The sequence below is a fragment of the Medicago sativa genome, chromosome 7, assembly GCF_051527215.1.
Source record: "Medicago sativa cultivar Bolivia chromosome 7, Bolivia_mono, whole genome shotgun sequence".
NCBI lineage: Eukaryota > Viridiplantae > Streptophyta > Magnoliopsida > Fabales > Fabaceae > Medicago > Medicago sativa.
In genome coordinates this window covers 59,048,291-59,120,379 of record NC_140755.1, presented here as the reverse complement: position 1 = coordinate 59,120,379, position 72,089 = coordinate 59,048,291, and the positions used below count along the sequence as shown (strand labels likewise).

Here is a 72,089-nt window from a genome sequence, read left to right as displayed (position 1 = left end):
TGTCAAAAACCAAGTCCCATGTTATTATAGTCCTATAACAAGCCTACATACTTCCTTTAAGTCCATCGTTACAGTAAACAAGTCAAAACATCATCATTGTTCTTAACAAAAATCTTTGTTCGATTTTCGCAAAATAAGTTCGTCTCATAAATCAAGTTTCCTCTCATTCATGAAATCTAAAGCAAATATAAGCATATGGTGTTCCAGCAAGTATATTAGTGAAAACAGCTAAAGAATACCCTCCAAAGATCGCCTAGGGACCATAGGTGTTGCCCCCCCAAGCACCCGACACGAGACAACATTGGTTGTTGTGTCTGACAGAGCGCCTGGCGCCAGGACTGCAGCGCCCAACTCTAGCTCTCTATGACTGGGCGCCTAGCGCCCCAGTGCAGGTGTCAGCGCTGCGAATGACGCCGTTTGGTGTGTTCTCGCCTCGGATTTTCGTCCAAAACACCCCAAAAGTGCTTATTTTGATTCCCCCATTTCCCAAAACCATTTAAGTCATCATCCAAGGCTTAAGCACATCAAACATGCTCATTTCGCAACCTCCAAAATAGCTTAAAAATGAATTCAATTAATTTTCAAAGTAAACAATCAAGTTTGAACAACACAACACTTTGATTCTCTAAAATTCACACAACAACAACAACAACAACAATCACTTGAATTATCATTACCCAATCTTTGAATTATCATTATCAACAACATTCATAGCATGTAAGTATGAATTCACCAACAATCAACAACAACAACCTCATTTTCATCACTTTAAGCAAAAGTTATCAAATTAACTTATCAACAACAACAACTATGAGTATTAAGAACATAACACATCAATTTCATGAAGTTTATCATACCCATAAATTCACATGAATTAGGAGCACGAATTTCATCATTCAAAATCACAAAAAGTAACAATTATCACAAAAGCACTTAAACCCATAATTGAAAATAAGTGATTATGACTTAATTATGAAAGAGCATTATCCCCCTTACCTCCAGCTCTTCAATAATCCAAACCATATCTTCACTTTAGCTGATAGCTTTCAATCCCAATATCTCTCCCTCTAGCTCCTCTTGATTCACTTTCTCTCTACCTCTCTCTCAAAATGTTTGTAAAATGAGTGAATGAATGTAACCCAATTTCCTCACAAGGGCTGTGTTTTTATAGTCTCCACATAAATAGGCTTAAGTCTCTAGTTGTCTTAATGAGCTCAATATTCTTACCAACTAATTCACCAAAGTTACTACACACTTAAACCGTCAAAATAACAAATAATTATTATCTCTTAAATAATTACCCCAACTCACTAGTAACTTAGTAAAAATAATCATTCCCACTTAAAACACCAAAAACAACCCTCTTAGTAAAATGACTAATTTACCCTTGCTCGTCAAATGACCAAAATACCCCTGAGTCTAAAGTGACTAAAATACTCTTTTTAAGCCGAAATTCACTAACCCAAATAAAATACACACAGAGACAATTAATCACACATAAACACATATAATAAACAATTAAGATAATTTTAGCGAAAAATGGGTTGTTACACTTGCAACTAGCTTATTGTGACAGAGAGATAATCAGAATTTAACATGTACATAAGCAACAAATCACAAGTATTTATAGCCTAAAAATAATAGTTAATGTTGCTCACTGATCCCTTCCTTAATATATTTGTTTTAAAAAAAATTGGAAAATATTTAAGAATTTAAAATTCAACGAATCCAACTAGTTTGTTACGATCCACTTATCTGTTGGTGTTATGGTATGATTTTCGTTAATATTGAATAATATATTTTGAATCATATTAATTAAAATTTTCTTAATAAACACGTTGCATCCTCCTAGGGCCCCTCAAATCATAGAGGTTTTATGGCACCCTCCTATTCTAAACTGGATAAAGTGCAATTCTGATGGGTCCTCAACCTCTCTCTCCTCTGGCTGCAGTGGTATATTTCGAAACCATAATTCATATTTTCTTCTTTGTTTTGCTGAGAATACTGGACAAGAAGATGCTTATTATGCTGAATTATCAGGTGTTTTGAGAGCGATTGAATTAGCAAAACAATTCAATTGGTACAATCTTTGGCTAAAACTTGATTCAATGCTAGTGGTTAATGCTTTCAAGAACAAAGCCTTAGTCCCTTGGAGGTTAAGGAATAGATGGGATAACTGCTTGAACATTGTTAGCAACATGAACTTCATTGTATCATATATTTTTAGGGAGGGTAACCAATGTGCTGATCACTTGGCAAACATGGGTTTAACTTGTAATGTTCCTTATATATGGATGCAGCTCCCTAGTAGCATTAGCGCTTTTGTGTCTCAAAACAAGTTAGGGATGCCTAACTTTAGGTTTGTTACTCATTAAGGAGGTTTGGTTTGGCCCCCCTCCCTTTCTTTGTATTTTTCTCTTCCTCTTATATCTATATTTTCGGTAGTCTAGTGTTTTGCTAGCTACTTTTTTGGTTTAAAAAAAACGGTATGCCGATAAAGTAATGATTTTGTTAATTAATTTAAAAATGGAATAATATATTTTGAATCAAATTAATTAAAATTTTCTTAATTAGCAGGTTAGTTATTATTTTTGCACATATATTATATTTTCCAAATGAAACTAATATTTTTTATTTAATTATATAATTAATGAAATAAAAAATGTCTTTAATAAACAATATGTCTATTATCGTTTGTCAAAAAAAATATGCCTATTATAGTTACGATTTAAAAAAAATCAATTAAATTATTTATTTTTTATGTTTTCTACGTAATTTTTTTACCATTTAAATAATTCTATTTTAATCAATCAATGATATAAATATATTTGCTAATAATTTTATTTTAAAATTGTTCCTAATTATTTTTTAGTCTACTCCACCACATTATATTCTAGTTTATTTTGTTTTTTTTCATTTATTATTATTTATTTATATTATTTTTCTTATGGGGTTGTAGATGATTGTGAAGGGGATAGAATGGCAACTTGGTTAAGATACATTTCACTCTTGTAATTTCTTTGCAATTATTATAATTTTTTTTATCTGAGTGTGTTTTATAAAAATAAAAATAAAAGATTATTTATAGCTTGATGTCAATTATTAGAATTTTCTTTGAATATGTTTTAGGAAGTAATGATACGGACACAATACAATCTTCACGTCTTATTTGAGTGATGACTTGTGGTGAGACACGAAATTTTCCTAACAATATTTTCCAAATTCCTATATATATATATATATATATATATATATATATATTCTTTTCTTTCTCCAATGTATGTGTGTAACACTCCCAAAATTACATGTAATGATTTAACAAAGTTAATTAGAAGTATTCTTGATTTTATTATTATAATGATGTAATGATGCTAGAATATTATATTAGCTATGAAGAAATATATTGATGATGATTAATGACGTGCTAGGAGGATTAGTATGAGGTTAGCCCAAATATAACTAGTGAATTAACAGTCAGATTTGTCACTTTTGCTGAAACGTAGAAACAAGAGAAGAGAGAAGAGGAGGAGAAAACCATAGTTCCGGAGAAGAGAGACGAGAAGCTGTGGGAGAGATTCCTTTCACTTTAGGGTAACTTAATCTATGATGGGAGGGTTGTCTTAATTTTTAAGATATTTTTGTTGTTACAATGTGAATTTTGATAAGAGAATGAAGATGAATGAATTAAAAGATAAAGTTGAAAGATGAGAATTAAGGGGAACAATTTTAGGTTTTTGAATTATATTTGTCTAATGTTAAAATATTGGATAATCCGGTAGGTTAAATAAGAATTGTTGTTTCAATGGTAGGATAATCATAGGGTGAGGATTAGGGTCGAGTTCGGCGAATTTGGTGTCGAAAAAAGGGTTTTGAAGAGGTTCCCTAAGGCGAAAAATCTGCGATTTATGTAACCTGACACATGCGCAGGGTCGTTCCACTTAGGAGCACGGTTCGTGCGCACCTCACGACATTATATGAGGTTTTGTGTGCTTTGGAAGGGGCACGGTCGTGCCTCCAGTCAGCACGGTCAAGCACCCTATCTAGGCTTAGAAAAACCACTTTTGACCTCTTTCTGCTCCGAATCAAGCTTAGATGTCTTCATAAAAGTTATAGGTATGGATGTTAGCTTTCCAATGGCTTTAGTTTGACCTCATTCAGATAGACACATCTTGAGTTATGATCAAATAATTACACATGGGTCAACCCAATCGTGCACCAGGTCCAGACTTTGGAAAACTACTCTTTTTGACCACTTTCTGCTCCGAATAAAGCTTAGGTATGATGATAGTATAAATGTCTTATGACAATGATGAACAACGTAATAAAATATGTTTATGAAAGACTTAAGGGGAAAGTAGAGAGAGTTATAAGAGGTTTATTTGTGAACAAATAAAGATGAAAATGATAGTAAATTGTAGCAAGGGATAAATGTAGCGACAAGACTAATTGAAGAGTGTGAAATTAGGAAAGTTCTTAGGTTGAAGCGGAAAGGAGTCGAGGTATAATGGTAAAGTTAAAGACACGATGAGGCGTAGGTGAACGAGGATTTGAGAGGAATATGCTAAATAAAGGGATGTGGTGAAAGATTTCTGTCGCGGTAAGGATGAATACTGCGTTAATTATGAATAATGAGACAAGATCATAATGGTACAAATAACGAGGGCGAATTTAGAGAACTGATTACGATGTTGGGATCATTAGGATGAAATGTAAACGAAGATAGTGAGTTGTGTATGAATTAAATGAACGATGTGAAGGGTAGTAAGAGCGGTGAGTCAGGATATGAAATTGATAGAATAGAGTAATAATAATGAGAAGAAAGATAAGGGATAAGTGAAGAAAAGGGGATTGTTTTTGTAATAGTTCATAAACAAGGGACAAAGATAATAGAAGAAATTTAGAATAAAGGTTGAGTCTAATGATTTAAACTAAATTTAGAAGAAATGTTAGGTGACAATAATGATGAAATGAATAACTAACGATAGGATCTTATGACTTAATAAGCCTAGTCATATAGAAGGAAGTTATTATGAGGAAAGACGAAGGAGTGGTAAAAATCGTAAAGACCAAGGGTGAAGGATAAGGTAAAGTTACTAGGAGTAAAGGGTGCAGAGAATGTAGAGGAAACCAATGATGAGTGTAAGTTCTAAAGACAACGTGATATTTTAACAAGAAAATGAGTTACATATGATTTGACGAACATATGGTGTTAATAATGACGAGGTGTTAATAATGATGTAAAATGACTTAATGATGGTCATAAGACAAATGACGAAAAATGACGAATGACAAAAAATGGCGAAAGATGAAAAATGATGAATTAATATGATATAAAGATGAATATACATAGTCGTTGTCTACTACTTGTCTTCGTGAACTTAGCTTAGTTAGTAAGGACGATGCATAATATATGCAAGGTCCGGAGTTCAAATCCCAGCCACCACCAAAAAATAGTTGTTGTCTACTAAATATTATAATTAATAATTATAATTAATATTTTATAAATATCTATCTCATATCTTCAAATGAAACTTTATACATGGGTAGCAAATATTTATTCCAACAGTGATTTTATGCATGGCAATAAATATCCTTCATGTTTTTTTTTTTTTTTAAGAAATCAAAATGATATATTAAAATGAACAACAGACTATCTTCCCGGCACAAGGTGCACCACAGAAGACATCCGAAAATTACAGCAAATGTTCAGCAAAAATAAAACAAATTAACCAATCCCCGCACAAAGGAATGGGGTTTGGCACCAAGTATGAAAGTTATAATGAGAGATAGCAAATTTAGCTTTAAACCACCGGAAGGAGAGAAGTTGAACATTCAGAATTGGAGCTTTTTCTTTATTGCAAAATAACCTGTCATTTCTTTCCTTCCATATCACCTACGAACTAGCAAACTAAATCAAATGCATTATGGAGCATCGAGATTTTTCAAAACCGGCAGATGATCCGAACTGATTAAAATGATCCAGAATATTAGATGGATCTGTTGAATAAACACAAAGCCATTTTCTAACCAACTGCCATAACTGACCAAAAATAGGACATGTCAGAAATAAAGGTGTCTCTGATTCCTGTTGCCCACAGCCCGACACACACAGCTGCGCTTCATTTAAGATAATGCTTCTACGGAACAAGTTTGATTTATAGGGCAACCTACTCCGAAAAAGACGCCAAGCAAAGACTGAGACCTTCAAGAAAACATACTTCCTCCATAACTGAGCCGCAAGGACATGAATAGCGGGGCAGCCATGAGATGAGCACACAATAAATATCCTTCATGTTAAAGGTCTCTCGTCCTCGTATATTAAATTAAAGCTTGAGAAAAGGATGAAAGATAGACCCAAAAAATCTTGTCATTATAAAAATGTTTAAAATTTACAATAAATATATATAGAAGCTTGATAGTATATGATGGAGGTATAAATGGAACCAAAACTACCTTTTTCCCTCAAATTCTTCTTTATTTTTACCTACTTATCACTTCAATCCTTAATGTTCACTTCTCATTATATTTTTAATAAATTAAAATTTTAAAAACTTAAATTAAAATACATGTAGTATTTGAAGGAGATGAGAATCAAGCCCGACACCACCTTTATCACCATTTCTTTAACTATCTTCCCTTAGTTACCAAACCACCTTTTTGAGAATTTATGATATCTTCATGACTAACATAATGAATATGTTTTGTAAACAAAAACAAACATAATGAATATGTTTGTAATAAAATATCAATCCATTAAAGTAAACTATAACAAATACTATACCATACGTTCATTAGAGACCTTTTTTTAATTTGGGAGTTCGTAATTGATAATGTGAAAGGCACAATCTTTTCTTTGTTACTGAATGAGTAAGATGTTGATAAATGCTAGAAAGATACATTTGCCACAACAACAAAAAAAAAAAGGTCAAAAAGAGCACATTACACAATAAGGATGCATTTGCCACAAAAAAATAAGAGAAATGATATTTGTACAACCACTTTGTGACAACCTTTTGACAACTTTAAGAAAAAGAGGAGTGTTATTTGAACAACCATTTGGTTGACAACTTTTGGTACAACCACAATTTACAAAGAAAAAGTTGATATTTGCACGAAAACCAAGGCAATAAAGTGATAAAGTAAAAAGTAATGTGAGTATGAGAGAGAAAGTTGTCACAAAAATTGTCACAAAGTGGTTGTTCAAATATCATTTCTCTAAGAAAAATGCAAAACAACATATAAGTCTTCTCAAAAGAGTACAAACTCTTTCCTCACTATGCTGATGCAAATGCTGCCTGTCAGACATATGTATCTGCTAAACCATCATGAAGTGAAAGACATGTATCCGCAAATTTAATAGACGACTTTTGCTGAAAATGATTGGCATGCATCTTCTTTGCATTGCAGCTTGTATTAGAAATCACTCAGCACCTACCACATCATCAAATACATTCAAACTGCAAGGAGTTAAAACATTGGAACATATTAAATCCTCATAAAAAGCATATATTTTGCACTCACAACTAAGTAAAAATCCTTTTATATTCTTACCTTAAATGAGGGATGGATTAAGACCAAGTCTACGACTAATGCATAATCAAGTATATAAGAGATTTTGTACATATAAGTTTTCTGCAAATACAACAAAGTATAAAAGTTTCCTGCAAATACAACAAAGTATAAAATAGATTCATCCATAGACTTGGCAATTGAGAGAAAAAAAATACATAGTAAGACTCGTCATAACATAGTTCATCAACCAACATATTTAAATATCATTGAATGGTGAAATAGCTATGTATGTTGAGATGGTACTTCACCCTCATAAAAGGCCACCAAAAATTAAAAAAAAAAAAAACCACACAAACTCACAAGGGGGGCTACGTTAATTTTTATTAAGGACCAGGGATAACGTTTATATATACGTGTTCATATTTTTGTTTTTATGGATTCATAATTTTTTTTAAGGGTGGATTCATAATTTTTATTGTTAGGTTTATAATTTAAAATTAATGCATAGAAAAAATAATAATGGATAGAAGCATATTTTGTATTAAGAATGTAGTGAAAGAGAGAAAATGATTCATTCATTTGTAATATGAAGTACATCAAGTATATATACTATGTTTATTGTACTGCAGGAAATATAAATGTACTACAAAGCTAAACTATTGTACTACATCAGCTTGTAACTTGTACTGCAAGTAAGTGTTGTCTTCATGCTTAGTATCGTTATTATCTCCATTGTGTAATAGCCCCCCACAATATGGAGGTTGGTAGATATCTAACAATCCCAGCTTGGAAAGTAGAATTTTGAAAGGTTGTGGAAATAAGGATTTTGTAAAAAAAAATCTGCCAACTGATCATGAGTAGTGACTGGTAGGAGCTTGAACAGGCCAGCATGAAGTTTTTCCCTCACAATGTGGCAATCAATCTCAAGATGTTTTGTGCGTTCATGGAAAACAGGGTTGGCTGCAATGTGTATGGCGCTTTGATTGTCACAATACAATACAGGAAGCTTCACACAATCAATATGAAGATCTTTGAGCAAGTATGTCAACCACTGAAGTTCACAAGTTGCAGATGTCATTGCTCTATACTCAGCCTCTGAAGAAGATATGCATACAGTAGGCTGCTTCTTTGTCTTCCAAGATATGAGAGATTGACCCAAAAAGAAACATTGTCCTGAGATGGAACGCCTGGTATCTTTACACCCTGCCTAGTCAGCATCAGTATAGCCCTGAATGTGTAAACCTGAGGACCTGGGGAAGAAAAGTCCACGACCTGGAGAACCCTTGAGGTATTTAAGGACCCTCAAAGCAGCATTGTAATGAGTTTGTGTAGGTTTGCTGAGAAATTGACTAAGTTGTTGAGTGATGAAAGTGATATCTGGTCTGGTTGTGTTCAAATATATTAATCTTCCCACTAGCCTTCTATAAGCAGAGATATCAGGGAAAAGAGGAGAAGTATCATTGTGAAGTTTGATTGAAGGATCAGAAGGTGTGCGGACTGGTTTTGCACCAAGTAAACCTGAGTCAGTCAATAAATCCAGACAATATTTTCTTTGGCACAAAGAAATACCACCTTGAGAATGAGCAACCTCTAGGCCCAAGAAATATTTCAATTTACCAAGATCTTTGATTTTGAAAGCTTGATGGAGAACATTCTTGATAAAACTAATCTCAGCAAGAGAGTCACCAGCAAGAATGATGTCATCTACATAGACAAGAAGCACTGTAAAACTGTCAGAAACCTTCTTAGTAAACAAAGAAGCATCTGAAGTTGCCTGTTTGTAGCCATTGGTGATGAGAATACCAGTTAATTTTTCATACCATTTTCTACTGGCCTGTTTGAGACCATAGAGGGATTTAGAAAGCTTGCAAACTTGATTGGGTTTTGAAGTAGTAACACCTGGTGGTATAGTCATGTATACATCTTCATGAAGATCTCCATGAAGAAAAGCGTTGTTTACATCTAGCTGATGTAAAAACCAGTGATTGATGGATGCCAAAGCTATAACCAATCTCACAGTTGTTACTTTTGCAACAGGTGAAAAAAGTATCAAAGTAATCTAAGTCTTCAATCTGATTCTATCCCTTAGCTACCAAACGTGCTTTGTATCTCTCAATAGAGCCATCAACATTATGCTTCACCTTATAAACCCATCTGCACCCTATAGGTTTAACTGATGAAGGAAGATCCACAATTTTCCAGGTGCCAGTCTGATCAAGAGCATTAAGTTCAGTCTGCATTGCTTGTCTCCAACAGTCATGTTTGATTGCCTCAGCATAGGATTTTGGTTCAGTGTAGGAAACAAGAGACATAGCAAAAATGGAATGAGTGTTAGACATATGTGTATGAGAAATGAAATTGGAAATAGGATACTGACAATTACTTGTATTAGCAGAAGAAGTATTAGGTGCAGCACAAATATAGTCATGTAAATATGCAGGAGTAGTTTTATTTCTAGTTGAAACTCTAAGAGGGACAGGAACAGGTGGAGGTGATGGAGAGGGTGAGTCAATGGGAGATGATACAGGAGGAGATGAAGATGATGGAGATGTAGGATGAATGACAGGAGTTAAAGGTGATGTGGATGGAGAAGTAGGGTTTAAAGTGATGTTTGGCTCATCAAAAATGGATGCAGAAGCTGGTGCATCAGAAAAATATTGCCAGTTGGTGGTAGAAGAAGATGAAGATGAAATGTATGGTAAGATGGATTCATGAAAAACAACATTTCTGGAGACAAAAATTTCTCTGGAATCTAGATCAAAAAGAACAGATCCTTTAAAACCTGACTTGTATCCCAAGAAAACACACTTTCTAGCTCTAGGTTGCAATTTGGTTCTATGAGCTTGAAGTGTAGAAGCATAACAAAGACATCCAAAAACTTAAAAGAATGAATATCAGGTAGGGAGTCATAAAGGACCTGATAAGGGGATTTATGATTAAGAAGGGGAGTAGAGACTCTATTAATGAGGAAAACTGAATGCAAAACAGCATAACTTCAGAAAATATTAGGAAGTTTGGATTGAAAGAGTAAAGCTCTAGCAACATTGAGAATGTGCTGGTGCTTTCTCTCAACCCTAGAGTTTTGTTCAGGAGTTTCAACACAAGCTCTTTGATGTATAATGCCCTTGGAAGCATAAAACTCAGATAAAAGAAACTCAGGGCCATTATCTGACCTAATGAATTTAGGAGTGATATGATGATGAGTATCAATCAACTGAATAAAATTTTTGACAGCTATAGAGGCTTCTGCTTTGGTTTTGAGCAAGATAACCCATAAAAATCTACTGAAATCATCAACTATAGTGAGAAAATATTTATGTCCATGAATGGAAGTTTGAGCTAAAGGCCCCCAAATATCAAAATGAAGTAACTCAAATTTGGATTTAGCAATGGAATGACTAGAATTGTATGGTAATTTTCTTTGTTTGGCAAAGTGACAAATGTCACAAGTAGCTTTATTATCAACAGAAATAGAGGGATACATGTGATGCATCTTGGCCAATCTTTGATTAGACAAATGTCCTAATCTAAAGTGCCAGATTGCATTAGAAGGAATAGGGGAAATAGCAACATTGGAACAAAACGAATTACAGGAATTGAGAGAAATTTTGTTACAAAAATTTATAGAACAAGGAACAGATGGCTCTTTATTACAGGAAGCAGGATTCAACCTATAGAGACCATTACAAACACTACCCAAACCAATCATCTTCTGGGATTTCATATCCTGTATAACACATTTATCAGGTATAAAATTGACTTGATAGGACAAAACATCACAAAGCTTAGAAACAGAGATCAAATTTACTCTAAAATGTGGTGAATAAAGGACATCTGTGATATGAAAATGAGGAGAAAAACAGCAGTACCAGCATAATGAACAATAATGGCGGTACCATTAGGTAAAGTAACATGCATTGGTTTGATTCTATGCAAAGAATGAAGCAAATATAAAGAAGAACAAATGTGTTCATTTGCTCCTGAATCAATAAGCCAATAATTGGATTGAACATGTAAAGAACAAGAAATCACAGTGTTTATACCTGAGGTGAAGGATGGAATTGAAGAAGTGATGTGATTTGTACTAGCAGGGTTGGGACTGGTTGCTTGAGGAACCAAAGATGACTGTTGAAGCAAAGTAACCAGATGACCATACAGCTCCTGAGTCAAACCAGTCTGAGAAACCATGGAAGATCCTTCACCAACTGGTTGAGAATCAGTTATGCCTTCAGAAGCAACAGCATTTGAAGAAGCATGAGGTTTATTGGTATTGGGGAAACCATGCTTCATGTAGCAAAAATCCACAGTGTGATTGTTTCTGTGGCAAAAGGTGCAATATCTTGAATTATTCTTTGATTGAGGAAAACTAGAAGATGATTTTCCACGAGCATTGGTCTTTCTTGCATCTGAAGCATTGACAAGAATGTTGGAATCTTCAGTAGAAGCTGAAGCAGAAGTGAGTGCAGTATTGTTTCTCTCTTCTTAAACAACCATATAATAAACCTTGTTTATGGAAGGGAGTGGATCCATGAGAAGAACTTGAGTCTTCACAACCGAAAAAGTATCATTTAAGCCAGTAAGGAACTGAATAACTTGGTCCTCCATGCGAAATTATCTAGCAGCACGCATAGATTCACAGCGACAAGGAAAGGGACAAGTGCAAACAGGCATGGGACGATGTGAATTGAGCTCCTCCCAAAGAGATTTCATCTCTGTGAAATAATCAAGGACAAATTTGGGACCTTGCTTGAGGTTGTTAATGGCCAAACGAAGTGAAGCAATAAGAACTCTATCAACCTTGGAGAATCGTTCCTGAAGCTCAATCCAAACATCAATGGCGTATTCATGAAATACAATGGTTTGTGCAATTTGCGGAGAAACCGAATTCAAGATCCAAGAATGTATGAGATGGTTGCAACGCTCCCATGCACTACGATTCAAATCATCAAAAGGAGGAATAGGAATGGATCCATCCACAAAGGCAAGTTTGTTCTTCGCACCAAGAGCACGTTGCATGGAACGACTCCATGCGAGGTAGTTAGAACCGTTGAGAAGAGGAGCAACGGTAACTGAATTTGGTCCTTCGCTGGGATGAACGTAGAAAGCAGAATCAGTATCAGCTTGTTGAACAATAATCGGAGCTCGACGAGGAGGCATGGTGCAAAAAGAATGCAGAAAAACAGGAAAAGATGAAGAATTTGAAGAACAGAGCAACGAAGAAGATGAATATCAAAATCACAAACAACGTGATTGAAGGGAAAAGAAGTATCTCAATGCAAAATTGAGATCAAAACAAGGAGAAAAGAAGAGAATTCGCGAAGAATCATGCGAATTTCAAAGAAAAAAAAGAAGGAATAAGAAGCTTGAAGTTCAAGCTTCAATGGCGGAAGCTAGGGTTTGGATCGTAACAAACTTTCTCAAGAAGAGAAAGAAAGAAACTGATACCATATTAAGAATGTAGTGAAAGAGAGAAAATGATTCATTCATTTGTAATATGAAGTACATCAAGTATATATACTATGTTTATTGTACTGCGGGAAATATAAATGTACTACAAAGCTAAACTATTGTACTGCATCAGCTTGTAACTTGTACTGCAAGTAAGTGTTGTCTTCATGCTTAGTATCCTTATTATCTCCATTGTGTAATATTTTGTGTTGTATTTTTTCCGTAAAGTATAGTACTTTTAATGAAAATAAATTTAAAATAAATATATAAAAGATAGATTAAAGTAATAAATTTAAATTATTAAATTTTAAGTATTTTAAATATTTTGTAAAAAAAGGTATTGTAAATATTAATTGATACAATTTTTATTATGAATTAAGAATGTCCTTTTATGTCATTTTATATTTATCAGCTGGTTGAACCGCTAATTTTACCAAACACTTCAATTAGCTTATCAGCTATAAATCATCAGTCATCAACTATAAGCTATCAGCTATAAGCTAGTTTGTCAGCTATCCACTATTTTTACCAAACAAAGCCTTAGGGGACAAAATCCCTACTTTTGAAAAGGGAATCAAAACTTCCATTTTTGTAAAATAGGGACCAAAACTATGTAGATTAATTAAGGAGGTGAATACGTCGAACTGGGATGGGTTTTGTAGGCCATGATATTTTGGCTAGTATGATTAGTTTTTTTAAAAAGAGGCTAGTATGATTATCTTTTTCTTAGCCATTTCTAGTCTTTTTCTTTATCTTTTCTTTGTTTTCCCGAGGGTTTTGGCCTAGTCCCCCCTCTTGTACATATTTTTATCTTTTTTAATAATATTATGTATTGGGAAGGCGGTAGAGGATGGGAGTTTCTGTAGGGTGCCAACCTAGTTGGGATGCTTCAGATTGGCCTGATGTCCAACCTTTCTCTTGGCCTTATCAAAAAAAGGCTAGTATGATTAGTGTGTGTTTGGTTTGGCGCTGATGGGAATTGATTATGATAGAATTGAGTTCGAGAGAATTTTTTTTGGTTAAAAGTGAGTTGAATATGAATTAATTATGTTTGGATACACTTTAATAGAAGTGATTATTATGAGTTGATGTTATTTGGATAGTTTGAATAAAAATTGATTTTGAATGTGTAATGACTAGATTATCCTTTTAATTAATAATAAATATCTCATTCTTACTTAAAATAATTATTTGAACTTATCTAAGACCATAAATGGATTTTTATTGGTACACAAATTTATTTAAAAATAATTTTAGATTATAAGAGTTTTTTTTAAAGAAAATTTATGAATTTTTTTAAAAAAAAATGATCAATTGAGTTATTTTTGAGGTACTCCCTCACGTTTCCCTTCTATTTCTCCTGAAGCATCTTACCCATTTCCATCTTCCATCTTCCTCACGTCTCACTACTAAATTTTCCTTTTCCATTTTCCATTTCCATCTTCTTCTAACCTTCTTCTTTCCCATTTCACTATTTTTTTTCTCTCATACCATTTCTCCATCACTCACCAATTAAGAGCAAATCTGCAAATCTGACATTTCACTGTGTTCTTCTAACCTCTTCTCTCTGTTACATCTGCAAATCCGACAAAATTAGGATAGATTTGCAAAAATAAAGAAGGAGAAAGATGTTCTTTTTAAGGAAGAAGAAGAAATATGTTTATTTGTAGGAAATTGGAGAAGAAAACATGGGTATATTGGTAATTAGACATGTCATTGAAATCAAAATTGAGTTTCGAAAACGCAGAAGCTAGGAATTCCTGCTTTAGCTGTACCAGCGGTTTGGTCTCAAAACTGATTTTTTTGGAAGTGATTTTTATTCACCCAAACAACCTGAAATATCTGGAAACGTGGTTTGAAAAGGTAAACGCCAGTTTGGCCCTTGAAAACGTGTTCCCAAACACACACTTAGTGTTGTCTATAAATACTACACTCGTAGATTTTATTTGGGACACATAATCAATCAACTTTTATTGGGTTAAATATGTTTTTAGTTCTTATAAATATACCAACTTTTCATTTAAGTTCCTTTAAAAAAAAATCTTCGACTTTTAGTACCCCAAAAGTTTTCCACCTTCACTTTTGGTCTTTCCTTTTAAGTAAACTCATATGTAGAATTCATATTTTCTTAACAAAATTTTGCAGAAAAATTTACAGTATTATAAATTTAATAATTTAAATTTAAATGTTTCTCCCAATAAAATTAGAATTTTTTACCAAAACATGAATTAAATATAAATTTTATGTATTTTGCGGTTAAAAATTAATATTTAATTCATGTTTTGTTTAAAAATTCTAATTTTTCTTGGAGAGATTTTTACAATATTTTACATATTTGTGCATAATTTGATTCAACAATACAAAGGCTACACATGTTTTGACTTTAAAATAAAGACCAATTGTGGTGATTGAAAATTTTACATATTTATCCATTATCTTTCATTTTGCTTTTTACTTATGCAATCCTTAGTTTAGTAGCTCACCAAAAATCTAACATTGTACTTAACACTATTTTTCTTTTTGTATTTGAATAGTTTTAAAATAATAAGTAATAAATAAATAAAATGGTTAATGACATGGATATTTCATTGACTACATGTGCAACGCCACATAATTAATTAGTATGAGACATGTAACACCAATATTTGAAAATATCTAGAATATTCAAAAGAGTGTTAATAGTGATATTGGATACATTAATTATACAATAATGGAAACGACGTTAAGTCTTGAGTCTAAATACACCAACATTCCAAAGCTCTTATGTTACATTATACACCAAATTTTTGCCACAACGAAGTACAAATACAATATATATAACAACACGACTCATAATGTAACATATGCATCCTTAATCCACACCATGATAGCTCCAAGAGACCACGATCACTCCAAGACCTTTTCTTTACCTTTACCTCGTGAAACCTGTGAACCTGAACAAATAAGGAGTTGGATGAGACATAATGCCTCAGTGAGTTCTTCCTAGCCCTAGGCTAGTGATAACCTTGAGGGGAAAGCCTACGGTTACCACGTGTCTAGAATACAACCTGCCGGTTGATTATACGTGCGTGGACATCTTTATCTAGACGGATGTGCACACTAGAATCCGTCTTAGATTCTTGTAACATGTTATATGCTTTACTAACATCATATGTGTCATGGCGGATAAGGAATCCTAGAACCGCTTTGCTAAGATACGTTAAACGTACCGAAGCCTACGCTTAATTCATGACACAACCCTATACCGGACGAATAGGGAAACCTAAGTTCGTCTTTGGCATAACATTCATTTCATGTTCTATTCCAATACTTGCTCTTGTCTAACATAATCATAATCATGCATGGTCATATTCGTTAAGTCATTATGTTAGCATGAGTCAAACAAACATTATCTTGGTTCGTTTTATGGAGAGCCCCGGGTGGAGTGACCCCGAGAACTATCCCATACATGACCGATGTACGTACATCGGACTCCCTCGATGTCGTGCGGGTCCCTTACGGCTTGAATCGTTCCCCTTAGATCGAGAACCTCTTGTATGCCCCTAACGTGGATATCAAGAGACACGAACACATACATCTTGTATTAATCATGTTCATATGCATACATGCTCATACTTGTTCATAGGCGTAGAAAGTATTCTTCGCATTACGTCATACGTAAGTATTTATTCATAATATTACTCGCTATGCTCTTGCAAAACTACTATCTATTCTCTCGACCTCTAGGTCAAGTCTCTATGTTTCCCATGTTTACATAACTTATACCCATTCTATCTATTAATGCCTTTCCTAGAGTTCTGGGTACTTTACATGAAGTTAAACATACCATTTACCTTCCCATTATCATTCAAACAAGGAAGTCTAGGGTTTCTTGATACTTAGCCAAGCTAAGGAGAGTTCTCATGGGTTGTTTGATAAGTTTAAGGATAAAAACAAGTAAACTGATTGTGCTCCATTATGAACAAATCAAAGTAGCAAAGTAATGGATTTTGTGTTGTTTCAATAGTGCAGAAAAGTTCCAACTTCCAGCAAGGTTCGCTATTAGCGAAACTGGAAATTTTGCCACGCCAAAATTACGCTATTAGCGTATGTCTCTGTGATCTTGCTGGAGAATTTCGCTATTAGCGAAATTCAAGATAATAGCGAATTTCTTGAGACTTTTCTGTAGAATTTTAGAAGCTTCATGCTAAGCTCTGATGCTTGGACCTGTCACCAACCCTAGACAACCAGTGAACATAACAGACAAGGAAAAATGCAAGGCATAACATATAAACACCTTAAACAATCTTATCCTCTTGATTGAATCATAAAGGTAAAACTTACATATAACATCTAAACTTAAATCAAGTATGAACTATCATGAACATATACCCATAGGATAGAAATCTATCTAAGAACTCACTTTGAAAAAGCTTGATGTTGATTTCAAGTTTCTAACCACAAAACCCTAGAATCACCACTTCAAGAGAAAGGAAAACTAGTTGAATAGCTTGCTCCAATATGCTTAGCACTTTGCCTAAACTCTTGCCTAAAGATTCAAAGAACTTGAGTGTTGAAGAAGAAGAAAGGAACCGAGTTCCTAGAGAGAGGGAAGAGCTCAAAGTTGTTGATAACCTAGAGAGAGAAAGTCATAAGCATAATGATTTATGTTGGTCCTAAACCTCATAAATATCTTCCCCGCATGAAATTCCATGAATGCCCTTTTCCTTAAACGTGCACATTTTTATCGTTTTCAGATATTACGTTAGTTCCTAATACGCGGGATGTTACAAGACATCTCCGAAAATAATCTTAAATTGAGATCGAGGTTGAATTTCCTAAAAAAGTTAATTAGGGGACAAAAATACACGTTTTGATGAAGGGGTCAAAACTTCAATTATCGTAAAACACGATGATCAAAATGGCATTTAGAATATTAATAAGTTTAATTTATATACACATGTCCACAAGTTCTTGCTCAACTGGTAAAATGCTGAAATTATTAGGCCGGATTTCATGACTAAGGTTCGAACCCCGGTGCCTCCACTTGTGTGTGGAGATTATAATATATATATATATATATATATGGGATTTGCTAGAACACACCCACTAGTTTTTATGTGGGAGTGTTTTAGCAAGCAACACCTTAAGGTGTATTTAACTACTTTTTAGTTATAACTTGCTAAAACACACCTTCTAAAAAAATAAGTGGGTGTATCCTAGCAAATGCATGTAGGAGTTGCTAACATACACCCACTTATTTTTTAGAAGGTGTGTTTTAGCAACATTCACCTTAAGGTGTATTTACCAACTTTTAGTTATATCTTTGCTAAAACACACCTTAATAAAAACTAGTGTGTGTATCCTAGCAAATCTATTTTATGTGGGAGTGTTTTAGCAAGCAACACCTTAAGGTGTATTTAACTACTTTTTAGTTATAACTTGCTAAAACACACCTTCTAAAAAATAAGTGGGTGTATCCTAGCAAATGCATGTAGGAGTTGCTAACATACACCCACTTATTTTTTAGAAGGTGTGTTTTAGCAACATTCACCTTAAGGTGTATTTACCAACTTTTAGTTATATCTTTGCTAAAACACACCTTAATAAAAAATAGTGGGTGTATCCTAGCAAATCTATATATATATCACACACAGATTGATGCCCATATTTTTGACACATGCATTTGATGATATGTTATCACATCAATTAATGAGCTATGATAAGTCATGTGTTTTTAGGTGAACACAATTGTACCTCCCATGTTTGGTTGGATATGTATCCTCCATCATCCAATTACTCAATACCATGTCATATTCTTTTATTAATTTATTTCGAAATAAAATCAAAATTTGAATGAGCTTTGAATATGGGGTTCCTATACTCAATAGAACTTCAGAGTATATAAGAATTTACCACGTTTTTAACTCGATAAATAATATGACAAGAAATCATCGGATGTGTAAAACTTTTTTACACCCACAAGTTATATAAATTAAACTCGTTTACTAATTTATTCAATAATAATAATAAGAAAATTGTTGTTCCCACTTGTAAAATTGCTAAAAAAAAATGCTCAAGAATTACGCATTTACCCTCTGCAGTCAACTACAGCTGACCTTCCAACAACCGTTAACTACCACTGCAATAGAATTTTGCCCAAAACCAACAGACATACTCCTACCTCTTATTCATTCATCATCTTTTCTTACCTTATTCACAAAAAACCGTAAAAGTGTAATTTTTTTCCCTAATCTATCTCAAATCATTGGAGAAGGATTGCTAGAAGGTTTCTACACACATTCGACGTCAAAAAACAGGTAATGCATCCTTTAACCCATTCATATTTGCTCAATTTTATGCCATAATTTTGTAATTTCTGAAATGCATCCGCAACGGTAGTTAACTACCGTTGGCATTAGAACTTCAGTTATAGTTAACTACCTTTAGTAGAATTGTAGTTAACTACAATTGTGGCCTTGAATTTTCAAAATTTCCAACAGCTACTGCCTTTTTTTTTCTTTTTTTTTCCTTTTAAGTTAAATATTATTTAAATGTTTTTGCAATGATGTATTTTTTATTTATAGTTATGGTTGAGATTGCGGATGATGATCCGGTTGAGACAAAACCTAGTATTGTCAATTATTTCGGTGAGATCAAACTACCTAATGTTGAAGCTTCGATTGATGTCAAAAACAATATTAATGAAGCATTCGTTTAGGTTGAATCTTTCGTCAATGTTGAAGCTTTGCATGTTAGTTCCGGTGTGTCCCAACATGGTGTCAACAAAGTTGACACGACACATTTCTTTTCGAGCCCATATACATGGAAAGATAGAGATAAACTGCTTAGTTTGATACATCGACAAGAAAATAGGGCTGGATTTACAGTTGTTACAGAAAGATACAGTATAAAGAATCCAATGTTGGAGTTGATTTGTGAAAGAAGTGGTGATCACAAAGTATTGCTAGAAGGTTTCTACACACATTTCATGTCAAAAAACAGGAAATGCATCTTTTAACACATTCATATTTGGTCAAATTTCTGTAATAATTTTATAATCTCTGAAATGCACTTGCAACGGTAGTTAATTACCGTTGGCATTAGAACTTCAATTGTAGTTAACTACCATTAGTAGAATTGTAGTTAACTACAATTGTGTTGTGGCCTTTAGTTTTAAAAATTTCCAACGACTACTGCCTATTTTTACTTTTTTTTCAATTTTTTTCTTTTAAGTTTAATATTAATTAAATGTTTTTACAAAGATGTGTTGTTTATTTATATTTATGGTTGAGATTGTGGATGATGATCCGGTAGCGACAAAACCTAGTTATGTTAATTATTTCGGTGTGATCAAAGCGCATAAGGTTGAAGCTTCGGTCGATGTAAAAAACAATACTAATGAAGCTTTCGTTTATGTTGAATCTTTTGTCAATGCTGAAGCTTTGCATGTTAATTTTGGTGCGTCCCAACTTGGTATCAACAAAGTTGACATGACTCATTTCTTTTCGAGCTAAGATACATGGAAAGATAGAGATAAATTGCTTAGTTTGATACATTGACAAGAAAATAGGGCCGGATTTATAGTTGTTGGAGAAAGATCCAGTATAAAGAATCCAATGTTGGAGTTGATTTGTGAAAGGAGTGGCGATCACAAAGTACCCAAGAAAAGATTGGAGCATGAAGCAACATGATCAAGGAAATGTGAATGTATCTTCAAGTTGGGTGGATATATTAGTATGGAAGCAAAGGCTTGGAAGTTGACTATTCTTAATGGAGTTCACAACCATGAGACGACGCCAAAGTTAGAAGGGCACATTCTTGCAGGAAGATTAAGGGAGGATGACAAGAAGATTGTGCGTGACTTTACCAAGAGTTTGGTGCAACCAAAAAATATTTTGACGCATTTGAAGTGAAAAAGACAAGAGTATCTGACAAATATAAAGCAATTATACAATGGTCGTCAAAATATAAAAAAGTCAAGCAGAAATGACAAGACGAGGATGAAGTATATAGTCTCAAAGTTGTAGGAGTACAAATTTGTTTATGTCACCATAGCACAAAGTAAGAGTACTACTGTTGATGACATATTTTGTTTAACAATTTTCCGCCATATTTGATCTTGGACCCACCTATAAAACCAATATGCGCTACAAGAAATTTAGCATTTTGCGACATTTCCTCCGCGACCCTTGGTTCAAAAATGTCGCAAAGTGCACATTTGCGACGGTTGTTGCGACCTTTGTGGTCAACAGCCGCATATTTTAATCTAAAATTTTCAACGCGTGTTATCTATTTCCCAAAAGAAATTTTGGCTCCTCCTCAAAAACAAAATCATTTTTGCTCAAATATTTCACTACCGCATCTCACTCCCACAACTCAAAACCCTAGATCTCAATTTTATTCCAATCTCTCCCTCATTCTCACTTTCTCCTCAATCTCACTCTCACTCTCACCATCGCTCATCACCGAGCTATTCACCATCTTTTCTGTCGATCTCGCCACCCACACTCAATCGTTCGTTCATCTCAGTTCCAATCTCACTCAATCGCAGAATCTCAGTTCCCACAATCTCATTTCAGCAATATCACTCAATCGCAGAACTTCAATCGTTCGTTCGTTTCACCACCAGCCATTCGCAGAACTTCAAGCGTTCGTCTCAGTTCCCACAATCTCACTCTCAATCACTGTCACAATCCTCGTATATCACTACCTATCCGTTCGTTTTACCCTCGAATATCACTCCTAGTCGCCGAACTTCTGGTTAGTTTCTTAATTTCTTTTGATTTGAGTGATTTTCTTGTTAATTTCTTGGCTTTTTTAACTTTGTAATTTCTTGTTTCAGCTTTGCGATCTCTGTTCTGTGCAAATGGGTTTCATTCGCGGGTTTTGCCGTCTTTTGTAGTTATTCAGCTGTCCTACTTTACATTTTCAAGGTAAAATTTATTTATTTCAACCTTTGTTTTTGGTATGGAAAGAATCAGGACATTACTTAAATAGAAAGGGGATTTTTGTTGACCCTTTTGTATGCTTTACTCTATGATGCACATATAATTATCTAATTAGGTGAGTCTCGGTGTCAGATATGTATCGTGTCCGACATGACACGATACATATGATTACATTGATTTATGTCATTTTTCGCAAATTATTAATAGTGTGTCCGGTGTCCTTCTATGAGTTTGTGTACATAGGCTTTATATTATAATGATCTACTTAAGATTTTACTCATTGATTCTCTGATTAATAATGCTCTAGTTTGGGTTTTTCTTACTTGTTTTTGCTTATTTGTGCAATAGCCATTATTCTAAGACATTGTTGGTTGTCCTGGCAAGGTTTGAAGATATTAAATACCATCTAGTTCATACGTACATTACTTTTATTTATATTTTTGGGTCTTGCCATTTATTGTTAAATTCTGCTGTGTTCTTTGCCTCATGAAGGATTAAGGTTTTTTAATTTTGTTTGGGGCTGTTCACTTGAGAGTGTTTAATTCTAGTGACACGGGAAATTGCTGGTACATGATTGTATTTTGGACAAATTACTACCCTTTGGTTTTTAAGTGCTTAATGATTCATTGCTATCGAGATAATTACATGCTACACATGACCTTTTACTTATTCAAATTGGTTTTATGTTTACAGTGTGTTTGGTTAGGATTTTATTAAAACAAGATTGAAAAAAAAAAACATTAGTTACCATGGGACTGGTTTCTTAAGTTTCCTTTTGGTCTTGATAGCATGACTGCAGTTATAAGGACATCTGCATTAATATTAAAGGAAGGATCCATATTCTATGGGATTTCAATTTCACCTAGAAATGGACATTGCACGCCTACCTTAGCTGCGCTTCCTGCTGAAATTGCAGTATGAACTTGGTTTTTGTATTTATTTTCATGTTCATTGATAAAATTGTTATTTTCGGTTGTTTATATACATTGGATTGCTGCATTTCCACTTATTATTACTTAATTTTGTACAGCCATTTCCACCAGTCCCTGCTGCTCCTAGTGCTAATGTTGTAGCAGCATGGATGGGGAATGGAAATCCTTCGTCATCTTCTCAATCACTTGTTGCGCTCGCAGCTTCCTCATTGCCCGGTCCTTCACAATCTGTTGAAGTGGTACTTGAATATTAGTTTTGCATATTTTCTTTTCTTTTTATTTGTAATAGCATTGCTATATTGACAACTCTTTACAGGCTGTGAAAGTTGCATATACCTTTACATCTCAACCAGCGCCTCGGTTGTTTGATGAACTTCCTACAACTATTGTTTGCAAGTTACATCAAGGATCAACTGTAACAAATATGGAGTTTCATCCATCAATTCATTCTATCCTTGTTGGTAAATTAAAATAAATAACATGTCTTGTTTGTGTTACACCAGAAACTTGATTAGTTATTTTACTAACCTATTAAGTTTAATTGAAACAGTTGGTAGTGAAAATGGAGAAATTTCACTTTGGGAAGCAAGGTTATGAGAGAGGCTGATATCAAAGCCTTTCAAAATATGGAATATTTCCAATTGTTCGGTCAAATTTCAGGTTTATATTCAATTATTCAACTCTTTAAGAACCTTTAATTTAGTACTATAATAAAATAGATGCTTTCAAGTGTATATGAGTGATGAATGCACTGCTATGGCATTAAAATGATCCTTTATGTTATGGTGCAGTTTAGTAAAATGATCTTTTGAACAGTCTTTGAATTTGAAAGAATCGTGGATATCCATCATCAATCGTGTATCATGGAGCCCGGATGCGTGTTTTATTGGTAAATATTGTAATTTTTTTCCGATGTTGCTTGATTAATGCTTTATGATATTTTATTTTCTTTTCAGGTGTTGCTTTTGCAAAACATTTGATTCATTTATTTACCCATCAAGTCCATAATGGCCTACAAGAGCATTTGGAGGTATTTTGAAATTAATTTTTTTAGATGAATCTAATACAATTTTAATTTTTTTAACTCTTGATTAATAATGTCTTTGTTTCATTATTACAGATTGATGCTCATGATGGTGGTGTTAATGACTTGGCCTTTTCATTTAAAAAAAACCAGCTATGCGTTGTAACTTGTGGAGATGATAAGTTAATTAAGGTGACAAAAGTTTCTAGTATTAATAGTTTTCATTCTGTGTTTGAATGGCTCTTTTTAATGCAAGTTGCGATCGAAAACACTTGTTTCATAGCTTGTTTAACTCCTAGTGTTTTATCTGTTTTGGTCCACTATTTTGAAACTTCAGTCTTATTTCTTTCAATTTCAATTTAGTTGCAGCTAGTGAACTGTCACCATGAAATAACTATGTAATACCCTCAAAAGTTTTACTAAATTTAGAGAATAAAAAAATAGTTAGCATATGTAGTAGTGAAAGCTTACAAGAATTTTACATAGACTTAGTATAAAAAAATAAAAACAATATAAAATAAATAAAATACTAGTAACTAATTTATTATATAATATAAGAGTTTATATAGGCATTATCACTTTTATATAGAGGAAGAAAATGGTCTTGGTGACAGGGAAGCTTTCAAAAGAAGCTCAAAACCCAATTAGTTGCTGAAAAGCCATTAAGAAAAAAATAAAAAAATAAAATAAGAGAATAGAAGGGGGAAAAAGAGAAGGGTACGAGGGAGTTAGAAAGGGAAACGAAGGGAGCTGGTGAGTGAGTCATCAATTCAAAATCAATGTCTAAATTGAATGTATTAGCTAGAGATTTCATGAAATTAGAGGTGTAGATCAAGTTTATTGCTGGGTAGTGTAACATGCAATAAGGAATAGATGGCTGAATTGGGTTACTTTGGGATACTAAGGATAGAAGAGGGAGAACAAGGATTTGTGTTGATACGGTGAATCTGATTGACTAGCATCAGTTCTCAATCCACTTCTCAGCAACTTAGAAAACTTGTGAGTTAATTATGGGGACTATAACTAGTCCTATGTTCTCACTTTAAGCTTCTTTCTATCTATCAATTTACACTGTCTCATTCATTGATTCTTTAGAAGGGTATGGTAATTACTTTGAATTTGGGGTTTAGTAAAGTCAAATGCATGAATTTCGTTGGATACTTTTGGGAGTTTAAATTGTTGGAACAATGTTGGGTTTGGACTGTTTTTGAAGAATGTCATCAGAACATGGTAGTTGTAGTATCTGTGGATAATAACATTGGTACACTATTAACCTACTTGAAGCTGAAATCTTATTATTAGTATTAATTATTATTAATAGTAATTTTACCGGCGGGGAGCCACTTTGACGGGGAGCCTATCGTCACTATTTACAGGCGGGGAGTCTAACTAAGGCGGGGAGCCTATAATTAACACATAGAGGCGGGGGGGGGGGGGGGGGGGGGGGGAGCCTACTGTTATTATTAATTAAAGGCAGGGAGCCTAAGGCGGGGAGCCGACTATTGAAACTTAGAGACATATAGCTTATATCGTTGTTATTATTATTAATTACCGATGGAGAGTTTATATGTATGTATATAAATAGTCTATATAGTTTATTCAACAATCTTTTATGTTATTGTTGTTTCATTGATACTACTATGTCCTGCTTGTTATATTACTCGTTATCTACTCACTGGTGACTCACATCGTCTCTCTCTACTATGTTTCAGATCCACTAGCACGTGCAGAACCGAGCACATCTACTAGAGCATAGTTGTTCATATTTGGTGAGGTTCTGGTGTGTTTTGGAAAGCATGCTTTGTCGTCACGTTTACATGTGATTATGTCTTTTGGGGTTGTAATATATGCTAATATTTAATGGCTCTGTTGCAAAACTAGATATATTGTTCCAAAACAACTTTGCTCTTGATGCTTAATCCGGACCTGGTTGGCCTGAACTGTTTGAGTAGATTATGTACAGGTTCATGATATTTTGAAACTTCTGTAGTTTAGGGGAAACTCTGTCAAATTATTTGTAGAAACCTCTGATTATTAATTCTAGTATTGTCGTTATTATTGTTTGATGTCAGTTCATGTAGATTATTAATTTTAGTTATATATTTCTGTATTTTAAGTATTTAATAATATATTTATTTAAATTGGCAACAAAAACTGCCCCATTCAATTTTTTTTTTTTTTAAAATACTTAACATTTGCGACTGTTCGTGAAGGGTCGCAAGCCCCCTTTTTTTTTTAAAAAAAATTAACATTTGCGACTGTTGGTGAAGGGTCGCAAGCCCCCTTTTTTTTTAAAAAAACTTAACATTTGCGACTGTTGGTGAAGGGTCGCAGCACCTGTTGCGGCAGTTGGAGTGGCTGTTCTAGGAAGGGTCGCAAATGACTGTTGCGACCCCAACAAATGTGACTGTTGGGGAACAGTCGCAAATGTACATTTGCGACCCTTCTAACAGTCGCAATCAGCGTTTTTAAATGTCGCAAAATGCAGTTTTTCTTGTAGTATGTCATTGTTTGAGATAGTTAGGGTCACCTTAACCGATATGACATATTCGGTTGCTTTTGCATTTCTTACGGCTAAGAAAAAGGGAAAGTTTACTTGGGTTTTACAGATGTTGCTTTAACTTCTTAACTCAAAGAAAGATATGCCAAAGGTGGTTGTAACTGACAAGGATACAACTTTGATTAATGTCATAGCAACTGTTCGCCCCGAAACTAGTGCAATACTGTTATTTTTATATTGGTAGAAATGTTAGAGCAAAATGTATCACAAATTGCAGAGTGAAACTGAAGGACGTAAAAGTGGATGGGAAAGAGAAGGTAGTTAAAGAGGTGAAGGCAAATGATATAGTTAAGACCGTAATGAGAGCATGGGATGATGTGGTTGAATCTCCTACAAAATATTCATATGCAAGTGCGGTAATGCGATTCAAAGATGTTGTAAAAAATTTCCGAAGTTTGTTAACTATGTTGGAAGTGCCATTTTGGAAACTTTCGACGAAAAAATAGTGAGGGCGTGGACATACCATGTCTTGAATCTTAGCTGCAGAACCACCAACAGAGTTGAAGGGCTCACGGTAACTTATTACAATAGGGTTGTGGTGGAGTTGACAAATCCCAATATTGGAATTTCGGAGACATTTTTCCCAATTAGAGGTAGGCCGCCGCTTAACCCAGAAACTCACATCATGTGTCTTGGCTTAATCCCTAATCATTTTGTTCTTGTTTTTTTTTTTTTAAGATGATTCTCCATTACATCTATCATCTACGAAGTGGAAGCTACACAAGAGCAAAGAGGCATCGACATGGAAATTTTATTTTTTGGATCAACAAACTTGGTTCCGAGACCCCATGAAAATTGAAAAAGGAGACAAACTGTCACAGCCAAAAAAAGAGTCAAACCGAGCCAATTCGGTTTTGTGCGACACTCCTGAAAAAGCAAATGAAGAATTTGAAGTTATTGTGGAAGATGAATATGATTCAATTTCATTAGATGAAATGTGACATTTTTTTGTCAGTGTTCATCCTTTTTTTTGTCGATATCACATCGACTTATTTTTGTGGTAGATAATGTAATGTCATTTTTGTGGCAAATATATAACTAACCTTTTATAAATTATATAAATATTTTTCTTTTATAAATATACGTCTATGTTTCGGCGATCTACTTTACCTTTCATTTTGTTTTATTCCGATATTTGCTATTTTATAAACTTATGTGAAGTTAAACATGTCTACAGATGCACAAATTGAAGCTCATGTCCGATACTCCACTTTCAAGAAGATGCTTACATTTTTTTTAACTCCAACCGACACAATGGATGAGTTAAAGACACAACTTAACAAATACTTTGTCTATCTTGATGAAAATCATACTACATCTCATGTATTTGTACAGGTACCATGTTTAGATTTTGGGACGGATAAAGATGAAGACATGTGGAAAACAATTTATTCTCCTCATATTATTCGTGACGATAACGACGTAAAATTAATATTTAGGTCGATGGTTGAAAATAACGTGTTATATCTCTGTGTTCGTTCAAACTACAACTGACCAAATTGTCAATAGAGATTTGATGTCATTGTATAAACTTTTCACTTTTGCTGAATTTCAATTATTCATGTAATGTTAACGTAACGTCGAATTGATTTAATGTTAATGAATCATGACAAATTATGTAATGTTGTAGCTTATGACTTGGTATAATTGGTGCAATGGTTTTCCTTCCTCCAAAATTGTCGTTTTGCATTACGGGTCATAACTTGCCGAAAATTAGTATGGTTCTGAATTACAGTATGCACCGACTGCGTTACTGATAGCTATGGTAGTTAACTACCGTTGTGATGTGGTTGGGAACTGCAGTTAACTATCATTGGCATCACCGAACATTAGTTAACTGCAGTTGGGAGCAAATGCGCAATTTCCATGTGTTTTTTTTTAGCAATTTTACAAGTGGGAACAACAATTTTCTAATACTAAATCACATGTCGGGCTTACACCAAACATGGGTTTATAGCCTAAACCCGAAAAGCCCAACCCATGAAAAAAAACGACATATATATACTTCTCTCACATTCTTCACAAAACCCTAACCGAGCCACAAAGAAGAAGAGGAAGAAGATCGAGCAAAAATGGTGTCTGGTTCAGGTATCTGCGCAAAGAGGGTGGTGATCGATGCAAGGCACCACATGTTAGGTAGACTTGCCTCCATCGTTGCAAAGGAGCTTCTCAATGGACAGAAGGTTGTTCTTGTTAGATGTGAAGAGATTTGTGCTTCTGGTGGTCTTGTTAGGCAGAAGATGAAGTATATGAGATTTCTTAGGAAGAGGATGAACACGAAGCCTTCTCATGGTCCTATTCATTTTAGGGCTCCCAGTAAGATCTTTTGGCGTACTGTTCGTGGGTTAGTCGCTAAATCATTCAATCTCTGTTTTTTTGTTGTTAAATCGCATTTTTGGATATTACTGGGTTGTTGTTTTTGGTTAAAAACTGCATTTTTGATATTACTAGGTTGTTGTTTTAATTCATAAATCACATTTTGGATATTACTAGGTTGTTGTTTTTCTGAATGATTATAGTTATTTTGCTAGATCTTGTGATTTGTATATGCTGTATATACATTAATGTTTATTGATTAATGTTTGTAATTGGTTAAGTGATTTTTTTAATGTGGATTTGTTTAAAGATGAGTTGTTTAAGAGGTTGAATGTATCTGTTTGTTTTATTGATTTGTTAAATTGTTGTAAACAAATGCTGTTGTTTAGTGTTATAGTATTTGATGAATGGTTTTCTGAAGTGTTGTCTTGTTTTTTGGAGAGTTTATGTGAAGTGTTGTTGATTATTGTGTTCTTTGTTGGAGGGCTTTTGAGAAGTGATCTTGTTGTGTGTGTGTGTGTGTGTTGTGAATTGTGATGTTTTTTGGAGGGTTTTTGTGAATTGTGATCTTGTTGTGTGTGTGTGTGTGTGTGTGTTGTGAATTGTGATGTTTTTTGGAGGGTTTTTGTGAAGTATTGTTGTTAGTGTTGAAAGTTGTGTTCTTTTTTGGAGGTTTTTTTTAGAAGTTTTGTTCTTGTTGTCGTTGTATGATGTGTTCTTGTTTGGAGGGTTTTAACAAGTGATGTTGTTATTGAGTGATCTGTTGTTGTTATGGAGGGTTTTTGAGAAGCGATGTTTGCTGTTCTTTAGTGATATGTAATTGTTTTCGTGGGTTTCTGACAAGTTATTTGTGTTTTTGTAGAATGATTCCACACAAGACAAAGCGTGGAGAGGCTGCACTTGCCAGGATGAAGGTGTATGAAGGTATTCCACCTCCATATGACAAAATTAAGAGGATGGTTGTTCCCGATGCTCTTAAGTAAGTATTGTTTTTTATTTCATTGTTGAATTAGAATTTTTATTGAATTTGAATTTGAATTTGAATACTGAATGATTGGATGAAATTAGGGTGTTGAGGCTTCAAAAGGGTCACAAATACTGCACCCTTGGACAATTGTCCGCAGAGGTTGGATGGAACTACGCCGGCACCATCAAGGTGCGTTATTTTGGTTATGATTGAAGTTTTCTTCTTTTGTACTTGATAAATAACAGCGGTTCTTAAGTTTTTAATTTTTCTCTTGTTAACAGGAGCTGGAGACAAAGAGGAAGGAAAGGGCTTTTGCTGCTTATGAGAAAAAGAAGCAGATCAATAAATTGAGGGCTAAAGCAGAGAAGATCGTAGACGAGAAGCTTGCTCCCCAACTTGAAATTCTTGCTCCCGTTAAGTACTGAGTAGTATTTGTTAGCTTTTAAAGTATTGCTTTTGAAGCTTTATCAAATCGAATTCCATTTCAGTTTTGGTCGTTATTTAATGTTTGTTTGTACTCTCTAGAAATGACAATCTTGGAAGTTGTTTTGTTCTCAATACAATTATTATGTCATTTTAAATTACTTTTTGATAGTGTGTTGGCTCTTTGGTGTAACGTCATATATTTGGATTTGTTTGTGGTAATACCATACTATGAATCTTTGTGTTAGTTTTCGATTGATTTTGCCTCTAGGAGACTGAATATTGTGTATGTAAGATGCATATAGGCTATACTCTCCTTGTGTCTGTGCTAATACTCTTGTACTGATTTTCATTTCGATGAAATTCACAAGCAGTGTCAGAATTACTGTAGTCTCAAACAAACAGTTGAAGTGTCTTTGTGAAGTTTTAAAACTTAAGAATTTGTAGTATGCGGCATTTATCATCGTGCCGTACTTTCTGGCAGAACATAGACATTTTTAAGACATTGTACTTAGTTCTGAAGCTACAAATCTCACTAACAATGCATTACCTTGTCACAGTTTGCCTGATATCTACCCAGGCTGATACAGACATGAAATTTGAGTGCTGATTTATCCTCTATCATAATCTATCAATTTCTAAATGTTGAAACCATTCACGAAGATAATACTTTTTTAACAATATCGTGTGAATGTTGTCAGCCCTGTTTGTAAGGTTCTTCTTTCTAATTTCATCCAAATCGAACGTGTTTGTCCTATCATTTGAAATCTTTTTTTTTTATTAAGAAAAAGATATGCGAAATGACAAATGACAAAAGCATAAACAACAAAATTATTGTACTATTATACACCAAACTCATCGTGGATTTCTTTCTCCCTAACATCATCAAAGTTCTGCATGTAAACAAATGTATGTAGAACTATCCAAATTAATAATTACAGAAACCAAAGGGTTTGGATTCGTGAACAATGTTAATCCATCCAGAAGTAGAATTTTGAATCAAGGTATGGAGTGTTTTTTAATTAAAGGTTGGTGTAAATTGTAAGGATTCAAACTTAAAATTAGAAATGATTGATAAAATTTAAGTAGAAAAAAGTCAGTTGTTTCAAAGTGTTGTTGAATGCACAATTTCTAAGACAAAGTTTTCATTTTAAACTTCTTAACAAATGTCATAAGGGCGTTTGTTAACATTTCCCTTATAAAATTGATTTATGTGCAACTTATTTAAGTTTATCTACTATAATTATTAAGCACATGTCTTGGTGTTTGGAAGAGCTTAAAGAAATAACTTATGACATGTTCATAAACTATTTTAGACTTATTTCATTGAACTTTCTAAAATAGCTTATGAAAATATTCTAAAATTTATAACAAAACAATGCAACAACAGTTTTGCTTTGACCATAAAAATAACTTAAACATAAACTTTTGATGATAAATGAATATTCAATAAGTGCAAAATTAAGTTGTTTTCAAAATGCAAAACAAGACTACTATCATAATTTAAAGCACTTAAGCATAGTTGCATACGAGTAAAATGAGACATTTGGCATATTCAGGGACTCAACTCTGAGTGATAAAGCAAACAAAAGGTCATATTCTCCTTTCCAAACAATATCCAAGTTTTGACAAATGACAGTTCACAGAAAGCAATAGATAACAGGGTCTGCCCTTCCTATGACTATGCTAGCACAAAAAGTAAATATCAACCCATCCCTGACCCTGTCCATTACATTGAACATGCACATAACTTATTACATTTAAATAATCTCATATTTGACTTGTCTTTAAAACCAATGGAAGAAAATCTGAAAACCCATTGAGAATATCAAAGATTACTTATAATAACTTGTTACTATGGAGCAAAGATGAAAATATACAAGGCATAAGAAGTACAAATCAAAACAGGCCAGCCAAGAACACGGTATGCAATAAATTGATTGCTACAAAAAAATAAATAGAGTAACCACTAAGCGAAAATCAAAGTAACACTTCTAACAATGATAAAATTGTCATCATACCGATTGTGAGGCAATCTGCACCAAATTTTTGGCAAGTGGGAGTATGCAAAACCTTTACAGATAAAGAGAGAAAAATAATTAGCAAGTACATAAGAGGTTTTACGGTTTAGCAGCTTTAGCTTATGCAGCAGAATCGCCAGATAGCAAAGTATAATTCATATTATCTTTTTACATTTCTTTAAGCAGCTGATAGGAGCATAGGACCTTAGGGCCCAATGCTGATGAGCCGAATAAGGGCGAGGACTTAGAAAATGATCAGATGCTGGATACTGACCCACGGCTCAAGATGTGGAGTGTTTATTCTAGAAAAAGAAGGAATATGGTCGTCAGTGACATGGCCTGGGAGGATGCCGCATTTTGGGGACTTCTGTTACGATTAAGTGAATATATGATTGGAAGGAGAGAGTACCAGGCATTATTTTCATGCAAAAGAATCTGAGCTGTACTTTCAGCTAGGAAAGGGAATTATTCTCTTTGAACGAGCTTTAGCTCTGGTAGTGTTCATTTCCTGTAAGAGCTTTGCTCATTGTTATCTGTAAATCAATACAATTTCCAGTGCGCAAAACCAGTTTCCTAACCAAAGCAATCTACACAGTGAACCACATAATGCCTAGAAATGTGGTAGATGTTTTTTTCCTAAGGTACATTACTTTGTTAATTAAGAAACTAGATACAGAGATTTAAAAGAAAAGGGAAACATCTTACATTCCTCGGCCACCATCAAGTGCTTCCTCTGCTGGATGTTTCCATTCATCAATTCTGTTAAACAATCGCAAAATGTATCACAAAAAAACTACTGATGAAATCTAGTGGCAACAACGTCAATAGATACTTGAGAGCAAGTGAGAGAGATTACACCCATCCATAGCGGCGGTCAAACAGAAGTCGCTTTGAGGATTGTCTAGAATTTTGAACAACATTGACTCGGGAGCTTGTAGATTCCATCTATCTTATTTTCTGTACCGAGTCTAGGAAGGGCATAAAGGAAAAAGAACTCTTGTGCTGATAGCCGGAAACCTAGGTCACCTGATCCAAAAATATGTAAATGCGACATTTTGTATTAAATCATTTCCAACTTATTCTTTTCTTATTTTCAAAATAAATGTCAATCTAGTAAGATAAATGGTACAGAGATGTTTGACACCTGCTATAAAAAAGATAAAATACACAATCCCTTAAAAAGATATCAATTTGAAGTCTTACTGTGCCAACAATTTCCTGACTCAATCATGAGTGGTTTGAATACATAACTACAGTTAAAATTCTCGCCCTAATGTTAAACTTTGAAACTCTATAATTCTTTAAAATAACTATTGGTCTCAAATTCATAGTTTAGTCATCTTCAACCTATAATAAGACATTAAACAAGATAAATGCACAATGACTCACATAAACAATAATTTTGCAAACAAAGCATAGTAAGAATATAAGCACCAACAGTGACACTAACACCGGATATGACAATAGACAGACACGCCGACACCATGATAATTTGAGAAAACGAACTAATTGAATGTAATGACATGTGTCGGTGTCGTGTTAGACACCGGACACACTTTCGATCAGAGGTGTGGTGCTACAAAGTTACAAAAGAGTTATTCTATATAGAAGTTAACAATTACAAATGAGACAATGAAGACAATTTAACAATTACCACACTTCACAAATTTGTTATAATAAGGCTTTAAACAAGATATTTTTATTCTATAATTTTGTATAGCGAGATTTTTTTTTTTTTTTGTGTGTTAACCCACCGGTTCGTAGGGGAAAGAGTTCAAGCCCCATGAGGTAAGTAAAGTTTGGCCAAGAATTGTTTCACCCAGTAATCGAACTTAGGTTCTCCTGAATAATTCGTCTTTGGTGGAGCTCTTTAACCACTTGAACCCATAATTTGAACAAACAATAAAACAACAATGGTATTTTTGTCACGTAGGACCTGATTTTTCTATTATCTGGTTCAGTTAAATTTACAAACACCTTACACTCATTCCAGAAGAAACCTATTCCAACTTTAAAGCTATCAAACGTAAATAATTCAAGTGAATTTAACGTACATAGCAAAAGACTTGCAAAAAACAGAAATCATGCAAGAAAAAAAATGGTACCTTTCGTTGGGTTGATGTAAAAATTGTGAGGAAAAGGCAAGATGAAATGAAATTGTGTCAGATTTCAGTTTTTGTGGAAGAAATTTGAAAATTGGTCGATTTCATCATAAGAACACCGTTAACGATAATTGTCTCTGTTTGGTTGAGATGGAGTGGAGTAGGATAATTTTAAATGAAGTTTTTTTGTTTTGTTGAAGTTTTTTTGTTTTTGAAAGATTGTTTGGTTGAAGTTTTAAATCTATTCATATTTAATCTTTAAATCAATTTTAACAAATCTAATCTAAATAATTTTAATTTAATTTGGATTTAAAGTATGATAATTAAAAAAAATATTATTAGTAAGCACTATTAGTTCGGTGTGCACCTATTTTACATAAATTTTCAATTATATATTGTTATATCAATTAATGAATATCAAAACACATCTTATCAAGGGTAATATTGGTGATTCGAATACCATATTAGGTTCACATAAACATGCTCCTCTTCGTTCTAGGGCACCTATGGATGATTATTTTGAACTGTGTGATTCAAATAATTTATTTTACTTACCAGCTAAAGGGATTCATTTATCTGGTCCATTGAAAGAAAAAGGTTGAGACATACTGAAAGAATATTAGATAGAGTAATATGCAATTACATGTGGATTGATATGAGCACTTCTCATACTATTTCATCTCTAATAAAGCAAAGGTCTGATCATTTCCCCCATTTGCTTGATTTTCAAAACTCTCAAAATAGATTTGCATCTAAATTCAAGTTTCTGAAAATGTGGACCTTTTATGAGGATTGTAATGTGTTAAGCAATAGCTCGTACACAGACATAGTAGGCTGACCTATGTTTATTTATTTTATATCAAAACTCGAGATTCTAAAGCAAAATCTGCAGTTAAGGAATCAAAAGATAAGTTCTTGGATATTCGAAATTGAATTGATATTTATGGAAATCTGATGCTCTTTCGAAGCAACACGTGAGTGTTGGTACACCATCGTTTGCAACATCAAGAACATCTTGATACCTGAAGATTACATTTATCTTCATAATACATTGATCATAACTCTTGTCATCAAAAACTGTTACATGCGCATGGGAACTTCCATTGTTGTTAGTTGCCATCTTTCACAGATTCTCCAACAATGATGATCAAAACCGGGCTCTTGAGCCAATTTGATAGAACAAAAGAGAAATTGGAATTGGCAATGTTTAAGAAGAAAAAATTTGAGAGAGGATTAAGAGAAATAGATGAGAATCAAAGTAAATGTTTATCGAATGAATTGCATTACCACTAACTAACAGACATGTTATATTTATACTACAAAAGCTTAACAAACTTCAACCATTTTTTTAACTAATTAAGTTTGCTTTTCAACAAGTAACTCCCTTAACTTCTAATTTTAACTAACTAATTAACCGAATTATAACTTTCTAATTTATCCAATGTTGTATTGCCAATTCAATTAACGAATATGAAAACATATGAATTTCCTTTCAATAAATTGAAAACACATGAGTTTTTTTTTTAAGGTATATAAACACATGAATTGTCATATATTCGTTTGGTTAATGTAATATATACTAATTCAATTCTTTTAGGGTAAATAGTCATTTTTGTCCTTGAATGTGTAACAAGTAGCCACAATAATCCTTCAATGCATCGACATTCCAAAATAGTTCTTGATTGCACACTTTGTTAGTCAAAATAGTCTCTCATGTTAAAATACCTTAATGCAAACAATAACTTTTTTATTGTAATAAGGGTTGATACAACGGTAAAGAAGCACTTATTGACATGACAATAATTAAGTAGGTAAGGAAGCACTTATTGACATGACATGACAATAATTAAGTATATTGAAGGATTTTTTTTTTTGGTGGATGACAATAATTAAATAATTAAGTAGGTAAGGAAGCACTTATTGACATGACAATAATTAAGTATATTGAAGGATTTTTTTTTTGGTGGTGGCCGGGGTTCGAACCCCGGACCTTGCATATTTTATGCATTGTCCATACCAACTGAGCTAAGCTCACAAGGACATCTTGAAGGATTTATATAACAATATTAATTTTTTTGAAAGATTATATAACAATATTAATGAAGTGTTTTAAAGTCTCTATTTTGACTAATGTAGTGCACAATCAAATACTCCATCCGGTCACTATTATAAGCAAAAATTGACTTTTTTGGTTCATTCAATAAATGATGTATGTGGTCTATATATAGACCACATACATCATTTATTGAATGAATCTAAAAAGTGAATCTTTGCTTATAATAGTGACCGGAGAGAGTAGACCACATACATCATTTATTGAATGAACAAAAAAAGTCAATTTTTGCTTATAATAGTGACCGGAGAGAGTACTATTTTAGAATTTCGACAAATTAAAGAACCAGTGATTATTCGTCAAACATTTAAGGACGAAAATGACTATTATTTTTTTGAGGGAAGGGACGAAAATGACTATTTGTTCTTCTTTTAATTTGTTTTTGACAAAATATATTTGTTATTTGACCTTACAAATATAAATTATTCCTAAAAATTGAAATTTTAGAGAACAATTTTGGTTCCATTCCACCAATATTTTCTTTTTGTTGCGTCATTCCGAACCAATTCACGAATAGTTGAGCAGGAATCCTCCCCGTGTTTTCCATAACTCACCAAAATCATTACGCTGTGTCATGGTAAGTTCCTCACAATCATTGGTTTATTTTGTATTCTTATTTCATCTTTTTTGATTCAGTTTTCTGAGAAACCTCAACTTGGTGAAAAACATGTTTATAATAATAGCTTTATTCTCTGTTATTTGATTTGTTTTTGTTCTAAGTTTTGAAATTTCGGAAGCAACACTTACGCAATAAACAGCTTATAGCATAATCCCTTTTCATATAGGGTTCGTTTTGATTGACTTATTTTTGAGCTTATGAAAAATAATTTATTCAAATAAGTAAGTTTTTATGTTAATTTATAAGTTCTCACTAACGAAAATTGTATCTTCATAAATTGTTTTTTCATAGACTACCTTTGCAAGCTTATGAATAATACATAAAAAGCTTATTTATTTGCATAAACCGTTTTGTGTAAGTTCAAAAATAAGCCAATCCAAACGGACCCGTAAATGGTTATAAAAAATAAGATATTTCTATAATACAAAGATAAAATAGAATCAATCAAACTATTTTTGTACAATCTATAAGCTGTTTCTATAAGCTATCCAGAAGATATGGAAATAAGTTGAAAACAACTTATGAACATGGAATAAGTTGTTTTCACAAGTTTTCACAAAGGTTTATTTCAGCAGATAAGCTCAAATAAGTCGATCCGTAAAGACCCTTACTATTAGGCATATAGATTTAGCTTTAATAGACGTTGGTGGAGTGATTTATTTTGTCTTTTGATAAGTTTAACTTCTATGCTTATCAGATTTTCTTGCAAAATTTGGTATGCTAAGGTCAAATTATTTTGTCTTTTGATAGGTTGATAATTTCTATGGTTTTTTAGATTTTCTTGCAAAATTTATCAAAGTGAAATTCTTGTCTAATTTTCTTTCCTCTCTTACCATAGAACCTGTAATTCTCATTTCTTTCTATCAATGTTGATATATTTATTCGCATACCAAGATATTTCATTATTTCATGTTGTTGATCTAGCTGTAGGTATTTCATCATTTTTGTGGATTTTTGTACGTTTAGGTTTGAGTTGTGTTTTAGCGAATCATTGGCCAATGGCTTTTGTTATTGAATGGAATATTGAATGTTCTTCTAGATGAATTGTGTGGCAAGATTGTTTACTCTAATGCAATTGATGCTTGTCTTTTGTACTTTGTAGTATGTTGTTTTCCACATAGATTTTAGGGAATATGATCCTCACCTCCCCTATATAGCAACATGACAGGACTCTGGGTGCGTACCGGTACGGGTACTTCACCGTTTTACAAGTACCCATGCTTCAGTGCCCAACAACTAAGCTGAATAGGGAAGTTAGTTGCTGATGTGGCATTAGAGCCACTCAACTCCGTTAGTGAGTGGGAATATGAGGGCAGCAAGGGTAGTGAGGGATTCAATCATTGAGGTTTATTGTTGATGGTTAGTTAGGACTTAGGAGAGTCGTTTCTCTTTGGTTAAGAGCATTGTGCTCTGGTTAGGAGTTCTTCAACTCTGGTTTATCATTTCAGTTGCATTTCTACCATTTTGGAGCTCATCTCTTTTCATTAATAATATGCGGTTTCATTGTCTTGAATTTACGGGTTCCATCACAATGCCTGCTATAGAAATACCTTCTACCCCCCTTTATAATCATAGGCACAGTGGCATTTTTGTAGCCTATCCATTTTAGGTATGTTTTAAGCTTTAGTACTGCTATCCTTATGGCTGGAGAACTGATGAGATCACATTCCATTTGTAGTCTTCTGGTGCCTTAGTCTCAATTTTCTGAATCTGTCTTTCCAAACGAAATTTCTTTATTTTTAGGCCTTCATTATTTTTGGGTTTCTTTTGTGTTCTCACTTTTTTATTTTGGCTTTCCGTTTGGTTGTGTTTATGTTCTGTCTGTAGAATAAGAAGCTACATGGTTTGTTACAAAGTTAAATATGTGCTGGTATATCCTTCCTTTTGTTAGGACACGCATGGAATAGAGTGGAATGTGGATTGGCATCTGACTATATGTCTAAACAATTTATTTTTAACTGGTATCGATGAGTCTGTCCTAGGTCATGAGGAATAATGAAGTGTCATTGATTTCTTTTTAGCATTTTTGGACCTTGATACGAAAATATCGAATTTTAAGTAACCACGACCACAAGAAATTAGAAATCCAACCGGTTGCAGCTGCTTATTGCAATCCTGAGTTTTTTTTTTCTTCTTTCGGTATATACATCTTCTAAATTTGGGCCTACATAATAACTATAATAATTGTTTGGATATATACTTGACTGTTAAGCTTCCATTGTGAGATACAGTGAACTCTTTTATGGTGATTTATTGGTTTGTGGATGTTTGTTTGTTTTGGTGGTGGATGCAAGAACTTTGTTTTTCAATGTGCAAACAAGAACTTGATTTTGGTTCTACTTTTCATGTCTGGACAGTGCAGTGCAAAAGTGGATTCCCTCGATAATTTAAACGGTAGTAACACCCTTGATCAAATGATGGATGATGGAGCTACTCATCAACCTGCAGCACAAAAACCAGTATGGTGTGAGAGAAAACAGGCTGTAGTACAAGAAGAAATAAATAAAATGAATCAATTGCCTGCAAACAGTACCTATGTCGCACATCGTCTCAAGGTTCTTAATAAAATTCTGCAACTTATGTCAGTTCAGGTAGGCCATTAACTCTTTTTCCATCAGCTATGGGTTATTTCTCATATATCTTTCTATTGACTTACAAGAGTTTCAAGATAATGTCTTTCAGCGTAAAAGTGATATATTTCGGTAAACCTTGAATGATTAATTGTATTAAACTGTTACCCTTTTATTTCAGAGAACTATATCTCAGGAACAGGAGTTGGAGTTGCTTTTTGCTGGTTTGTCTTTGTGAAAGAATTATCAACAATAGATCCTGGGAGTATGTTTCATTTTGTTTTGTTTTAGCATGCTGGGCCATTCATACTAGTAGACTGATTGATTATAACTTATATAGGCTATGATGTATATTAGGCGCAGCCGCGCAGGCATGCTTGGAGGTTATTACAGAGTTTAATTTTCATAAACCGTTGGTATTAAATGTTTTACACCATCAGCACATCACAACCAAATATGTGGGTGACTTTAAAGTGGTTTGTATAAAAGTCAAATGTTCCTAATGATATGATATTTATGATTGTTTGACAGTATAAAATCTCTTTACACTAGTTACAATGCACAACGCATATGAATTAAATCCTATAACATATTAGCATTTTCAAGCACTATATTTTTGGATTGTACATATAGAACAGACTATATGAACTTAGACTCATGTTTTTGTTTGATATAACAAGGTTTAAACTTTGGATATATTTTTGGATTGTACATACTGGGTCTTTTATCGTTGTAATTTTTTTTTAGATTCCCTCCCTCCAAAATCAGAAACTATCAATTTTGGTCCCTACCGTCAACTTCTATTACTCAAATGATGTCCACTTGGCAACTGTGACATGGCATATTTATCTGACTTGGCATCCATTTCACATCAAACTTAGACTTGAGTTATTTTTTAACACAATTGTACTCATAGAGTTTGGTTGAGTATGTATCTGTCTTTCAATCATTCAATGTTATGTCATATTTTTATATTAAACAAATTTTGTCTAGGGTACCAGCATCCCAAATACCCAATCGAGCTTAAGTTACATATGAATTTACCTGTTTTTTTTTTTATTTAAAACTTAAAAAGGTCCACCCCACCTTTCCATTTCTCCATCAACCATCCAACTTCACCATACGATCTCTTCCCCTTTTCCATATGACTGTTCAGTTCCAACACATCATTTGTATCTTAAATATCATACACATCAAACTTAAGATCTTCACTTTCACTACAACACTATGAAGTTAAAGCATATATATCTACTTGTAGAGATGTATTACATTACAACCTCCTTCAGCCGTAATCGTTGTTTCATGATTCCCACACCCGTTTTAAGTACCAATTTGAATGTCACTGAAACAAACCACCAATTCAAATCCATTAGCAACAACTTCACAAGCATCCATGTTTGAAGAATCGGAGACTGTTTGCACGTCAACGTTTGTTTGAAGTTAAGCTTTGTAACAAACCTAAACTAGACATTAAATATGAATACTTTTACTCAAAAAATCTATTTGGTCTACTTTAAAATATACACTAGGGCTTAATGGTTTATTCTTTCATATATCTAATCTAATGAAGATAAAGATTCAAAGCAAAAATATGGATACAGTTTAAAGAACACTTTGTTTTTGAAAGAATACTTAATTCCAGTCTCCGTCTTTCTATTTTCACCATTTTATATAATTGGTCCCTCTATTTTAAATTTTGACAATTTTGCTTTATCTATCAAACGGCTGGTCTCAACTGCAATGATATTGCATATTTCAAATTAATTTTTAAGAAAGTTATCTTACAATTTAATCAATAATCATATACCACATCATTTAAAAGACATCACATCACTTTTTTTTTTGTTGTTAAAAAATATAATTTTGTCAGATTTTAAGTAGGAGGTTTAAATCTACAATGGCAAAGATAGGGGGATCAAAATTACAATTAATTCTTGAAAGAATTTGCAGTTTGCACAATCTAACAATTTTTTTTTTTTTTAAGAAAAAAGTTAAACTAATTCACCAAAATTGACACCGGGGAGAATCAAATTTGTAACTTTGAGAGGAGGACACTCCAATATCCAAGCCAACACCATCATATCAATCCAAATGAGTTTGCATAATCTAACAATTACTGGTAACTAAACAACTTAGTTGATAATCTATTACCCTCACTTCAATCTAACAATTTAACTCTATACTATTAAGATGTTTATAAACTAAATTGACAAAATTTTACACACTAGGGATCCGATTAACAAATTTCATTTAGTTTAGGGACTACTTTATTATATTTATATAATTTAAGGACTAAATTGAAAAGAGAGTCATAATATAAGAATTAGATTGATGGTTTATTCTAGGGTTAATTATGTTTCTAGTCCCTATAAAATAGCAACCTTGTAAGTTTAGTCCCTACTTAATTTTAATAGCATTTTTAGTCCCTATAAAAAAAAATTTACTTATAATTTTAGTCCCTGCTAAAACAAAGTTTGATTAATTATCCTTAAACTCTTAAATTTTTGAACGATTTTTTTGAGACAAGATTAGAACACTATGAAAGGTTCGTTTACTAAAATTTAGAATTTTCTGACATGAAATGAATTAAATATGAATTTTTTAAAACGACAAAAGTTAAAGATAAAAAGTAATAAAATCTGGATGTAGAAATCAAATTTTGCAATAATTTTTTGCGGACGAACTTTTAGTAATGTTCTAAACATGTCTGCAAAAAATTGTTCAAAAATTTAAGAGTTTAAGCATAAATTAAACAAATTTGAATTGAGTAGGGACTAATACTCAGTGCAGAAAAACAAAATTAGGGACTAAAAATGCTATTAAAATTAAGTAGGGACTAAACTTACAAGGTCGCTATTTTATAGGGACTAGAAACATAATTAACCCTTTATTCTATTACTAGTAGAAAAGTGTTTATGGAACAAATTAAACATTCAAAACTTATGGAACAATGTATGATTTGAAACGCCCCCAACGTTTCGGTGAAACCTTATTAACCATCCTAACTTACTTACATAGAACCATTCTTTTATTATTTATATATCTATGTCATAAATACAAGGTGCTTGCGGATCAACTAGATACCGCGTGGTACTCGTGAGACCAATTATCCAGAATACATCATAAATTAAAAGACTCAAAATATAAGACCTCAAAAGACACACTGGCTTTACAAACAAGACCATACTCGCCAAGTGATAATGGCTTCTACATCGCCTGCTGCATAAGGAGTGAAAAGAAGCACTTCGTCTTCAACCTTGAACTCCTCTTCAATGAAATCTAAAAACATAGATAAAACACCAGACAAGAAAACATGGGAGCTAAGATTTACGTACAAGTTAAACAGAGGGGATGGGTTTGTAAAACAATAATATATACATGACAAACACAACTAATCATACAAACGTACCATCCTTTGATGGATATCTCTCATACACAGATCTACCTAACTATATATATCCATCATATAGACTTATCTATCTATATCCATTATATTCCACTTAATTGTTTATCTCTCAAGTTCTATCCCCAATCATAACACATGTGCTCTCATGCATTCTAAATTATATGCTGACTCAGGCCTCAGACGCTGTCAAGGATACTCATCCCAATTTCGGAGATCGAATATCACAAGACCACTTGCCACAAACGTACTCCCAATTTCGGAGAGCTACGCCACCTGACTTCACATGGAGTCCAAGTGTTATAAGTCGATCGCCCCTATAAAATATCGGGTCCCGACTATAGTCTAACCAAGCTCTTCGGGTCCCGACCGTAGTCTAACCAAGATCTTCGGGTCCCGACTATAGTCTAACCAAGCGCGCAGTAACAATCCTCGTCAGGATTTAGGCAGCTGATCAACCTCGTGCGCCCATACACACGGCATTGGACTTACACATTCCTCAATGCAAATCTATATGCACTTTCACGCAAACTATGGCAACTCAAACTCTAAGCATTATATCATTCCTCAAGAATCCATCATATCAACCGTTTCGGTTATAACATACAATAGTCAGCTAGATTGAGTGCCAGTTATCATATATAACCTCAAAGCATCTCTATCCTTATTCCCTCACATAAACCTTACTTCTACCCTGTAAAATACAATGAATAGAGTATGGTTGACTTCCCATGTAAGAGAGGCAAACCGTAAACGGCATAGTCCACCAAGTCTTTCCTAGCCAGAACCCAACCGAATACAACTATTCAAGGTATTTCACTTCCCTTGGGAATCTTACACTTAATATCTAACGATGTTCTTATCTCTAACCTCAAAGAATACTATATCATTTCCATAGACTAAGGATCACCATCATTCAAACATATTTAAACAAATAGACAATTAAAAGAATAATATGTAAACAATCAATCAAGCATCTGTATCTAAATTAATCATAGATAAATCCTATGACAAATAATTCCTGTAGGGCTTAGGTCACCCTACGCACATATATAAAACTATTTTACGCTAACCGTCCCAACGTGTACGGAATCTTGCCCCACCTTTGTTGTCGATAAAATCCTTAGATATTGCTCTTTATGATTTGGCTCAGACGGCACCTCCGATGATAATCCTCGATAAAATTTAGAAGAAGACTTAAATGCTCCGAAAAGATCGACATTATAATGATACTCTTAAATTTGTTTGAGTGAAACTAATACTACTAACTTTGATAACTAAACTTTGATAACTAAACTTATAAAACAAGAACCGAAACAGAGAGAGTATATGTTGGAGAACCCATATAGTGAGTGAGAAAGAATTGTTGTGAATGAATGAAAACTTGGGGGACGAACATCCTATTTATACTAGTTCTAAAAATCACTTTATATTATAATAATTCTAGCTACACAAATAGACTAGGTGATGTGTTTTTCCTTAAATGTTTTCACGCCTGTAGCAAAATGATGAGGTGTTCATGGTGGCTTATAATTCTTCCAGCTCCTGCTATAAAAGTAGTGAAAATATTATGCTGGCCTTGTATCCTTATTACAACGAAAAAGGCATATAAGCAGGAGGTGTAAAGATAGTATGAATAAATAAATATTTACAAGTGACATATTACCCCACACAAAGTTCATATGTTTAGTCAAGTGGTGATATTGGAATGAGCTAGTCATTGTACTTTTGGGTTGGCATTTCTATATATGTTCCAACGTAAAAGACATGTTAGGTAGGAGGTATAAAGATAGCATGAGATGCATATATGACTAGAAAGGTAACAAGTATGTGGTGTTATTATTTTAAAATGACATAGCATGATTCACTTGTTTATATACTTGGCTACAAAGGAATGGTACACGTAAATGTGAGAAGCTTCTTGACATAGTTATTATATATGTATATAATATATCATCCTATTGGTAACTTGTTTGTGAATAAAACGGCAGCCACACTTTCTTTCCATTAATAGACTACTTTTGAATATATATATATATATATATATATATATATATATATATATATATATATATATATATATATATATGGGTAATGCTATAACACACCCACTCCATTTTATGAAGGTGTGCATTAGCAACAAACACCTCCTTGATTTTGACAAAAACACCATCACTTTAAATTATATTTAGAGGTTAAAAAGATAATTTTGTTGTTGTTTTATCTCACTTCTCCATCTTTCATGGACTTCTTCTCAAACATCATCCCATATTCCCATCCTCGATGGTTTTTTTTTATTTTATTAATTGAAATTAAATTATATAAAAATTCCTAATTTCATTTTGTTTGTACAGCTGCACAACACTTTGTTTTGAAACCAAAATCTAAAAATTGGGCAGCTTCCTCCAACTAGCTACTTCCCTCAATTGAACCAACTTTCTCTGTTGTCAAACCAAGTTAACCAGCCTCTCGCTTGCATCTCCATTAAAAATTGGATCAACATTTGTTTAATCTTGTGATTGCTTTAACAGTATAATCTTGCAATTTGTGGCAACATTTGTTTAATCTTAACCTCTAGAGAATGGATCCCAGCGGTTGCACTGTTGCAGGCAGGACATGAAATTAGAAAAATTCTTCAATGAGAAATCCACAAAAACTGATTCTTTTGTGTTTCAATAAAAAAATCTAAGAGAGCCAAGGAGATGCCGTATTTAAGAGCAAGAAAGAGAAAATGTTAATAGAAGTGATGAAATGTCTTTAAAAGGCATGTATTTAATCACAATTGTAAAAAGAAAAAATGGGTATTTTTGTCTAAAGCAAAAAGGTGTTTGTTGCTAATGCACACCTTCATAAAATGGAGTGGGTGTGTTATAGCATTACCCTTTATATATAGACTCTACTTCCCCGTAAATGAATTTCCATTTTCCTTTTGATAGTATATATAGGATTATAGGTCAAATAAAATAAATATTTTAATCTCATGAAACAGTATAACTAGTTTGTGTTGATATTTCTTTCTAATAAAATACTCCCTCCGTTTCAAAATGAGTGTCGTTTTAGGTGTTTACACACATATTAAGAAATGCAATGATTAAGAGAAAGAGAATGGTTATTTTACAAAATTATCCTTATTAACTATTGGTTAGTTTTAAAAGTAATACTTTGGAAGTTGTGTGCAGAGTATTAATTGGAGGGTACAATTGAAAAGAAAAAGTTATTATTGCATTGGAAACTGAAAGCGACACTCATTTTGAAACAAATTTTTTTGGCTAAAGCGACACTCATTTTGAAACGGAGGGAGTATATTTTCTACATACTATAAGTTAGTCTTTCTATTAACAATTATCACTTTTCAAGCACTTTTAAAGATCAAAATAGGAAACTTGTTAATATGAAAAATATTAAGGATTCTCAAAACTATCGAGTTATAAAGAAAACTAAAATTTAGTGAAATCTATCAAGTTACGAAAAACAGGATGTTACAGGATTCCTGTAAGTATCAAGAGAATATATGATTAATAATAAACCATCTTTATTCTAGCATTACTTTTGCTTAAAAAAAATATGATTAAGAATAACACAAAGCCAATAATAATCATCTTTATTGTGGAATGATATTTTTGTGTCTATAGAAGGACTCCCTTTCTCCATTTTTTGGGATCACATTTGGTAAATTTTATTACAATAAATGGATATCGTTGAAATTTTATGGTTGAAAGTTATTTGTGGGACAATTTATTTAGTATTTTCTTTTTGAGGGTTTCAGTTGAAGGAATTGAATGCTTATTATATATTAACATGAAAATAATAATAACATAAATTATGTGTATGTGCGAGACTCATTTAAGCCAAGGGCTCTAATGTAAATGCTCTAAGATTAGTTGCATATGGTTAATGATAATTTATGTAACATTTTTCGCCTTGTTGTTATGGTTGCTCCCTTTTTATTTATAAAGAAAATGATTAATATATATATATATATATATATATATATATATATATATATATATATATAACTTTGAAGGTCTCTAGTTAAAATTAAACTTATTAATTAAATCGTTAAAAATAATAATTTGTTCTCTATGCTTTGATTTTTTTATTTTTTATATTTGGGTACAAACATTGAAATGATTTATAAATATCCTGTAAAAACTTTTGGCTAATTTCTATTTGAACACTTGAATTTTTTAAGAGTATACAATTTAGTCATCTATTTTCCTGATGTAGTGGTAAGATTAATTTAGTCATATATAACAATATAATTTAGTCATATATAAAGATTATTTTTAAAAATTTAAATATTTATAAAGACTACAAACATAATTAATTTTTCTTTTTGACAAGAATTAAATATATAAAGTAAAGTATTATTAAATATAAAAAGTAAAGTATTATAGATTATTTTAGTGACTAACGTTAAAGACTCTTTCTTTTTCATTGCACCAAAGCGTAATTACAAACATTATTTTTTATGAAATTTTGATTTTGACTACAATTTTAGATGTAGATATTTATAATTTTTAAATTGTAACAAATTATTTTTTCAAAAAATAAATTTGTAACAAACCATATTTATCTTTTTCAATATAAACAATATGCAACAGGAAATTGCACCTTTAAAGCATTCAGTTCAATCGTTTATATGAGTTGTCAGTTCATAAGGAGTATTCGGTGGATGATATGGCTAGATTGGGGTGGAGCAAAGGAGGTCTTGCTTGGGGTTGGAGGAGGCGGTTGATGGCGTGGGAGGAGGATAGTGTGAGGGAGTGTTCTGCTTTGTTGGCTAACGTTATTTTGCATAAACATATTCATGACTCTTGGAGGTGGTTGCTAGATCCTACTCACGGCTACTCAGTTGGGGGGACGTATCGTTTTCTAACTTCTGTTGAAGAACTGATGGTTGATGGTGACTATAACGATGTCTGGCATAAACTTGTTCCTTCAAAAGTTTCCATTTTCTCTTGGCGTCTTCTTCAAAATAGAATTCCGACAAGAGATAATTTGATAAGACGACTTGTTCTCCAACCACAGGTTAATTTGTGCGGTGGAGGGTGTGGTAATATCGAGACGACAAATCATCTGTTTCTTGGATGCAATGTTTTTCGGCAGGTTTGACTCCTAATTTTTCATTGGCTTGGATTTTCATTTGTTTGTCCAGGGTATATCAAAGGTCATTACACTCAATTCACTCAGTTGGTGGGATTACCGCGAGCTTCGTACTCTTACTTAAAGGTTATCTGGCTTGCATCTATTTGGGAAATATGGAAGGATAGGAACAACTGTATCTTCAAAAGTACGACCGATCCTCATCGTATTTCGGACAAGGTGAAACAGGTCTCTTTTTTATGGCTATTGTCGAATTCTGCTTCTTTAGCTTTTGGTTTTCATGACTGGTGGAGATTTCCACTTACTTGTATTGGTGTCTTGTAATTGAGTTTTGTTTTGTTTGGTGGTGGCACTTTTCTTTTGTGCTTGGTCTTTGTAACAGATTTTGGATGCTTTACCACTTTAGCACATCTTGTGCGGGGTGAGGCTCTTCTCTTTTGAACAATATATTCCATTTTGATTTGTTCAAAAAAAATGCAAATATGTTATAAATTTTATATATCAACAACAATTTTTTTATTAAAGTAATTTTATTTTTTTGAATAAAAGACTAAATCACATTAAGAAGAAATATCTTGTAAATACCCCTCATTGGCCTCAGAAGGCACCTCCTCAATCCACACATGGTTTGGATCGAAGTGAGCAATCTAAGCCATTTTATGGGCCAACCCATTACTAAATCTATCTAAATGTTTGAGGGACCACGTGTCAATATGTGATTGTAAGGACTTGATTTCGTATATAAGCCGCTCAAGATAGGATCAATCTTCACTTTGTTCATTTTTAACTAACCGAACCAAATGTTTGTTGTCCACTTCAAAATAGACTCTTCTAAAACCACAATCAATGGCTAGCTCTGTAGTTCAAAGGAGAGCAATTGCTAGAATAGATTACACAGTGGAATTAGTCGACTACCATTGGTAGGTCAGAAATCCATGCGAAAGCCAAAATAAAAAATAAAAAAATAACGCTCCAAAAACAACGCGTACCAACCGATTGAAAAAGTCAAGAAACAAAATCAATCTAAAGTCTGACACAACAATATTCTTTCCTTTATTTCCTAACTCGTCTTCTTCCTCTTCCTATTCAACCTAACAAACCAAAACCCCCAATTCTATCCATCTTCCAAAATCCCCAATTTCCCAACCCAAAAACAATCTCAAAACCCTAATTTCATCAATCGATGTGGGCTGCTTCGTGTCTAGCGTCATGCTGCGCTTCCTGCGCATGCAGCGCTTGCACGTCCGTCGTTTCAAGCATCAGCCGTCGTTCCGCAAGGATCGCTTATTGCGGTCTCTTCGCTCTCTCCCTCGTCGTCGCTTGGTTGCTCCGTGAAGTTGCTGCTCCTCTCATGGAATCTATTCCCTGTAACTAACTTTTCCCTCTTTCAAACCCTAATCCCTTTTTTTCTTCTTTCTAATTTCGAATTTTTAAAATTGAAATCAATTTCTTTGAAAACTCAATCTTTTTTGTTGAATTTCGTGTTTTTTTAACAATATAGATGAGTCTTGTATAAGAGAAAGCTGAGTCAACAAAAATTGATTTATAAAAGAAAGCCGAGTCAACAAAAATTAATTTTTTTTGTTTTGAAAATTGGTTTGTTGTGAAATTTCTGTCTCATATGGAGAATAGACGTACATAGTATGTCAACTTGCATAGAATGACACTACCTTATTTCGATAAACAATTTATTTGCAGCTTATGGCACGATCATTTATCATTATAAGCACTTATGTATAAGCTATTTCTATAGGAAACGATATAATGAAGTTAAATTTCTTTCGTACAACTACAAACTATAGTTTTCATAAGTTCTCACAAACAGTTTCACAAAACTTATATCAGTAGAGAATGTGTTTAACTATAAGGCGAGTTCATTATTAAATTTTTTAATTTTGATTTTTTCTTTTGACGAAATTGCTACATTTCATATGGAGAATACACGTTTATAGTGTTCTACTACCTCCCTGAGCTGATTTTTTATCGTAACTTAAATAGTATGTTTCATATGAAGTACAAGTTAATGTAGTGAATTTGATTCTTAGATAAGGTATTGGGCCTGTTTGGATTGAGTTACTTGAGCTTATTGGCGTAAGCAGTTGTGAGACTGACTGACTTATGACATGTTTATATGTTGTTTTTAGCTTGTTAGCATAAGCTCTCTTATGAAAACTGCTTATAAAAACAATTTGAATTTATTGTGAAATTGCTATGTTTCATATGGAGATTACACAGAGATGGTGTTTTACACCATCCCTGATCTGATTTTTTATTGCAAGTTACATAGTATGAAACTGTTTGGATGAACAACTTATTTGCAGTTTATAGCACAAGCACTTATCATGATAAGCGCTTATGTATGAGCTATTTCTATTGCAAAAGATAAAATGAAGTTAAATTGTTTCCGTACAAGCTATAAGTTGTTTTCATAAGCTATCTTAAAGAACTTATGAAAATAAGCTGAAAAGCTGTTTTCACAAGTTCTCCCAAACAGTTTCACAAAATTTATCTCAGTAGATGAGCTCAAATAAGCCAATCAAAACTGGCCTTATATTTCATATGGATTATGGAATACAAGTTAATGTAATGAATTGGATTCTTAGATATGAGGATGTTATGTAATAGCCTTATTATGGACTTGAAGGTGAACTTACATATTTGTAAAATGTTGTAGGGATTAATCACTTTAAACAAACTCCAAGCCGTGAGTGGTTTGAGACCGATGCAGTTCTTCGTGTTAGCTTTGGAAACTTTCTATTTTTCACTATTCTGGCTGCTATGATGGTTGGCGTCAAAACTCAGAAGGATCCTCGTGATGGCTTGCATCATGGGGGCTGGATGATGAAAATTATCTGTTGGTGCCTTCTGGTTATCTTTATGTTTTTTCTTCCAAACGAGATCATCAGCTTTTATGGTGAGGATGTTTTCTAATGTAATTTTTGTTTGCATACTCAAATGAATTCATTTTAGTTGTCTTGCATGCATGTTGAGCTTCCTTTTGTTGATTAGATCATCAAATTTGATTAAAAAAGAAATCTTGTAGACATTATTTTCTTATGAATTTAAAATGTAATTTTTTTTAAAGCTTTTGGTTAATTTTGTTTATTTGCAGAAACCATATCAAAGTTTGGCTCTGGTATGTTTCTTCTTGTTCAAGTTGTGCTCTTGTTGGATTTTGTTCATCGATGGAATGACACATGGGTTGGATATGATGAACAGTTCTGGTCAGTTTTAGGCTTTGCTATATTATTTTACTTATGTAACATGGTTTCCTTTATTTGATATTATATATTCTTATGGCATTTCATTGTCAGTATCTAATTGTTTCGTTGTTGTTACAGGTATGTTGCTTTATTTGTTGTTTCACTTGTCTGTTACGTGGCCACTTTTGTGTTCTCGGGTGTTCTCTTTCACTTCTTCACGCCATCTGGACAAGACTGTGGAACCAATATCTTTTTCATTTCAATGACCCTGATGCTCGCATTTGTTTTTGCCATAGTAGCTTTGCATCCTGCTGTAAGTTTCATTTATTGAATTACAATATATCTTACTGCTATAATTTGATTTCCTTGTTTTTCATGTGTAGATCTCACCATCTATCATATGAAGTTGAATTGTCATTACTTAGAAGTTGTAAATGATACATTTTCCATTTGTTTTAACTTATGCGCATGATGAAATTGTGACACTAAAGATGTTCATGTATAACCTGTTAATTATTAAATATTGTTTTTAAATGCTTTGTCTTGGTTTTGTGCTTCTTCAGAATGTGAACATGTTACATATGACATTACAAAATACTCCCTCCGGTCCTATTTATAAGAGAAATTTCGGGGTTAACAAAAATTGATGTATCTGGTTAAAAATTCAGTCCACATACATCAACTTTGGTTGACCAAACTTTCTCTTATAGACCGGAGGTAGTATATAATATTACTTTTTTTCTGCTTACAAAGTATATAGAAGTTTATATATAACTCAATTTTCCTGGCGTGAAGTAACAATTGCTGGACCTTATTTTGTTTAGTTAGGAATTGGTTTTATTTGGTACAGTTTATATAGACTATTCATGATCTGTTGGATCCATTCTTGTTTACAGGTAAATGGAAGTGTTTTGCCTGCTTCTGTAATATCATTTTATTGCATGTATCTCTGCTATAGTGCACTGGCCAGTGAACCCAGAGATTACGAGTGCAATGGTCTTCACAATCACTCCAAAGCTGTTTCCACTGGCTCTCTTACTTTGGGATTAGTCACAACAGTTCTATCTGTTGTGTATTCTGCCGTGCGTGCTGGATCTTCTGCCACAGTGCTTTCCCCACCAAGCTCACCTCGTGCTGGTAAATCATTAAAATCCAATATTTCTTTATTTTGTCGAGATTTCCTAAGTTCACAAATCTAGACACCCAATGTTGAATTGAATATCTATGAATGATTTTGTTGGCCATGAAGCTTAGTGATTTTAGGTTTTAGTGCTATTATGGGAAACAATGAACTGTCATGTTAAGTGATTATCAACAATTTATCAAAATTTTCAACATGCTAATACTGACAATCTGCCATTTCTGGTTATTGTGCAGGGAAGCCTTTGCTTCCATTGGATGCTAAGGATGAAGAAAGTAACGAGAAAGCAAAGCCAGTTACATATTCATATGCTTTCTTCCACTTGATTTTCTCTCTTGCTAGCATGTATTCTGCAATGCTTCTGACAGGTTGGTCTACCTCTGTTGGAGAGAGTGGTAAGTTGGTTGACGTGGGGTGGCCTTCAGTTTGGGTCCGGATTGTCACTTGCTGGGCAACTGCTTTGCTATACTTATGGTCTCTCGTAGCTCCTATCATGTTCCCCGAGAGGGAGTTCTAAGTGGTTTGCTCAATTTCTCATGGCTCTGAGGAAGGTTGTGTGTAACCTAACTACTATATATTTGTTTGCAGTTGTGCAGCGTTTATCATAATATGCATCTATATCCTACAAACACAGTAAAAAAGCATGTTATGAATGACAATTCCAATGGGCATGTTTTCAATTGTATAGTGAAATTTGTACCCGGAATATATAAATATATATAGTTTATGTTTGCAACTCTTCGATCACACAATTTCACTGTCTGCACTAAGCAGTTTATGTTTACATCTACGATCACACAGTCTCACTGTCTGCAGTAAGCAGTTTATGTTTGCGATCACACAGTCTCACTGTCTGCAGTAAGCAGTTTATGTTTGCGATCACACAATTTCACTGTCTGCCCTAAGCAAACAAAAAAAAAAACATCTGAAATGTTTGATAAACAGTTTTTAAGAAGAAACGAGTTGGTGCATGTGGAGAATATACTACTGTGAATCAATATGGAATATTAATGGCTTGATTGGCTAGGGATAAAGAGAAGGCTAAATTGCTCTTTTGATCACTTAGGCTTTGTTTGGGAGTTTGGAGGGGTATGGAGGGGAGGGCTTTGGGGGGTTGGAAATATATAGAAAAATAGACAAAAAAATTCACATTTTTTGAAAGAACGGTTTTTTAGAGAATAATAAACTAATACTTATGATTAATATACTTTTAATTTTAAGAATATTATAATAACATAGATTGAATTTGAAAAATTCATATAAATCCTCCATAACCCCCCAAAACCTTTCCCCAATGCAATTTTTGAGTTCCCCCAAACGAGGGGGATTTTTTTATTATGAGTAAAAAATTAACCTCCAAAGTCCTCTCCTCCCAATGTCTTCTATTTCTTCCACTTGCTCCTTCCTTTTTTTCCAAAACCCTCCCCTCCCCTCCAAACTCCCAAACGAAGCCTTATGGTGTGTTTGGTTGGGAGAAGAAAGTGAAAAGAGAGAAATAGGTGAGAGAGTATGAAAAGAGAGAAATAGATGAGAAATAGAGTAGATTTGATGTGGTGATTGGTATAAGAGAAAGATAGAAGAAATAGAGAAGAGAGAAGTATTGATTGATTTTAAAATTACTACAATACCCTTAGATTATAAAATTCAATTTAATTTATATTTGAATTTTTAATTAGTTTATTTAATTGCTTAATATATTGACCATATTAATTTAATTTCTAATTTCATTTTATAAATTAAAACCACCATTTTTAATTTGCATATGAATTGTAAAACATGCACCATTTCTAATTATTTAGCTCCTGGTTCTTTATCCAAAAAAAAGAGAAGCTTCTTGTGTCCTTCTCATGAAAATAAGCATCGCAATATACATTCTCTATATACACATACAGATTAAAGCATCAATGATATTTAAGATGGCAATCAACTTGAACATGATGGTGTGATAGAAACTAGGTAGAAGACAAGGGTAAGATGGGAATAACACACAAAGATTGCTTCTCTCGCCTCTTTCTTCTCAGATCAGCGAAGAAACAAAAAGAGGTGGGGCCCATGGCTTTTTAATCTGTCGCCCCTATTTCTCTGTTGCACCATGCAAGAGAAAGACCAAACTTCTCCCCTTATTCTCTCTACTTTATTTCTCTCTCGCCTATTTCTCACCAACTAAACATACCATTAAGTTTTTTGGTATCCCTTTGGTTTGATAATTATTTTTTGGTCCGTTAAGCCCCTTAAGTTCATCTATGTTACACATTTTAGTCCCTTATGTTAAGGGGTTAACCCTAAATGTCTAAGGTGGACCACCATAAACCTCATTGCTTTTTTAATCTTAACTGTTTGATGTATTTGTTGAAAAATAAACTATTAGATCTTGAAGGTATATTGTTAGTAATAGTGCACTATCAACTTTTTCTCTTTATTCATCTTTTACTTTCCTCTTCTTCACTATCACCTTCATCACAAAAAAAAAAAACATCATCAACAACAACAACCAAGCCTTATACCACTAAGTGGGGTTGGCTACATGGATCAAATGACGCCATAGTGTTCTATCAAAAACCATATTTGGATACAACTTATTGACTTCTAAATCCTTTCTAATGGTTTCTCTAATGTTTTTCTTAGGTCTTCCTCTACATCTTGTAACCCGACTCTCCTCCATTTGATCTACTCTTCTAACAACGGTATCTACGGATCTTCTCTCTACATATACAAACCATCTAAGCCTATATTTTACAACTTTTCTACTATAGGTGCTACGTCCACTCTCTCTAATGGGGTCATTCCTAATCCTATTCTGTCAAGTCTTACCACTCATCGAGCACAACATCCTCATCCCCGCTACACTTATTTTACTCTCGTGTTGGCTCTTAACCGCCCAACACTCCGTACCATACAACATTGCCGGTCTGACTGGTGTCCGATAGAACTTTCCTTTAAGCTTAAGTGGTATTTTCTTATCGCACAAAACACCTGAGGCTCTTCTCCATTTCAACCACCCAGCTTGAATATGATGAAAAACATTAACCCATACGATTTAGCCTAAATTAAATAAGAGTCAACTTTTTAAGCAAGATATGACTTGAGCTAGAAAAGGTCATGTTGTTTCATGAACATAAGTACTCTTTTTAAAAAAAAAAAATGAACATAAGTACTCCATTCTATAACTTCTACCTACATGGTTCTTGCAAAGCTCCCGTTGATCGCTTCCATTGGTTTATCAAATATGCAAAGTGTTTGCCGAACAACTTTCATCCTGTAGAATGGTGCCGTCTCCCGTGCACAAGCTGCATAGGTCTCGTACCATGCATGATGTTTTTTATAACCAAATGGGAGTTTTACTATATAAGATTCTTCAAACTCAGAAAATTCCCAATTTTCATAACAACAAAGATTTATTTACTTGAAGCCTGGGCGACGTCCCAAATATATCTAATCAAGGACGTCAATTTTGTGATTCAATCATTTTGTTTGGTTTTTCACGGTCATTATATTCTTATTTTTTATTCAATTTTGTTAAACTTGGCTTGTTGAATCAGAAATTGCAAATAAAATATAAAATAAAATAATATAGAACGAAAAGAAAAAATTGGACATGCAATTCATTCTGAAGATGGGTGAAATACCCATTATGTGTCCATGGAACCTCAAAAGGAGAAGGAAAAGAAAAAAATTGGAGAAGAAGACTGAGAATATGAGCGACGGATGTTGGTAGCACTAATGGAAAAAGATGGAAAAAATTAGGGTTTGAAATTTATTCTTCTTCCTTTGGTTATCTCCCGCTCGGTACCCACTACGAGTTAATTTGCGCTTGTATTCAACGTAAGTTAACACCCGCTGACTTACAATTGCAGTTAACATGCGTTGGTTTTAGGAATGATAGCAGAACAACAATTCTTGATAGAATTGCTGTTTTTTTAACCACCTTATTGTGCATTTTTCACAGTATCCATCGTCGGCTACCACTACATTCATTCATTCATTCATTCATTTATTCACAATACCTTATGTTCACCACATTCATTCATTCATTCACAATACCTTATGTTAATTATTTTAATTTCCATTCATTCACTACATTTTTAAACACATTCATTTACTCAATGGTACGCATGTCTTAGAAAGATCAATTCATTCATTTTCAAAATAAATACTAACTAAAAATACATAAGTATGCAAAATCAATTCCAAAACAATAGAATACGACAAATTAACATTTACTGTTTAATTTCATCTCCGTTCAAATCGAGCAATAAAAGAATTGTTGCGTTACATTACATTCCTCTTAAGGATGTTGTATCATCATGAGGTTGGATTAAAATTAAATTCATGGTTGTTTGCTCAAAATGTTGGCATTAAAGTGTCTTATACTTAGTGTAAAAATTTGTCAGTCTTTTTGAAAACTCAAAAGAATGTAGAGAACACATTTTGTATTCTACCGAATCAACTATATAAGCTTTTGTTGGTTTATATGGCTAATAAGATTATATGCTGTGGGGGGGGGGGGGGGGGGGGGGGGGGGGGGGGGGGGGGGTGAATAGCTTTTTGAAAAAGTTTTCCGGAGTTTTGATAAAAAGTAATTTCAATTAAATTGACTATTGGAATTTTGCGTGAACAATCAAAACAATATACAAAAAGATGAAACTCTGTGATAATAAGATCCAATGTAGAATTGAGATATTCACATTACAAATCTTTTTACAATCAAACTTTAATGTGTCTTGAACAATTTGCACAACTTAGACAATTTCAAAACCAAACCTATATATGAAAATTATACCAAGCTATCAATAAAAAATACAGTGCATATAGAATTGAAGAATTAAATAGAAATTGTACTCAATTGATCTTAAGCAAATTATTAAAACCTAATTCAACGAATTAGGTTATTGAAAAAAACTTAGATCAATACAAGCTATTATCCTAACAATGATTCAATTAACATATGCAATATTGAAAAGTAAAGAGGATAGGGAAGAGAGACAACACCAATATTTTTATAGTAGTTCGCTCTTTCTCGTCCTTGCTAGAGATACATCTACTCTTATTGATGATGTACACGCCTTCACCAAGGTCATCCACTAATAGTAACATTGTTGAATACAATGTGTTTACAAGAGTTCCTTGAAATTAAACCTAATTCTTCAATTGTAACGCCCTATTTTTATTACTTATTTATTTATTTGAGTTTAGAGTCTTTTCCGTTATAATTTAATTAATATGTTTGATAAGTGATATTTTTATTATTATGTGTTGATATTTATTAGTAGCCCCTATTTTATTATTTAGTGGAGAAATATATTTAGTGGAAGAATATATTTAGTGGAAGTATATATGTAGTGGAAGTATATATCTAGTGGAGAAATATATTTAGTGCAAGAATATATATAGTGGAAGTATATATTTAGTGGAGAAATATAATTATTTAGAATAATGAGGCTTTGGGGAAGAATTGGAATTAAGAGAAAATAAATAGGTTAAGGATGTTAGTTTTCTAATGCCGTTGGTCTGACGTCAAAAAGATTTATAAAACTTGAGTTATGGTCAAATTACTGCACGTAGGTCACAGTGAATTTTTATGGACTTTCTGCACAACTTTTTCAAATTTGAAACGAAAACTGGTATTGATTGGTACATAATTAGTCTTAGGTGTAAACACAAAATTTGTAGGTATGGAGGTGAGTTTTGTAATGTCGTTGGTCTGACGTCAAAACGATTAATAGAACTTGAGTTATGGTTAAATTACTGCACGTAGGTCACAGTGAATTTTTATGGACTTTCTGCACAACTTTTTCGAATTTGAAACGAAAACTGGTATTGATCGGTACAGAATTGGCCTTGGGTGTAAACATGAAAGTTTTAGATAATTTTGTTAGCTTTCCAGTGGCTTTGATTTGACGTGAAAATGAATTTTAGTGTTTGAGTTATGATGAAAATACTCCGAGGAGGTCTTAGCGAAATTGTACGATGACAACATTCTCTGTTTCATGTTTTTGCGTCTTTTTCACACGTCTCTGTTTTAAATTGGTCTTTGGTATAAACATGAAAGTTGTTGATAATTGTGATATCTTTCTAGTATCCTTGGTTTGACATGGAAATATGTTATGTATAATTTATTATGTTTTTACAAAATTGCATGATGAATTGTTGATGTTTGAATATAATATTAACGATGATCTGTGAAGTTGTTATAAGATGATTTAATGTTGTTACTAATGATATATATATATATATATATATATATATATATATATATATATATATATATATATAATCGTATATGCATTATGTGAATTATAAGTGATGTTTTGAGACGATGATTACATTTTGATATTTTTATATCTTGAGATTATTGATGTGCTGCCATGTTGCTGTTTACTATTGATTAAAGTTGCATGTGTTGGTCTAAGATGTGAGATGTTGATCCAAATTATTGGAGTCATATAAGACATTCATGTTGTCTAAGTTGTAAGATGTTGAGTCCATGCATACTCATTTAAAGACGAGGGCTCATGCCCTAGGAGCTTTTGCTCAATAGCGACGAGGGCTCATACCCTAGGAGTATATTTATGCTCAAAAGCGACGAGGGCTTATGCCCTAGAATGGTATCACATGCATGAGTAAAATGATAGAGTTGCATAGTCAAGTTAAGTTGCATTGCCGAGTCAAGTTGTTAAGTTGATTTATGAAGTTGATATTGATGTTGATTATGAAGTTGATTATGATGATGATAATGATGCTACATGACCATTGTTATGATATGTTGATGATGTTTATGTTGTTAAATATAATTGTTGAATTATATTCTTAACATTATTGTTTGTGAATCTCACCCCTTCTGCTTGGAAATGTTGGTCTTCGTATGAGTAACTTGCAGGTGATCGAGAATAAGTAGTTGTTGATTGCTGTCGTGAGTGGCTATCTCTCACTGTGTCTTTAGGTGCTCTGATATGTAACGGGATGAGAACTTTTGTGGCTATTTTCTATTCCTTACGTACTGCTTATGATTTTTCATGACTATGATTTCGTTTTTGGATTATTACGAGATGTTTTGATGAGGCCTTCGTGCCAAGATTAATTATGTTGTTGAATTAAAATCCGCTGCGAAGTTTTTGAATATTTATGTTGACCAATTTATGAAGGATGAATTGTTATTTATTCCATTTATGATTTTATGAAAAGAAGTGTGACATTCCGTTGATGTTGAATGACTCTGATTTATATGTGAAATTTTTATGTTGGAAAACGGGGTGTTACATCAACCCCTATGCAAACACTCCCCCAAACTTCAAATAACATTTGAATTTGGTGCTCCTTGAATCTTCGAATCCTTGATTACCCGTGCACCCCTTCGAACTCTTCACTCAAGTCTTCGATGTTATGTCCGGTAAATGAATCCCCTTTGACTTCAAGAACAATTAGAAAGACCCCCAAGACCTTTGGAGGTGGAATGAGATTATTCACTTCACTCTGGAGCCTTGATTAAGTCCAACCAATCTCCTTGAAAGAACCAACTTACAATCCCTACCAGCACCCTAGCAAATCAATGTGACTCATTGTTCAAAGTGATTATAAGAAAAAGTGTTTAATCTTGAAGAATTTATGGACAAAGAGTTTTTGAGACCTAGAGAGAATAGATGCAAATGATTCAATAATTTGGGAGTTATGAGGAGGAGAGTATATATAGAGAGGAGTGACAAGAGTAAATTTTCGCACAAAAAGAACATAGTGAATCGATTCACTAAATGAGTGAATCGATTCACTAAATGAGTGAATCGATTCATACAGCAAAAATACAAGCCAGAGATACATGAAGAATGATACGATTCAGTGGAAGTGTGAATTGATTCAAGTGATCCCAAGATGAAGAATGATGCGATTCAACCTTTCGTTGAATCAATTCAGTGCAAGCTAAAAGAGTTTTATGATGCGATTCAAACTGTGATGAATCGATTCACATATGATACGACTCAAAAAGGTGGTGAATCGTTTCATTTGAAGTCAGAAACTTCAGATGATACGATTCAAGGTATGTTGAATCGATTCAACCAGTGAAAAGATGAAATATGACAATATTTCAAGTGAGCAAGTAATGCACACGACACAACTGAATCCCAAGACCAAGAGACATAGATGTTGGGTGCTTTAACACTAAATACTAGACAATCATAAAAACGATAAACAGAACTAAAGAACATCATCAAAAACATATAAAGTAAAATTATGTAGGCTTCAATCTCCCCCTTTTTGATGATGCCAAACAGTTGTTGATGTCAAACAGTTGTTGATGATGGCTCCCTCTGACATATAGCATAGAGAAAAACGAAAAAGCGAAACAGCAAGAAGGAAAAGTAACACGGAACATCAACATATTTCTCCCCCTTTGACAACGTCAAAAAGGATTAGTATTCAACAAAACTTAAAATATATAGAAACAAGGAACAACACAAGTGACAATTGCAATTGAACACTAGTGAAACATGCAAATGAAGGCACAAAGAAGAAAATATACGCATGCGAGAAACAACCAAAAAATAAATAAAAAGAAGCTCTTGCTTATTTAAGGCAAGAAGTATCCAAGATACCTAGTTCCCTACGAGTCTTGAGAAAAGACTCGAATGGTAGAGGTTTTATAAAAATGTCAGCAAGTTGACTTTTAGTGCCAACATACTCAAACATTACATCCTTCTATTCAACATGATCCCTAAGAAAATGATGCCAAATCTCAATATGTTTAGTCCTTGAATATAATACTGGGTTTTTGGTAAGATTAATAGCACTAGTGTTGTCACATTTGATTGGAACACAACCTAGTTTTAAATCATAGGCAATGAGTTGTTGTTTGATCCATAAAATTTAAGAGCAACAACTCCCGGCTGCCACATATTCAGCCTCAGTGGTAGAAAGAGCAACACTATGTTGCTTTTTACTATGCCACGAGATTGAACAATTTCCAAACAAATGACACGTACCACTTGTGTTTTTCCGATCCGATTTGCAACCGGCAAAGTCTGAATCCGAAAACCTGACTAAACAACAAGAACTCCCCCTTGGATACCACAATCCATAGTTAATGGTGCCACTCAAATATCTTAAAATCCTTTTTACAATTTTTAAATGTGATTCCTTAGGGGAGGCTTGATATCTAGCATACATACATACAAATATTAAACATAATGTCGGGTTTACTTGCGGTTAAATAAAACATGGAGCCGATCATACCTCGGTATTTCATACCATATACCTTAATGCCAAATTCATCTTTGTCAATTGATAGTGCTGAAGCCATAGGAGTTGCAATGGACTTACAATCTTGCATGTCGAACTTCTTGAGTAATTCTAGTGCATACTTTGTTTGACCTATGAAGATGCCGTCACGGGTTTGCTTTATTTGAAGACCAAGGAAGGTAAGCTCTCCCATGAGAGACATCTCAAACTCTCCCTGCATCAACTTAGAGAACTGTTGACACCCGATTCAAATCCGGTTTTAAGTTTTTGACATAATATGGGCCGGTTTTGGTTTTAAGTATTTGGGCTGGGCTTGTCAAATATGGATCAGGTTTGGTTTGTGATTTGGTTGAGGTTAACCAATTCTTTTGCACACCGCTAATAATTTGAAGAAAATACCTCTTTTGAATTCCATAATTCAAACCATTTTTTTCACGATTTTTGGATTATTATTATCCCAGTCTCCTAAAAAAGCTATAAAACAATCACAAGTTGTCCTGGTTCATCCAAATATAGTCTCAACACAATTTAGAAAATAAAATCTAAAAAAGCAAATATCAGTTTGTATTATATAATATGTAAGGTACCAAACCCCCCAAAGACTAGTAGGCAGTTCAGATTATATAATTTGAAGCTTTAAACATAAATTAAAAACATAATTTATCCAAACCTTACAACACAGTCAGAAAACTATTGTGCAACCCTACCATCCCTCCGGCTTAGACGATAATTTATCCCTCCCCGAACCTCATGCAAGATTTTCTCCAAACGCAATCACGTTGGACTTCCTATCTCCACATGCCCACTAGCCATTATCCCTTAGATATGGTCAATATGAACATCAACAATGAATTGTTGGAGCTGACAATTCAAGTTAAGCTTGGGATAGTATTTTTCAACAAGAGTGCAAACAATATCAATGTTAAAAGCTTTATAAGTATCCTTATGAGCCAAAGCTCAACTTAGAGTTAACAAATCCATTGCTTGCTCCCTAAATCTACTATTCAACTCTTGTAATTGTTTATCAATGGTAGTAAAATATATTTCAACTCTAAAGTAATGCTCTATTGTTACATGGTTCTCTTCAACACGAGAGCGTATAAATCTTGTGGCTGAATGGATATCATCTAGATCAGGAATGTCAATATCATGTCTTATATAAAAAATCCTCACATCAGCAATCAATTTATCCCAACCATCTTCTCTCAATTGTTGAATAAGAGTTTTTGTGTTACAAACCAGAAACATGTCATTAACTACATCCTGAGATTCTAGTTTCAAGGCTTGACAAAGCACATATGTTATCCCCATGATTTCTTTCATCAAATGCAAGATCAATCTAAAATCACATGACATCAAGTAATTGTAAGCCCTATCAACATTTCCACTTGTTGAATAATTTGTTGCTTCCTTTGCATTTTTTTTTTCAAAACACAACAAGTTGCTTCATACATATTTATCAAGCTAGAAATAGAATTGAAATGTGATCCCCACCGAGTATCTGTAGCTCGTTTCACAGTACGAATTTGATTTGCACCTTTACCGGGTACAATCTCATCAATCTCCAACAACTAATCAATTTCTTTTAGTTGGGAAGATTGTAACTAATCATGACGCTTAGGAGAAGAACAAACATCATTGACAATAAAAGTTAGCTTCTCAAAGAATTTATGAATTGGTTTGAATCTCATGATGCAGTAACCAAGGCAAGTTGTAATATATGAGCAAGAAAAAAAAAAGAATGTAGTATGCATGAAGACAGTCCTTCATAAACACAGTTTGTAAACTGTTCCATTCTCCTCTCATATTGCTTACACCATCATACCCTTGATCACGAAGGTTAAACACGTCAATGTTATGTCGAAAAAGTACATCACACAATGCTTCCGTAAGATATAAAGATGAAATCTTTCTAACATATCTGATATCAAATATGCTAAACCAAGTGTCTTGAAAACGTTTTGGATGTTTTGAAGGAGTAGATAGCCGCATTCTTTACTGTCACTATAAGTGATTTTGAATTTTTTTCAATTATTTCTAAATAAAAAAATGCAGAGGGCCTCCGAATTGTCGGGGAAGACCCTGAAATTATGTACGAAACATAAGGAAACTTACCAAAACTTGTCAATCAAGAATATATTCCTTTAAAAAATTACACACACACCCACACAAAGTAGAAAACTGTCTAATAAATATGCGTCACTGTAGTATTTTGGTTTGTAAAAGACACATCATGGTCTAAATGGGTTTTAACTCATTTTTGTTAGATGAGAATTTCTTTCTGAGCCTCCGTACTTCTCGCGCGCCCTCTAATTTCAAGAAAATATCTCGTTTGGATTCTATAATTTGAACCATTTTTTCATGATGTTTGGATTATTATAACCCCAATCCCCTGAAAAAGCTATAAAAAAATTGCAAGTTGTCTTGGTTCATCCGAATATTGTCTCAACACAAATCAGAAAATAAATTCTGAAAAAGCTAATATCAGTTTGTATTATATAATCTGTAAGGTACCAAACCCCCCAAAGACTAGTACGCAGTTCGGATTATATAATTTGAAACTTTAAGCATAAATTAAAAACATAATTTAACCAAACGTTACAACACAGTCAGAAAAGTATTGCGCAACCCTAGCATCCATCCGCCTCAGACAATAATTCATTCCTCTCCACACGCAATCATGTTGGACTTCCTATCTCCACCAGTAGCCATTAACCCTTAGATATGGTCTATATGGACATCAACAATGAATTATTGGTGTTGACAATGCAAGTTAAGCTTGGGATAGTATTTTTCAAACAAGAGTGAAAACAATATCAATGTTAAAAGCTTTATAATTATCCTTATGAGCCAAAGCTCAACTTAGAGTTAACAAATCCATTGCTTTCTCCCTAAATATACTATTCAACTCTTCTAATTGTTTACCAATGGTAGGAAAATATATTTCAACTCTAAAGTAATGCTCTATTAGTTACAATTTACCCGAACCATCTTCTCTAACATGTTGAATAAGAGTTTTTGTGTTACAAACCAGAAACATATCATTAACTACATCCTGAGATTGTAGTTTCAAGGCTTGACAAAATGCATATGTTATCCTCATGATTTCTTTTATCAAATGCAAGATCAATATAAAATCACATGACATCAAGTAATTGTAACCACTATCAACGTACATTTCCACTTGTTGAATAATTTGTTGCTTCCTTTGCAATTTTTTTTTCTTTCAAAACACAAGAAGTTGCTTCATACATATTTATCAAGCTAGAAATGTAATTGAAATGTGATCCCCACCGAGTATCTGTAGCTCATTTCACAGTACGAATTTGATTTGCACCTTCACCAGGTACAATCTCATCAATCTCCAACAAATAATCAATTTCTTTTAGTTGGGAAGATTGTAACTAATCATGAAGCTTAAGAGAAGAACAAACATCATTGACAATAAAAGTTAACTTCTCAAAGAATTTTTAAAATGACTTATTGTATTTTTGGTAGTTATTAAGTTTCATTTTTTTAGGGAAGTTAGTAAGTTTCATATATTATATAATAGATTTGGGAAGAAAATAACTCGTATATATCTTTTTTTTTGAATCGGCAAATATTATTAAGCTCGGCTAGTGCAAGATGCACAATACCGGCATAGGAGGAAAAAGAGTACAAACCAATCGTGCCTTATAAAGAACAGCATCACACTGGCATTAAGAAAACTCAATAAAAAACCTCCTAAATCCTAATCCAACAGCTGGATAGAACGAAAAAACCACCTAACCAAAAAGGCTACATCAGCAGCTAAAACAAGAAGTGCTAACACTATCCAAGAACAGAAAAAACTGCTGCAACAAGAAAACAAATCACAACAGCAGCTGCAACAAACCAGAGAAACCGCAAAACAGAAGCACAACAGCTGCCACAGACACAGAGCAGCAGAAAAAACAGGTTGCCACCACCGAAACGCACCTATCCGCCTTGTAACACTCCTAGGCACCATTTTGGATTCCAATGCCATTCGTAGAACAAACATGGTTGAATCTTCATCCTTGTTAAACTCCATGTCCAAGATAGCCTTTTTATCTCCTCCACCATATCATCCACTTCGGCTACACCATTGTTAAAAATTACGTTATTCCGCACACTCCAAATGACCCAAACCACAGTATGCCAAATAAGCCGCAAACCCCTCTTAATCTCTTTCGTATTTGTAGCCAAGCCATCCCAACACCTCCAGTGTTCAAACATATTAGAAGGGGTGATAAAATTCAAATCTAACCAATTTTTAATTTTTGACCAAACCTTCCACGTCTTTGTGCAGTGCAGGAATAGATGATTTGTGGATTCTTCAACATCGTTACACAGGACACACCGTAAGCTAGCGTTCGTCTCCAAAACATTCCTTCTAGCTAAATTTGTCCTTGTGGGGATTCGATCAAGCAAACCCTTCCAAGAGAGAGCTATCACCTTCGACGGAGCCGGACTCTTCCAAATTTGCCCAAATACCCGATTCTCCTCCTCCATCCAATTGTCCTCATCCTGAGTTCCTTCCATCAGCCTTCTATACATAGAACTTACCGAAAACAGTCCTCCCTCCTCCAACTTCCAATACCACACGTCATCCCCTAATGTCAACTCCACACCTTGAAGATCAATTGATAAGTTAGCTAAAAGTTCCTCCTCCCAAACAAACAACCTTCTTCTCCAATCAAAACTCCACCCGTGCTCCCTACCCCCATTCCCCCACATCTCCACCACTTTAGCCTCTTTCCTATTCGAGATAGAGTAAAGTCTAGGATACTTACTCCTTAACGTCGTATCACCCCTCCACTTGGTATTCCAAAAGGAAGTATTGGCGCCATTATGTACCCTTCTGTTAACATGCTCATTGAACCAAATATTCCTTCCTCCGTCATCTAAAGATACAATATCTTTCCACCACTTCGAAGCAAAACGAGACATATTAACATTCTCTTGATGCAACAGATTGCTAATATGGGAACCATACTTCTCTTTCAACACCTCTTTCCAAAGAGCACCGTCTTCATGAAGAATTCTCCATCTCCATTTCGCTAGTAGACATATATTAACCATCCTTATATCCCTAATTCCAAGCCCCCCTTTGTCTTTCGGTTGACACACTTTAGACCACCTTACCCAATTAATTTTCTTTCCTCCTCCCACACCTCCCCAAAGGAATTCCCGTTGAATACGAATCAAACTCCTCCAAACCTTAACCGGCATTCTTAAAAAAGAAAGATAAAAAATTGGAATAGCATTTAACACCGAATTGAGAAGAACAATTCTTCCTCCAAAACTTAGGAACTTATTCCCCCACGAATTGAGCCTTTTTGTAACCTGCTCCAATAGGGAATCCCAAGACGTCGCACATCTATGATTAGCACCAATAGGAAGGCCCAAATACTTAAAAGGGAGATTACTTTCGCTACATCCCAAGAACTGACACGCCATATCCATGAAATTTCTCGGAACATTAAGCCCTATCCAGCAGCTTTTAGAGTAATTTACCTTGAGTCCGGAAGCCGCTTCAAACCCATGCAAAATCGCCTTCAAGGTCCATAGATTACCTACCGTCGCCTTCCCTATACATAGAGTATCATCCGCATATTGAAGGTGTGATATAACCATTCCATCTTCCCGGAAGCGAAATCCTTCAAATAAATTCCGCCTGACCGCGTTCCTCATCAACCCACTAAACCCTTCCGCCACCATAAGGAACAAAAAAGGAGCTAACGGATCCCCTTGTTTAAGACCTCTCTGAATATTGATTTCCTCCGTAGGGCTCCCGTTAACTAAGATAGACATACTACCTCCACAAACACATGCTTTCATCCAAGCTTTCCACTTCCTGCAGAAACCCAGTCGCCCCATCATATACTCCAAAAATAACCAATTGACCGAGTCATATGCCTTCTCAAAGTCTACCTTAAGGACTAGACACTCCAATTTAGTTCTCCTAGCAAAATCCACCATCTCGTTCGCCACTAGGACCCCATCTACCAAATTCCTCCCCTTAACAAAAGCCGACTGCGACTTTGAGATAATCCCATCCATCACCGTAGCCAACCTTCTAGCCAACACTTTCGCTAAAAGCTTATAAACTCCTCCAAGTAAAGAAATTGGCCTAAACTCTTTTAAGGACAGCGGGGATGATATCTTTGGAATAAGCGTAACAAAATAAGCTAAAAGGCTCTTATGTAACACCTCATTCGCATGAAATTGGTCAAACATAATCCGAAAATCATCCTTCAATAAATACCAAAACCTTTTGAAAAAAGCAAAATTGAAGCCATCCGGTCCCGGGCTTTTGTTCCCATCACTCTCTTTAACCACATATTCAATTTCCTCCCCCGTAAAAGGCACCACAAGCAAAACACTTTGGTCCTCCGAAATTCTTTCAAAAGGCACCCCATCAAGAGTTGGACGATCCCTTTCTTCTTCCTTAACCTGATTCCTAAAATAATCCACCACTGCCCTTCTTACCTCAACCGGTGTTTGAACCCACTCCCCATTCACCTTCAAGGCCCGCAAACAATTCTGACTTCGTCTTGCCTTAATACAATTATGAAAGAAATTTGTATTAGCATCACCTTCTTTAAGCCATTTAACACGAGATCTTTGCACCGTTAAGGAATCTTTAGCTTTTAGAAGACTCCAAAGAGCGCTGAAATTATCCTTCCTGCGACTAACCTCTTCATCAGTCAACAAATACGATTTATTCAACAAATAACTCGTATATATCATATTAGTTTGTTACTCAAATGATTTATTCAAAAGATTTAGTTTAAAAGATTTGATTCGATCATCATATATATATAAAACAAACCCAACACCTTCCCATAACCTAAACCTAATTCAAAGAAGCATCAGATTTCAACTTTGCTATAAGCACAAAATCATGAGTTCTTCATTGATTACTACCAGTGAACCTCGTAAACGTCTTATTATAAAGATTTCTTATCCTAAAAAGCATGCTAGTTCACTCATTGATGATTCTATGGATGATCACTCTCAAGGATCAGCTAGCAAGAGGAGAAAGATGGAAGATCATGCAAAGCCAATTGTCACTGGCTATTGGCTTGATTCAACAATATCTTTGTCTCAACATAAGAAGAACAACGTTGTTGATACCAACCAGAACAACAAAAAAGAACACTCCAACAAAGCAGCAACAACAACAACAACAACTGTTTCTTCAGGTAATGATACAAGTACAACTTCTGTTGTCAAAGATCACCCAAGGACTGAAAAATATGGCTTAAAGAAGAATGGCGATGATGCAGAATTGATGATGAATAAAGAGAAGAAAACCCCAATGGAGCGTTATAAAAGGATGCAATGTTGGGCGATAGTGAGTAGAATGATAACCGGAAGAGATGGATGGGCTTTGAAAAACCCTCTTGATCTCAAGTTTTTGAAGAACAAATCATCGAAGATGTCCGATAAATTGAAGGCAATTGGATTAAAAGATATTGAAGCCAAGCTGAAATTTTATTCAACACCGGATGAGTTTGCCGAGGATATGAGGTCTGTGTTCTATCATAGATGGCTTTATCCTCAAAGGGATGTTGTTCACAAAATTGCTATGAGGCTTAGACAGTGATATTTTTGAGAACAAGTGGAAGTCTTTGAAAGAGAGTTGGGCACTTGAGGATAGAAGACTCAACAAGATTCATAAGAGGAAGAAGATTGTGTACCAGAAATCATGTGATAGTGGGAAGGATCATAGTTTGAGCAAGATACTTAATGATCAAAGCAACATGTTTGCTTTGTATCAAACAAATTACTAGAGAGATAAAAGCAACATTGTTCTATATAGTTTTTCCTATGAGTATCTCTATGTTCTCTATTATTTGTATCATTGAAATTACTTGAAATAAAAGAAGCATTTTCATGTTTAGTTTTAATTCTGCAAGTAATCTTAATTTGTTCTCATTAATTAAACTTGTTGCCTAATTATGATTTTGTTATGATTTTTACCATTATGATACTTAATGTTTTATGTTTATAGTCTTGGAGCGTACCTAGATAATATACTTGTTTCTTATAAACTTTAAAGATACATAACTTCCTTCTTATAAACTTCCTTCACTGTACTCCTTGTAGCAATTTATACAACAAGATATAAATTACATTGATATTTAAAAGTTAATTAAAATTTTAGGTAGCAAATTAAATCTTTTGAAAATTTTCTTAATAAAAAACTAAAAAGTAACACAATTTTAGGAGTTTTAACCAATTATTCACTTCAGGCTCTATTCAATTCAAGTTATAAACTTCTTTCTGATAAAAAGTAATTTCAATTAAATTGACTATTGGAGTTTTGCGTGAACAATCAAAACAATATACAAAAAGATGAAACTCCGTGATAATAAGATCCAATGTAGAATTGAGATATTCACATTACAAATCTTTTTACAATCAAACTTTAATGTGTCTTGAACAATTTGCAAAACTTAGACAATTTCAAAACCAAACCTATATATGAAAATTATACCAAGCTATCAATAAAAAATACAGTGCATATAGAATTGAAGAATTAAATAGAAATTGTACTCAATTGATCTTAAGCAAATTATTAAAACCTAATTCAATGAATTAGGTTAATGAAAAAAACTTAGATCAATACAAGCTATTATCCTAACAATGATTCAATTAACATATGCAATATTGAAAAGTAAAGAGGATAGGGAAGAGAGACAACACCAATATTTTTATAGTAGTTCGCTCTTTCTCGTCCTTGCTAGAGATACATCTACTCTTATTGATGATGTACACGCCTTCACCAAGGTCATCCACTAATAGTAACATTGTTGAATACAATGTGTTTACAAGAGTTCCTTGAAATTAAACCTAATTCTTCAATTGTAACGCCCTATTTTTATTACTTATTTATTTATTTGAGTTTAGAGTCTTTTCCGTTATAATTTAATTAATATGTTTGATAAGTGATATTTTTATTATTATGTGTTGATATTTATTAGTAGCCCCTATTTTATTATTTAGTGGAGAAATATATTTAGTGGAAGAATATATTTAATGGAAGTATATATGTAGTGGAAGTATATATCTAGTGGAGAAATATATTTAGTGCAAGAATATATTTAGTGGAAGTATATATTTAGTGGAGAAATATAATTATTTAGAATAATGAGGCTTTGGGGAAGAATTGGAATTAAGAGAAAATAAACAGGTTAAGGATGTTAGTTTTCTAATGCCGTTGGTCTGACGTCAAAAAGATTTATAAAACTTGAGTTATGGTCAAATTACTGCACGTAGGTCACAGTGAATTTTTATGGACTTTCTGCACAACTTTTTCAAATTTGAAACGAAAACTGGTATTGATTGGTACATAATTAGTCTTAGGTGTAAACACAAAATTTGTAGGTATGGAGGTGAGTTTTGGAATGCCGTTGGTCTGACGTCAAAACGATTTATGCGTCAGATTTGTTCCAATTTTTTAGAGATTCTTTTACTATAAATATAGACCTTATATCAGACGAAACCTTCAGAGAGAGAGAGAGAGAGAGAGAGAGAGAGAGAGAGCGGGGGGGGGGGGGGGGGGGGGGGGGGGGGGCTGAACCAAGGGTTTAGAAGCCAACAAGAAAACTATGATTTCTATTAGATTTTTTTTTTTTTTTTTGCATATGAAATTTGAAACAATGTTAGTCATCTTATTTATAGAATTTCAGCTCTTCATGAAACTATTATTATAGTTAATAAAATTAGATGTATGTTTAGGGAATGTATGCTTAGATGTATGTTTAGGAACTTTGAAACTTAGGCCAAAATTCTCTTTTCCAAAAAACATGAACAATATCACTCAAATCATTTTCCAAATAAACCTTGGGATCAAAATCCCATTGAATTTTCCTTTCATTTTCTTAAACAAAAAACTTTAATGAATTCTAATAATACTTTGACTTTCTTTGCGAAATAACTAATTCCACCTCACGTTTTCTAAATCTCATGCCCTTGAGGCCTCTCTCTCTTATTCTTAAAAATTCTCTTTTTCAAAACTAAAATCAATCAACAAAAACAAAAACATTTTTGGAAGAGAACTACGATGGATTTGATCCCTTAAAAGGGTACGTAGGCAAGGAATCAAAATTCCTTCAATTCAAATAAAATAAAAATTCAAACACTTTCTTCTCCCTCCAATTCTTCATTTAGTAACTCTTAGGCGTAAATATCATTTTTCAAATAGCATTTAAAATAAAAGCGCGCGCGTAGAAAAGTAAAGACGGTTCCTATAGGATAAAGGCATGCATACCCTAAACATACATCTAAAGTATCTATGTGATGTGTGTGCATGTGTCGGTGCTTGTGTCGGTGTACTTCATTAGAGTCCATTGTCCTTTACATCATTGGCCTAGTTACATTCTATGGTCTTGCAAGAATTTAAAAGCATAAGAAAAATATTACAAAATCCCTAAATTTTTACATGCTAAGTCTTGGC

At 33.6% G+C, this 72,089-nt stretch overlaps 5 protein-coding genes, 2 long non-coding RNA genes and 2 pseudogenes across 8 annotated transcripts; 5 read left to right on the top strand and 4 right to left on the bottom strand.

Moving 5' to 3' along the window:
* Positions 1–7,147: 7,147 nt before the first annotated feature.
* On the bottom strand, positions 7,148–7,763 carry LOC146907226 (uncharacterized). Its single transcript, XR_015020624.1, has 2 exons — positions 7,552–7,763; positions 7,148–7,457 (listed from the first exon to the last, which is right to left on the bottom strand). It is a non-coding gene; the product is annotated as an uncharacterized LOC146907226 (long non-coding RNA).
* A 20,674-nt stretch (positions 7,764–28,437) lies between these two features.
* On the top strand, positions 28,438–30,359 carry LOC146907225 (large ribosomal subunit protein uL13w-like). The gene is made up of 4 exons (XM_085730571.1): positions 28,438–28,750; positions 29,585–29,701; positions 29,791–29,878; positions 29,971–30,359. The coding sequence occupies exons 1-4, from the start codon at positions 28,479–28,481 to the stop codon at positions 30,112–30,114; spliced, it is 621 nt and encodes a 206-aa protein (XP_085586697.1). The 5' UTR covers positions 28,438–28,478; the 3' UTR covers positions 30,115–30,359.
* Positions 30,360–32,045: 1,686 nt separating this feature from the next.
* Positions 32,046–34,427, bottom strand: LOC146907224 (uncharacterized). The gene is made up of 4 exons (XM_085730570.1): positions 34,239–34,427; positions 32,990–33,159; positions 32,839–32,892; positions 32,046–32,185 (listed from the first exon to the last, which is right to left on the bottom strand). The coding sequence occupies exons 2-4, from the start codon at positions 33,076–33,078 to the stop codon at positions 32,128–32,130; spliced, it is 201 nt and encodes a 66-aa protein (XP_085586696.1). The 5' UTR covers positions 33,079–33,159; positions 34,239–34,427; the 3' UTR covers positions 32,046–32,127.
* Positions 34,428–36,792: 2,365 nt separating this feature from the next.
* On the top strand, positions 36,793–40,075 carry LOC146907223 (uncharacterized). 2 transcript variants are annotated; one of them, XM_085725781.1, is made up of 3 exons: positions 36,793–36,925; positions 39,330–39,558; positions 39,719–40,075. In XM_085725781.1, exons 2-3 carry the CDS (start codon positions 39,382–39,384, stop codon positions 39,773–39,775), a joined length of 234 nt encoding a protein of 77 aa, XP_085581907.1. In that variant the 5' UTR covers positions 36,793–36,925; positions 39,330–39,381; the 3' UTR covers positions 39,776–40,075. The 2 variants fall into 2 exon arrangements, with proteins under 2 accessions (XP_085581907.1, XP_085581906.1); XM_085725780.1 differs by having other exon boundaries at positions 39,325–39,558.
* A 2,472-nt stretch (positions 40,076–42,547) lies between these two features.
* Positions 42,548–44,314, bottom strand: LOC146907222 (uncharacterized). The gene is made up of 2 exons (XR_015019859.1): positions 44,044–44,314; positions 42,548–42,816 (listed from the first exon to the last, which is right to left on the bottom strand). It is a non-coding gene; the product is annotated as an uncharacterized LOC146907222 (long non-coding RNA).
* A 3,306-nt stretch (positions 44,315–47,620) lies between these two features.
* LOC146907221 (uncharacterized) lies at positions 47,621–48,370 on the top strand. The gene is made up of 2 exons (XM_085729047.1): positions 47,621–47,996; positions 48,099–48,370. The coding sequence occupies exons 1-2, from the start codon at positions 47,621–47,623 to the stop codon at positions 48,368–48,370; spliced, it is 648 nt and encodes a 215-aa protein (XP_085585173.1).
* Positions 48,371–49,089: 719 nt separating this feature from the next.
* LOC146907220 (Serinc-domain containing serine and sphingolipid biosynthesis protein) lies at positions 49,090–53,126 on the top strand. Its single transcript, XM_085729787.1, has 6 exons — positions 49,090–49,413; positions 50,721–50,960; positions 51,159–51,270; positions 51,388–51,562; positions 52,146–52,386; positions 52,627–53,126. The coding sequence occupies exons 1-6, from the start codon at positions 49,230–49,232 to the stop codon at positions 52,905–52,907; spliced, it is 1,233 nt and encodes a 410-aa protein (XP_085585913.1). The 5' UTR covers positions 49,090–49,229; the 3' UTR covers positions 52,908–53,126.
* Positions 53,127–62,575: 9,449 nt separating this feature from the next.
* Positions 62,576–63,610, bottom strand: LOC146907219 (uncharacterized; annotated as a pseudogene).
* A 4,887-nt stretch (positions 63,611–68,497) lies between these two features.
* Positions 68,498–69,420, top strand: LOC146907218 (uncharacterized; annotated as a pseudogene).
* Positions 69,421–72,089: the final 2,669 nt, after the last annotated feature.

Excerpts from the sequence above, each read along its gene's own strand:
- LOC146907223 (XM_085725780.1), top strand. Across the intron at positions 39,559-39,718 it reads TGCAACTTATGTCAGTTCAG|AGAACTATATCTCAGGAACA; the intron begins GTAGGCCATTAA and ends CTTTTATTTCAG.
- LOC146907225 (XM_085730571.1), top strand. The coding sequence starts at position 28,479 with ATGGTGTCTGGTTCAGGTATCTGCGCAAAGAGGGTGGTGATCGATGCA. Across the intron at positions 28,751-29,584 it reads TTTTGGCGTACTGTTCGTGG|AATGATTCCACACAAGACAA; the intron begins GTTAGTCGCTAA and ends GTGTTTTTGTAG. Across the intron at positions 29,879-29,970 it reads ACTACGCCGGCACCATCAAG|GAGCTGGAGACAAAGAGGAA; the intron begins GTGCGTTATTTT and ends TCTTGTTAACAG.
- LOC146907224 (XM_085730570.1), bottom strand. The coding sequence starts at position 33,078 with ATGGAATCTACAAGCTCCCGAGTCAATGTTGTTCAAAATTCTAGACAA. Across the intron at positions 32,893-32,989 it reads GACCGCCGCTATGGATGGGT|AATTGATGAATGGAAACATC; the intron begins GTAATCTCTCTC and ends ATTGTTTAACAG. Across the intron at positions 32,186-32,838 it reads CTTGATGGTGGCCGAGGAAT|GTTTTGCATACTCCCACTTG; the intron begins GTAAGATGTTTC and ends TTATCTGTAAAG.
- LOC146907221 (XM_085729047.1), top strand. The coding sequence starts at position 47,621 with ATGGCTAGATTGGGGTGGAGCAAAGGAGGTCTTGCTTGGGGTTGGAGG. Across the intron at positions 47,997-48,098 it reads TTTGTGCGGTGGAGGGTGTG|GGTATATCAAAGGTCATTAC; the intron begins GTAATATCGAGA and ends TTGTTTGTCCAG.
- LOC146907220 (XM_085729787.1), top strand. The coding sequence starts at position 49,230 with ATGTGGGCTGCTTCGTGTCTAGCGTCATGCTGCGCTTCCTGCGCATGC. Across the intron at positions 50,961-51,158 it reads CGAGATCATCAGCTTTTATG|AAACCATATCAAAGTTTGGC; the intron begins GTGAGGATGTTT and ends GTTTATTTGCAG. Across the intron at positions 51,271-51,387 it reads GGATATGATGAACAGTTCTG|GTATGTTGCTTTATTTGTTG; the intron begins GTCAGTTTTAGG and ends TTGTTGTTACAG.